Consider the following 72,089-nt stretch of genomic DNA (forward strand, 5'->3'; position numbering starts at 1 on the left):
TTCAATTGCTTTAATGATTGGGTGTGCTGTGTCTAGATGTTTTCAGACTTACTCAGTCATGAAGGTTGTGTCAGAATGACTCGGAAAGGAAACTTTAAGCTTGTGTCCATTTGGCTCTTTTGTCTGTTTTAAACTAATTGCACCTCCACAAGTTACTGCAGGGAGCTTTTTTCAGCAGAACTCACAGTTAACAACATAGTTCTGGAATGACAAAACTTTCCATGGGCTCATTTGAAATTTTCCAGATGTCTTAACCAGTGCTTGAAGTGGGCCGGTACGCACCGGTACGCAGTACCGGCACTTCAATGTTTTGGTCTTTAGCATACTGGCACCGGCACTTCAATGTTTTGGTCTTTAGCATACTGCCACTTTTCATGTGTACCAGCACTTCTGACATGTTGCCCAACACCGGTGCTGAGCCAAAGTGTCAGCATCTGGGTGACTAGAAATTACACTATAAAGCAAACCACACAGGAGGTCATTTGAAACCGTTAGACTTCTGGAAAGTTCATGGATCCAGTAAAGGAATGCATTAGTAATAAGTTCAAAACAGCGTTAATGCAAAGAAAACACGGACAATTTCATCAGAGATGGCGGAGAGAATAGTGACTTGTGTCCAGATGGCAGTAAATTATTATTTTCAGCCTGTATCTGGTTTTATAATGAATTCCACCTGAATGTGGTTTAGATTATGCTGGTCAGTGGTTTAGTTATTCTGCATGGATCCGTATAGTAGCGTGTACAGTCAGGTTAAGTGAGTACCGGTATTTCTTTTTTTTCCCACTTCAAGCACTGGTCTTAACACTGTTCAACATTTTTGTTCGACAAAAGATAAGAATTACAAAAATAAGTATATGGAAAAGCTGAAAGTTTGATTCAAATAGAGTCTATGAGTTAAAAACAAATGCTTTTGTGGATCATTTGTTAGAGTTTCTGAACTTTTGAAAAAAAAATCATATTATTTTGTGTATTTTCCCTCATAGAATTATGTTTTACAAAGAACATTTTGTAGATTCATAGTGGCCTCAAAACTATGGGGCTATTATGCATTAAAAACATGAAGTTATGAATAAATTATTTGGTATTTTAAGAGTATTTTTTTTCTGTATATAAAAGAGACAGAGAAGTGACTTTCATCTATGTTTGCATTGGACTAGAATTTCAGAAATAACTCTCAAGTTCTCTAGACAGTTCATGCATGATGACTAGGGATGCACGATAATATCGGCACAATATCGGTATCGGCCGATAAAAGCTTAAACTGACCATTATCGGTATCGGCCGATATGAATATTTCTGCCGATGAGCCAAAGCGATATTCTCCAAGTGAAATAATTGACCTGTTTTTCAGATGTGAATGTCTGTCTACATTTGTAAAATAATAAATTTATGGTAGAATCAGTACAGAAGAGATACATGGATTTCTCTTCAGTAAAATTAAAGTTTAAATATATCAGTATATATTTGTATATATATCGATATCGGTATCGGCATCGGCCAAAATTATTTTGAAAATATCGGCATATCGAATATCGGCCAAAATCCAATATCGTGCATCCCTAATGATGACGTCTGGCTTTTAACATGCATTATTTATGTAACACAAGCAAAGGATGATGTGGTTGATTTAAACCCAGAAAATGTTCAGATTTAATGCTCATGATGTTATAAATACCCACAATGCTTTGCTCAAGGAATGACCTTATATCTTCCTAACTGACTTCTCTTTTAGGAGTGAAATTCACTTTGAAATATCTGTTAGCCTCCCATAGACATACCACATTCTTACAAAAGGGAAAAGATCAACAAGACATCTTTAGCACTACAGTAATGCACACAGGGCAGTCCAGGGGTCCTGCCTCAATGTGGGGGGTCCTTACACTGACACACTTCCTCTGACCCTCAGGGTCATCTTCACAGCAAACCACATCTACAGTTCCCATAGGGAATGCTACTGGATTGCGTTTAGATGTTCTTATGGAGATTGTGGTGCTGTATGGTGGTTTTGGTGTATTTTTTTTTATTTTTTTTTATTAATCATTCATTCATTAGTAAGCAAATGTTTCTGCATTTATTTGTTGATTGATTAATTGATTGATTTAATAGCACATTGATTTTCTGTGACTTTTTTTTAAAAATATAAGTAGACTAAAATTAAGATTTGAATAAAAAGTAGAGTGTGGTGTGTCAGGATCTCCAGCTGGAGTGCCCATGAGATCCTCTAGAGGGCACTCCATTTATAAACTGTACATTTGACTAGATCTCCCATAACACCCCATGCCAGGAATTGATTACACCTACAGCTGTTTCCAATGAGAAGGAATGTTTAAATTGCACTCATTCACAGCGAAGTATTTTTTGCTGTTGCGGACTCTATCAGGTGTTTTAATTTGACATTGCCCTTGGCCTGTTTCACTGTTTGTTTCTTTGGACTGCTCACTTGGATTATGACCCTTGCCTGTTCTTTTGGATTACTCTTTTGTCACTGCTTTGGATTACCTTGTTTGCTGGATCTTGGCTGTTCGACTACGCCTTTGTGTTAATAAAGCTTACACTTGGATCTATCTAAACAGTCCCCCTTACAGTGCTGTTGTGTGATGGAATTGATTTAATACTTTAATTGTTAATAACTGATGAAAACTTTATTGCCTAGGTGTTTTTATTCAATTTTAATTAAATGTTTTTGCTTTGTTTTAGTTGTAGTCACTTTTTTCAGTTTTGTAATTTTTTTTAGTAAGTAGGCATATAATAGATTTCATTTTAAAAAACGTGGAGCATGGTGATGTCTGGTGGTATAGATTCAACAGTTTTATTGTTATAAACTGATCCAAAGCTTTTTACCTGTTTCTATATTTTAGTTTAGTAGCTCCATGCTACCATGTAATGGTCCATGTCACTGTTTATTATAATTATTATTAATATTTTACTTATGCTTTGGTAATATTATATTTTAAACAGTGTGTACTTTAATACTTTTGAGCATTATTTAATAATATAAATTTTTATACCATTTTTAATTTAATTATTTTTTCTTTTCTTTTTGTATTTATTTAATTTATTAGTTTTCTTGGTAATGATGCATGTAAAACAATCATGCCAATGACATACTACACAACTGAGAGATAGACATGCACTTCTGCTGACTAGATAAAAATCAAAATAAGCAACTCTGAATAGGATAGAAATGCTGGCTGTCAGTGTCCATAAATATACATTTACATAATGCTCCACAAACAAATATCCCATGATTAACAAGACATCATACAACGGAACTAAAGTTATCCTCTCAGCACTGATGTTGTACAATCAAGCCATAGAGCCCTCTGATCTGCAGGTTATATAACTATAGCTATCCTCGGCTAATGTAACCACCCTGACAAACACACATGCACACACTTCATTTAAACATGATCAGATGTATTTTTATGGCATGTGTATGTGCTTGAAGTTTCAGGCGTTCTGCAGTGCAACAGGACTGGTATGTTTGGGTTGACGCCAGGGTCAGTTGGCTCTGCTTTGACAGTTTTATATATACTCAATAGATGGCTGGCTAGATTCACTGGAAGGATTTGTATCTTCACTCCCACCGGTTTGGCTTTCTCTGATTCTAAACTGGCTGTATTATTTACATTAGCCGAGCTGATGAGACTCAGCCTGCATGGGCAGCCCTTGGCTCCTCTCATAGTTGGGTGTTTCCCATATTTGGCTCTGTTTTGTGTTTATATTTGAAAATCTTGCACTGGAACAGGAGCTGACGGAAGTAGAAAGAGTTGATCCTTCTAACAGATACAAAATTAAATGAGAAGGAAATGGAAAGACAAAGTGGATGGGTTTCAAAACCTCCTTTTCCTCCCTATTATATTATCTCGCTATTAAGTGATTCGCACAGAGGTCTAGATCACAGGCAATGATGGGAGAGCAAATCTGTTTCCAATATGACTTCTTCCTGTGAAGGCAGGAAATGGCCCTTCACTCTCTAAAGCCCTATCAAAGCCTCCTTGTCTGAAGGACGAGCTCTGAAACTGCTTCTCCTGCGTTCCTAAGGTCAGTTTCCCTACAGGAAGCCACATTAGAGCTGCTGAGGCCTGGGGTGAAGCTGTACCCGCCTGCCTTCAAAGGTCAACGGAGTCACCTGAAAAAATGTGACGCCCGTCAGCAACATGTGGACCTAACCTTACACCAAACTCTGTATGATACTGATATTTTCTCAGGCATAAATATGTGGCATTTTAAGCCTGGGCTGCACAACTTTTTGCGAAAGGAGATATCAGAAATTAACAGCCAAATATAAATATTTTTTTTTATATTATTGAGTTTAGGGATTCGACATTCACAAAAAATTCCAAATGTTTCGCTCACTCCAGACTCACATTTAATAAATATGCAGGAAGCATCTTTGTTCTGGTTTAAGGAAACCATTTCTTTCCTCTTTTCAAACAGTGATGAGATTTGTATCTTTACGTAATTTTTTTACATTTTATTTTATTCTTTTTTATTTTATATTATTTATAGTTTGTTTATCTTCACATTTATGTTTATTTTTTCATTATTTGTTTTTACTTGTATTGATGTCTTGGTAATACCACATGTAAAACTATTATTATTATAGGCTACTTATTAAAAATAAAAAAGTTTAATTCAAATAAAAGAGAGACTGCTTTTGATGGTATTGATTTAATAGTTTTATTATTATTAACTGATGCAAAAATTTCTGGCTGTTTTTATATTTTATTTATTTAATAGCATTTTGTATTTCTATCTCTGTTTTCTTTTCACTTTTCACTTTTTTGACTTATTTTTTTAATTCTATTTCTATTGATGCTCTTCGCCAACAACATTGAGATTACATAAATCTTACACATTGCGCTAATTAGGGATGTACATATAGTAAAATAACAGATAAGCTAGTAATTATTTTGTGTGTGTGTGTGTCTCCGTGTGTATGTATACATATATAATATTAAAATAATGTTTTATTATTTTATAGTTACTTATTATAATTAATTAATTTACTTAAAGCAATAAATTAACTAAATATGTATAATATAAACACATACACGTGTTTTCATGTGCATGTGCATAAAATTATCTTTTAAAAATGTATTTCACTACATATAGTAATAATAATAATAATAATGTAATATCTAAATATTTTTTATATTAAGTAAAAAGATTAAGTAAAATTGCAATGAGACTTAAGATTTTTTCTGAACTTTAATTTTAAAAGTGAAAAATTGCTTCCAATCCCATTCAAGACTGTACTTGTGAAATATTTATGAGTTGTGTGTTTTGAATAACTTTATAGATCTATCAAAAAAAAAAAAAAAAAAAAAAAGGCTTGAAGCAACCCGTTCATTCTGGGAAGCACAAAGTGGACATCACGCCAAGGTCTGAGTAATCTCAACAACACACTCACTCACACACCCTGTACTTAAACGGTCGGGTGATATGAAATAGTAGCTGCAGTGTTTTAAATTAATTAAATATGCATGTGCATCATGCTACCTGTGTGTAAGTGTACTAGTGTGCATGAATGTGTATTTGTGACTACAGAATAACCCTTTCTGATCTGTAGATCGTGCTGAATGTGTGTGTGTTTGCACGTTAGTGATCAGGTAGCTCGCTTGCAATCTGAGAAGCCAATTAGTGTATTTCAGCACTGTGCCAGATACCTGGTTCCTCTCTGGCTCATTAGGCTAACACACCACTATGACCATTTACAAGCTTCCGAAAACATCTGAAGACTCTTTGTAGGTCCAGTAAACAGTTTGTGTGAACTCTGGATGGAAAAAGCAGCATCATGCAATGTCAGCATTCAGCGCTGTCAAACTTCTCTTAATACAAAAGCACAAATATTATCGTTCAGAGAAAAATCCAGTTAAGTGTGGGGTCATTTGGCTTTGAATTAAACGTATGTATGCTTCCTGTCCGCCGATTCTGCCATCTGTGTAGAAGCTCAGGTACAGCAGACTCACACAAAGGAATTACCACTACAGGGTAACTAAATACAGGGGCAGACCAAACGCCATCTGGCCCTTAAATCTACCTGAGACCTTTCACCACAGTGTTTTTTATTTCTTTTCCTTTCATAGATTGACTTATTATATTTGATTGTGTAATATTAAAGATGCGGTCAGATTTTAGCATATAGCACAACTTGAAACTCAAATTGTGAACCAAGTTATTCATTAATGAATCCAGGTTTTAAGTGGCATAACCATATTCAACATTGATAATAATAAGAAATGTTTCTTGAGCAGCAAATCAACATAATAGAATGATTTCTGAAGGATGATGTGACACTGAAGTAATGGCTGTTATAAAATCAGCATTACCATTGCGGAAATAAATGACATTTTAAAATATATTAAAACAGAAAAAAGTTATTTTAAATAGCAATAATATTTCACATTATTACTTTTTTACACTATTAAGATCAAAGAAATGCAGCATGGGTGAGCATAAAAGGTTAACAAAAAATCTTACTGACCCCAAACTTTTTTAACTGTAGTGTCAAAGTGACATTAAAAATATAAGCCTTATTGAAAATACATAGATTTGTGCATCTAATTTTGAGTTCAACAGAAGAATCATACAGTTTTGAAACGATATGAGAATGAGTAAATGATGACATGATTTTTGGGTGAACTATCCATTTATATCTAGTTTAGAGCCAACCCAGTCTAGATCAGAACAAAACATTCTGGTTCTTTCGACAGGTAAAGGTTTTATTTGTAATTAAATACAATTATTCATTCATACAATTTTTTTTTTAAATCTTATTTGATTGATCAGTCACCATGCTGACTGATCAATCAAATAAGATTTAAAAAAAAATTGCTGACATAAAAATTGTAAATCTAATTAGTTTTTTTCTTCTTGAACCATTACTATTGCATATCTTTTTGCTTAAAATATTAGTAGAAGCAGGAGCTGTATTGCTTTATGAGAGCACAATAGAGAGGATTACACTTACAGCATGACCTTCACATGAAAGCTAATATAATCTCACACCCTCTCCTCCCTATCAAGGACACTCGTTCACCCCCAAAAGAGCCACATTCATAATTCTCACTTCTCATAATAAAGCAATAGTTCAAGCACAAATCACTGTCTCCTGCACATACATCTGTTATATACTGTAAATCTTAGATATTAGACTCAGCTTCTCTTCTCTCATTATCAAAGGCCCAGAGTGCCGCTTGAAGATGCTGTAATTCATCCCAGATGAGTGGTGGTCAAAGCCACTGCCACTGGTTCAGGGGTCACCAGGGGTCACAGAGAAGGTTTACAATTGCACAAAGGGGCCAGAGGTGACCTCAGCCCTGAAACAAAGCCACTTGGGTTACTCCCCGAGCAATGATCACTTTGACAAGGAGCTTAGAATTTTTTTTAAAAGTTTAGCCGATAGCTCCATAAATATCATAAATATATATCAAGATTGCATGCTTTAATTATTATAAATAAATCATAGCGTTAGAGTAAAATGTTAAAGCACATATAAATAACAACCATAAGAAAATGAAATAAAAATGCTAATAAATAGATGTAAAAACAATGAGAGAAGTGAATTCAATTGCATGAGGAAAGGTTCTAGCAAACAAATGCACGTTTAATAAGTTGCTTGCAGAGCTTTTTGGAGAGCATACCCCAGCGTGAAAGTGTGTGTGTTAAAGTTAGTGTGTATGAGGAATGTGAAGTGTGTTTGGTTGGTATGAAGATGTGAGACTGGGGACACTCTGATGAATGAGCGTTGGACCAGAATGACATGTGGAAACCAGATGGTGGAGAGAGAGAAACTAAAGATGAGGAGTAAGGAACAAATAGAAGAATGAAAAAGAAAATTGCTTATGACAATAATAATGACAGCAGCAGCACCATCACAATAAAAGAAAAATGCATTGCTAAGTTGCTAGGGCATTATGCATCATCACCAGGGTGTTGCTGTGTGGTCACTACGGTATTTTGGATGGTTGCTACCGTGTTCTATGTGGTTACTTTAGCATTGCTGGTTTGTTGCTATAGTGTTTTGGGTGAATGCATACTAGCCAAAGTGAAAATAACCTTTGTGGAACCTTCAGAACCTTCATGCGTGCTTCTCATTAGGGGCATTCAAGTATGAACATATGAAATTAAAAAAAAAGAAAAAAAAAACTCATTCTAAACTGTAGGAATGAACTAAATATACTTTTCTTCTTGCAAATGAGCAACATGTTTTTGTTTAAGTGATGCATGTGTGTGTGTGTGTGTGTGTGTCTTTGCCTTGAATCTGTTTATGCACGCTTTTACTGGAGGAGTGCCCGGCCTTCACAAGTCTGCCAGAGGATTGTGTGAGGGAGTTAGGTCAAGTGCACACTCACACAAACATAGATTATGACTGTCCTCCACCTGGCTTGGCTGTTTGTGAAAAGATTGTAAACGATTGGGTTTGGTCTGTGGATCAACACTAAAATCACTCTTTATCTAGGGATTGAAGATTTATCTGTGCAAAGCACAGTCTGTCTGTAACCCAAGGACTGAAGTCTACCAAGGCCTTTCTTTGCTTTCTCTCGTTTGGACATGTAGATAATGACGAAATACAAATGGGCATCCATTCATTTCTGCACGGCCGAGGAAGCCGCTTTATTTCATTACCCTTCCAGCTGAGCTTCAGCGGAACTGAGCGCGGCTGTCGAAACAATCCCTCTCTGAGAGAGATAATGAGCCGCCTCTGATTAATCACAGGAATTATTTTAAAGGGGCTTTTTTCATCATGCCAAAATATCTGTTGATACACTTTTTTTGTTCACCTATACATGGATGAGAAAACAGTGTGTTTAGTGTGGCGGCAGCAGGGAGTTGAACTTGGATTTTTGTGTTTTTAAAGGTGTAGGCTGAACTGAGAATGTAGTGCAGAGGGAAGTGATGTTGCTCAAATGTTGCTATTTCATAGATCAAGACGTTTCTTCTAAACATCAGCATATGATTGACACTTATGTAGGGCCTGCACACAGGAAAACAAGGAGTATGCATGTAAACTTTCCAGGTTTAAAACAGATTTACTTGGGATAAAATTCAGCCCATCTGGCCCATAAATGTTTTGCTGGGGTTATGACCTTTAAATTGAATTAAGACATTATTAAATAAAGGACAGAAACAACTAATATATATTTTGAATGCACTGCAAATGCATTTAGCAATTTTATTATTTTATCGTATTACAGGCTTTTATTCACTGAATTAATATTTTGCTTTAACTACAGTTTCTGTGTACTTTCCCTACTGAAAAGCTATAGTGTAAAACAAAACAAAAATAGACTTATTATATGGATGATATCCCTGGGTCAATTTGAGGTTAAATGCACAGCTAACGGGGCAAAGTGGTGATAGGGTTCTTTTCCATAAGTTCACAGGTCGCCCCCACTTAGGGTGAAACCTGTGACAGAATAAAAGCATATTGCTTATGTACAGCAGACAGAAAGGAGGAAGACATGGGTGGGTGGTTTCTTTTCAGCATGTTCATACATTTCCACTGAAACTTACGCACCACAGCGGGTTCAGTCAGCACTTCTGCTCCCTGTGACACACGAGCCTGCGTGAACACACACATTCTGATTCATGCTGCATGAAAATATGAAGAGCCCAATGCCAAACTTCATTCTAGACAATTCATGGCACTCGTCTCCACAGCCACACATGCACACACGCGCACACACACACACACACACACACACACACACAAACACATTAAAGTGTCCTTAGGGGAGTGAGTTTTCTTTCCTCACCTGTCTTTTCTGCCTTGAGTCAGCAGAAGGTGCTTGTGTGTGTGTGTGCTTGTGTGTGTGTGTGTGTGTGGTTCACACAAGTTTTTACCTTTATTAGTTGAAATGCCTTTGGCTACAAATTTTGTTCTTACAGGTATACACATGGACATAAAGCTTGCAACTCAAACAAACTTCACCAGTAATTTCCAGGAATAGTGCAATACAAATAACCTGAAGGATTTTCTTTCCTCTGTGTTACACAAAAGGAGATATACCCACACGAAATAATACTATAGTAATTACAATAAATATTATAGTGCTTTTGAACCATACTATAGTAAAGTACTTGTTGTGGTAATTCTATAGTTGCTGTGGTAATATAACATATATAGTAATATTAACAAATTACTTTACCCAATACAGTAATAATACGTTTTCTACAACTAAAGGGTAGATCATACTACAATAAACTACAGTTTACTGTAGTAAAAACTAAAGTATACTACAGTATTATTACAGTTTATAAGTTCACTATAGTTAATACTACAGTATACTGTAACATTCATTAACAAAGTGTTGTAAGTACTATAATATACAGAATAATACACTTTACTATATTATGGTTCAAAAACACAGAATTTACTATAAATTAATATATATATATATATATATATATATATATATATATATATATATATATATTATTAATACTAAACTACAAAAAGCCACTATAAAAGTAGTCCATATGACTAATTAAGTGATGTATTTAGAACTCTGAAGTCATACGAAGTACAAACTGAAATTCAAGTCCTTATTCAATCAAGTTTTGATCTGTACTTCTGATTTTATGCTGGTTACTTACAAACAACATTGATTTCAATGTGCCTTGTAAATGAATGTGAGCGTGAGTGTGGGTGTGTTTGTGTGCGTCATTTTTGCTCCAGTGTTAAAAAAAGCATAGCAAACTTAAAAATACAAACATAAAGCTAATTCAAAATATTAAGAAATACTATAATATTATATAAAAATACTAACAAGAAATACAAAAAAAAGAAGACTGTTTTGGACTTTTAACAGTACACATTATTTTTTTTATACCTAAAATTAGCTAGAATCAGATTAATTAAAAGAATAAAAGTCATTTTAATCCGTAATGACATAAGTAAAACTTTTCATTTTTTGTGTGAACTTAACCCAACATGTAAGCAAGCGAGTGTAGTATCATGTTCATATTGCATCTACAGACTGATTTAATCGTGACTGTAATATTGTCTACATGAGGTCACTCTCCTTGCATGTGCATTTGAGTGTGTATAAAAGATTGCTGAAGTGACTACTAGGAGCCAGAGGGATATTTGTGGGCTTTCGTCGTTTGTTTTGGGAAATCCAACACCTCTGGAATCCCAAAGCGGCCGTTCTGTTCATTGGTTGGCTACCTGCTCAGGTACTGAGGTCAGTGATGCGTGCTTCAAGCTAACTCCTCCGCTCTGAAGTCATTCGTCTATTATGCACTCCGTCATCTCCCGCTCTGTCTGCTCATTCCCAGATCCACGTCTCAGCTTCAGTGTGTGGAAAAACAGCAGAGCTGGGAACAATAGGAATGCCACTCAAACCAAACTCCTGCTGGAGGGAGTCTGTGTGTGATGCTTGAAAGAATGGAAAGACTGTGGTGTCATCTAACCGTAGGGCCAAGACTGTGTTTTCAAGGGGTGCCTCACAAATGTGTGCATGATATTTTACTGGACGCCCCCTCCTGTCACCTCATATGCTTTATTCTGTTTTTCTATTCATTTTGCACTTACATAATGAGAGAAAAAACACATCTTTGAGAGCTTTTGCAGCGGTGCACCGTAATGGATTGGAAAAGAGAGAATAAGAGAAAGAAACCTTGCAAAAAAAGTGTGATTTTTAAAATGAAGCTCAAATATGTGAGTGATTGACAAAGAAAGAGAAATGGAGGGTCAGTAACCTCGTCAAAAACTGTCTTTTGCTGTTTGGTGTGGAATACTAACCTAAAATTCTCTAAATTTGGATTTTATCCAGCTATTAGTCTTCCGCAGTACACGTAACAAGGTTGTTTTATTTATTTTTTATTTTTTATTTTTTTTGTAATAAATGAAAAGAAGAAAAAGTAGATTGAACAGAAATACAATACACTCTCAGAATAAAAAGGTAAAAAGCTGTACAATATTATTTTAAATAAATAAAAACAAGTAGATAGAATAGAAATAGAATATGTACATTGGTTCGTATTTCAGTAAATTTGGTTCATTCAAATAATTAGAAATTATTGTATTTTAAAAGTTGAATACTGCATTGAAGAGTTACACTTACAATGAATAATATTAATATTATTTCATATTATATTAACAATATTAATATTAGTTAATAACAGTAATACTTTATTGTAAAATAAATCAATACTTTCATTCAGCAAGAACACAATAAATTGATCAGGAGTAGTAAAGACCTGTATAATGTGAGAAATGTTTCTATTTCAATTAAGTTCTGAACAAAAATATTAAGCAGCATAAATGTCAATATAGATGAAAATAAGAAATCATTCTTGAGCAGGAAATCAGCATATTAGAATTATTTCTGAAGGAACATGTGAAGACTGGAGTAAATATAGGAATAAACTAAAATACTTGTAATATTTAGCAGAGTAGATTCCAACCTCAAACTTTTGAATGGTAGTACATACTATACTGAAGAAATATGAGTGACATAGTAGTGTGCAATTGTGAACACACACTTTGTCAAGCTCTTAGGAGCATCCTTACTCAGCTTTAACCTGAGTATGATACAAATGTGAGCCACACTGGGTTTGATCCTGTTTTGTGTATAGGTATGTGTCACATGATTTCCTGCAAACCTTTATCTCCGTGTTTTACCTAATTGCAAAACGGGCAGTTGTGTCACTGAACAGACAGGCTCAGACATGGATCTGGTCAGGTGAGAGGTGGAGAGGCCAGTATGATCAGCTGGAGACTGGAGTAACCGTCGATATGTTGCCTTGGTAGGGAGGGTCAACTTGTTTTCTTGTAAACTGCTTTACTGACTGACTAACCTGTTTTGATTCATTTTCCTTCATTCCGTTTATGACTAGCAATTTCATGAAAGAAATGTAATTAATTCTAATGCATGAATCATATTCAAATAAATAATCAAAATAGATCTCATCATTATGCTTTATAAAGTATAATAAAATATAAGAATCATATCTAATCATTGATCAGTCTTTTTGGACTCTGTTAGCTCCGTCTGACTTTGTTTGGTCTTTTCATTGTATTCTTTATGACCTTTTTAAAAAGTCTGAGATGAGTTAAATAAACATCAGCACTGTCTCAGGTAAAGGTCAAAGAATTAAAAAAAAAACTGTCACCGGGCTTCTAGACAAAACCATGACATCAGCAGTAGATGAGTCACAGTCAGCCCAGCTGACCTCTGACATTTTATAGTCAATACACTGATCTGAGAGCAGCTTAGCTGATCCTCTGGAATCATACAGGAGCAGCTGTTCCTGTTCCTGGACCTGACTGTGACATTTACTCATTCTGTCTTGAGACTTAAGGGGAGAAGCTAATAAAACAACACAATAAAAGATGGTACTTTATGTGATCATTTGAAAGTACTCATAGCTTGACATAAATATAGATCTCTATAAGACTGTCATGATTCAGGCAGGTGAAGGAGATAACAAAAAGGTTATTTATTTAATTCAGTTCCAACAGCAAAGAAAATATGGGTGATCCAAACGCACAAAACAGAGTGCAGTGCACAAACATTACTGGTAATAATGTTTAGAGACTCAGACTTGTAACCCAAAGGTTGCGAGTTTGAGTCCCACTACTGGCAGGGATTAAAGGTGGATGGAGGAGTGAATGTCCTGTGATCTCTTCCACCCTCAATACCACGACTGAGGTGAGACCCTTGAGCAAGGCACCGAACCCCCAGCATCCACTGCAGTGTGTGGTGTGTGTGTGTGTGTGTGTGTGTGTGTGCGCGGACTTGGATGGAATGCAGAAAACTAATTCATTGTATGGTACAACATATTTGGCTACATGTCACATCACTTTTTTTTATAAATACACAGTGATGAAAAAACCAAAGGGTGAACAGGTGTGCTGAGTAAACGAGTGTCCATGGTAACTGTCGGCTGACGGGAAATCTAGGGCAAGAGAAACAAACTAAAGAAAAAAATAAAAAGTCCTTGACAATCAAAGTAGAAGAACACAACTGTTACAATCTAATCTTTATATTATCATAAATTGAACTACGGGTTTCGTCTGGTCAGAGGAGAACTGGCCCCCCAACTGAGGCTGGTTTCTCCCAAGGTTTTTTTCTCCATTCTGTCACCGATGGAGTTTCGGTTCCTTGCTGTCGTCGCCTCTGGCTTGCTTAGTTGGGGTCACTTCATCAACAGCGATATCATTGACTTGATTGCAAATAAATGCACAGACACTATTTAAACTGAACGGAGATGACATCACTGAATTCAATGAACTGCCTTTAACTATCATTTTGCATTATTGAGACACTGTTTTCCAAATGAATGTTGTTCAGTGCTTTGACGCAATGTATTTTGTTTAAAGCGCTTTATAAATAAAGGTGACATAACTTGAATATATTACTATTGTGGACCATCTCATTCTAAATCACAATGCAGTATTTCATTCAGCTTTTTTGTTTGTTTATTTTAATATTGTATTTTGCATATTTTTGACAATATATTTAATTGACATAAAACAGTACATTACATAGTATATTTTATCCTGGTTGTGGTTGATATTTTTGTCACATTACAGATTTAATTTCACATTACATGGCATATTTCTCAGGATATCTGATTTATGCACCTTATTGTTTCCTATTTTCTTTCCCTCTACATTTTAGTGTCTTTATGATTCATTTTGTGCCCCTAAAACAAAATCTCACATCTGCGAATAATGAAGTTGTATCGTTTTATATCTCTCCGATTTATCAGTTATGAAAAGAAAATATAAAAACAGAATACAAAAAGGACAGACACCAAACCTGAAAGATCTCTGTTAATTAAATGAAATACAACTCTGTGCACATGCACCATGTGAAGTTGATGTCAGACCGGGTCACTTCATTTGAGAAAACACAGTGGCTCAATGGGAGTCTTTCCTGTTTATAGCTTATCATTCTTAATAGAGATATTCTCTCTTCCCATGATAAAAATAAACTTTGACACAGGATGTCAGCTTCTGACTGACGTGTTAAACATTCATTAAAAGCAGCAGTATGATTTTCACACACTGATTTTCTTTCTTTTTTCTGTTTTGTTCATTTCTTCCAGTCACCCCCCTACTAAGGTTTTATCTCTTTATAAGAATAACAAGTTTATTTTTTATTTTTTATACAGACACTGGAATATTGATGGAGATGGTTTTGTGTGTGTATTGTGTATGAAAACAGTCAATATAGTGGACAAGTTTATTCTTAATATTACGGCAATCTGCAGGCAAGAGTCCTGCCATCATGTTTTTTAGTGAGCTGATCAGCAAGTCTTTGCAACATCAGACTGTCATTTTCAACTCAAAATAAGATGTTCTGAACACAATAGTTGAGAACTTCTTAAGAATTTTTCAAGAATTGCATTTATGAACATTCTTATGAAATTTCTTAACTTCTTTCCTCAGGACAGGAAAGAGGAATGTAGATGTGCACATGCCTACCCACACATATATTAAGTGTCATATAGGTGAAAATGATGCAATTTTAGCTGGGGATAGGAAACCCTGTTATTTAAGTTGGGGAATTCTGTATATGAGCTCTTCACATTTGCTTATAGCACTTGTCAAGTTTCCCCGCTTGAGTTTAGGGCTGATAAAGCATTTGTATGAAGATCTCAACACAAATCTATGTGATCTATGACTCGTTTCCAGATCTGTATAGTCATAAAATAGAGGAAATGGAGACCCACCAGAGACCCTCTCCTGCTTTAGCTCTGCCAACTCGCTGTGGTTCACATGCTTGTCTGGCTGCCCGTTCCCCCAAAGGCTCTGTGTAAACACTCCAGGATCTGCTTTAAAACAGCCCAGAGGAGCAGAACGACCAAATCAGCTGCAGATGTTTATACTGCCGCCACAGCTGCTGCCCTGAACAGGAAGTGGCCATGGCCAGAGCAACTTAACTCAAAGCTAAATGTGGCAGTAAATATTATCTGTTTAGGGAACATGAGAAAAGCCACACTAATTTCTTCTGAAACCTTGTTCCAAGTCTTGCAGGAAGTTCGAGACACTAGGAAGAGAGTGAGAGGTCAGCTGGACTTCCTGCCAGTTCTGCTTTCCCATGAGCCTCATGGCCCATAAAAGACTTCGTATCTTATCTTCCATTGCCTTATTAACCTAATGAAAACAATTACGGATCACGAGTCGGCCCAGATGGTTCTTATAAAGCTAGTGCACTGATCTGACAAGAACACACTCTGAGAAACATTCAGAGAAATCCGAGAAGGGAAGTTTTGTGGAGATACAGGGAGCCAAAGACATTCACATCTACAAATATATGAGTGTATCCTGTGCTTTAGACAAGGAAAGTCTAAAACCAAGTCATTCCAGATTCCCAGTAGACTTTATGTCTACTTAAGAGAGATATATCACTCTTAAAAATAAAGGTTCCTATAGCAGGATTTCACAGCGATGCCACACAAGAACCGTTTTTTTGTTCTCCAAAGAACCATTCAGTGAACAGGTTTAAAAGGTATAGTTCACCCCCCAAAAAATATATATATATATGTTTGTGATGATTTTGTGATGGGATTTGTGACTGAGATTTGTAGACACTAGGTGAAAATTGACATTGCCCTGTGCTCCATTCGTGTACCTCAAAGAGAATCGGGTACTCGGGAAGCACCGGGAGATTTTGGTGAAATAATAACCTCTGCGACGCAATTATATGCTCCATGAGAGGCTTTCAAGATCAGTAATCATCCCATCAAAAACAGATTCCCTTTGTGCTCGCTGAATAAATCCCATGATCTTCGGCCTGATGGAAGCCTTCCAGAGTATGAACAGCATTCAGCAGGCAGTCCACACACCTTATACAGAAAAAATATTGGACAAAATTGGAATCAAGAGAGCTGGATGCACAAGAGGCTTACAGGCGTGTGATGCAGTTGAAGAGACAGAAATGATGATACGATTCTCCACAGGACATGACAAGATCTTTACTGTGATCTGTAAGCTCTGGCTTTATAGAAGCTGTCTCAGATGGGTTTTGTGGTTGTCTGCACTTCAGTGTTATGCTGCTTTAGGAGTTCTAATAGTGTTTTGTAATTATGATCAGGATTGAAATAATTCATAGTTTTTTCATGGAAAGATGTGCGAAATGGACAGCCGGCATAGGATAAGGTTGTTTGTGGTTTTTGATTGACAGCAGCGCATATATATATATATATATATATATATATATATATATATATATATATATATATATTAAATGCAGTAATGGAATTGTTTTTTCAGTAGCAGAAAGAAGTCCCTATGTTTCCTAAGGCTGCATTTATATGATCAAACTCTTAATTATCATTACAATTTAAGTAAGTGTTTTCTATTTTAATATATTTTAAAATGCTATTCCTATGTCAAAGCTGAATTTTCAGCAGCTACTGCTTTAGTGTCACATGATACTTCAGAAATCATTCTAATTTGCTGCTCAAGAAAGATTTTATATTTACTTTGCTGCATAGTATTTTGTGAAAATATTGATGCAGTTTTCGAGGATTTTTTTTATTTATGATTGTTGAATGGCAGAACTTTCTTGAATGCCCTGACCTACACAAACCTTTAGCACCCCCTACTGTCTGTACAGAATAACTACTCTACTTATTATATATTCTGACACTATATATTTATCTACATAACACTACACAAGTTATCATAAAGCTGATAATCAAGTGAAGTTTTTGTCTGGCTTATACAATATTTTGGAGTTTGATTTATTACAAGGCACGTTTTATGAAATCCAAGAATCCTGACAGGGATAATGAATGGAGATGTAAAAAAAATAAATAAATACAAAAAGCTATAGTTTATTGTTTCAAATAATGTTCTGTACAAACACAAGAAGAAAAAAAAAGAAATTTGAGAAGACAAAGATTTCTATTAAAATATTTAGAAAGGAAAAGACAAAACAGACCGATATAAATACAGAAACTGGACATAAATTCTGACTTAACACTTAAAATGGCAGTAATGCAGCCCCGTTGAACAGTCAAATAAATAAAACTCTATTCTATCTCATGAGATGATTTAGTCTGTACAAGGAAGAGCCTAAAAACACAGATAAACATTTAGATCAGCTTAGAGTGGCCACTGATATTTCCACAAACACAGTCTAGCACTAAAATTAATTTCAAATTTCCATACATGCATGTGGCATGAAGTGTTATCTGTGGACCACCAGCTCCCTGCGGATGCAAACACCCCTAAACTGGTCAGTCACACAAGAAACTGTTCTTAGCAACAGACCACTAGGACCACTTTGCTTATTAACATTGCTGTAAATAAGGGCTTCCTTTATTGTATTTTTGACTAGCATCATGGGAAAAATGTCTCTTTCAGGCCTGAAAAGGGAGACGTTTTATTCCAAGAAAGCATCCAGAGTGGTCAGGCTGGAGGTGGGCTTGCTTGTAACAGGCCTGGACACCTTCTTCCTCTTGGACTTCATGGCGAGGGGTCGAATCTCAGATAAAGGAGACTGAGGCACGTACTAAAGTTATGGAAACATTATGAAAAAACAACAACAACAACTTCAAATAATTATTTACACGCTTGATGATTGCAACTCAAGTATTTTCATTGGATAAGGATACAGGTTGGATAAATTTGGCTCTTCCTCCAAGTCCATCATAGCCAGATCTTACCTGGAACAAAAAAGATGCATTAAAGCAAACTGCACAACATGTTCAAAAGTTCGGGTTTTGTACGATTTTTTTGTTGTTATTGAAAGAAGTCAATACTTCTATTCAGCAAGGATGCAATAAACTGACCAAAGTTACAGTAAAGACATTTATTATTTATAATGACAATTATATTGCAGCCTTTGTGAGAAACTTCTTTCAGAAACATGGAGAATGTTACCGCCCCCAAACTTTTGAATGATAATATATGTGTGCATGAAAACCAAAAAGAGTTTTGAGAATCCCCCTTAATTTTTTGAAGAGCAGTCTTATTTCTACATTTTTATGAGTTCTGGCTTCCGGTGTCATCCACTTCCAGCTATTTTTAGCTGTACCAAATGGCTCGTTTTGTAACTTGATAATGCAAATTGGTGCGTCTCACCATATTACTTCAATGAATTGTCTTAATCATGAACACACTGGTTTGTAGTGCAGACTACACATCAACATGTTATTCTTCTTGTTACTTCTCTATGGCGGCTAATGAACAGGAAGAAAATGGCTTACTACTGTATTGAAGAATGAGATGGATAAGTTCCAAAAACATTTAGAAGTCTCTTACAGTGCCAAACTTGCTTGGGTCCAGCATGCTCCCTAACGTGTTCTTTCTGAAAAGCAGTGAGTTCCTTAACATGGGCCCCATCATGACATCATCTTCTTTAACACGAGACTTCTGGGAGCAAAACCACACACACACAAAACATTACACCCTCCATCTAATCCAGTGTCATACTCTTCAACACGAAGACATGATGCTTGAACACATACAGTACGTCCGAGTGCATTTTCCATGTTTTTGGATGATGATCTGTGGAAAAAATGAAATCAAATGGACATCAGTAATAATCATATGAACAGATGAAAAGAAAAACGTACTGTGCGGAGTAAAAACTCACACCGAAGTTTCCAGACGCATCTTCTTAGATGGCACCTGAACGGGTTTCCTCTCCACCTGTTCGGGTGTGTTAATGTCGAAGGTCAGGTTGAGGTCAATTTCCTGAGAGTCAGTCATCAGACCACGACCAGGAGGCTTCAGCTCCAGAGGAGCAGGGCTGCAAATACAAAAATCAACAATGTCTCTTTCAGCAGATCTACCAAATAGTTTAAAATACAAGCTGAAATTCTGACCTTTCGAAGACCAGTCTGCTGATGGCCTCATTGGTGCGGGTCGGAGTGCTTAACGTCCGCTGCAGAATTTCCACCTTCTTCTTCAAGCTCTGTGAAACATGAGATGTCAGAACAACAGTTTAGAAGCACAGCAGAGTCAGTTTGAAAAAATTACACCCCCTTGTGGCTGATTTGAAGGGCATCTATTTCAGAATAGTAAGATTTTTATGGAGGTTCTCAGTTCATCTTTTCCTTCCATTCTGTTGTGGAATTCTAATTATGCAAATTCCTACCGTAAAGCAAGACACTATAGATGAATAGCATACTTTTTTTTTTTTTACCACACTTCCCCAGTTTAATACCACAGTACTTTAAGACATACAATTTTGCATTACAAGATCTGAAATGTTATGTTTAAATATGCAATTAACTAATTAAAAATGCACTAATTTGCATACTTTTCCAGAGCAGAAATCTAAACACTGGAATGCCAGGTTACATTTTTGGTTTCATTTTGTTAACATGCTACAGTTAAAGATCCAAATTCCCTTCTGCAAAAAACTTATTTTTAATCACTGCAAACAGAAATGTAACCAGAAAAACTGTAACATGTTTTTAGGAATAAAATTAGATAGAAAATGTTTATATAATCTAGGCGAATGTTGTATGAACAAACCCCTCTTTAAAAACCTTCAGAATTTAGATAGGCCTTTAAAGATATATATTGTAATTTAAATCAACAAATGCAAATAGATAAAAGTTTAATAAAGTAGAATTTCTAACGGTGATCTCTTTGTCTGCGTTGGAAAGGTCGTTCTGAAGTGCTTTCATGTCCTCCTTTGTTCCATTTGTCTCTGCAGTGGCTTTTTGCAACTGCAATAAAACAAAAATGAACATACAAAACTACATGAAAAAACTATAAAAAGTTAAATAACAATTATACATTTCTAAATAATGATGTTTTTGCTAGACAATCTCAGAGACAAGAAATTAACCTTGTTGTTAGAAGAGAACAGTTCCCTTTTTAGTTTCTCACACATCTCATTTGATGACTTGAGGCTTCCTTTCAGATTGTCGTACTCCCTGAGGATAAAAAATATATAACACTATATAACACTCACTCAAGGCATATGAGGATACACAGCTGGTGTACTGACATTCTAGAAGTTTGGGGAAGTAAAACTGTTGAGGTTTTAAGTTTTAAATGTGCTGTAGGGAACTTTTGTAAAAAAATATTTTTTACATATTTATTAAACATATAAAGTCATTATGTCGTGACAGTAGAATATGAGACAGATAATCTGTGAAAAAAATCAAGCTCCTCTGGCTCCTCCCAGTGGTCCTATTGCCATTTGCAGAAAGTCATGCGCTCCCGGTAAAGAACAACCAATCAGAGCTGCGGTCCGTAACTTTGTTTGTGTTCACAATGTAGAAAAATGAACATAATAAGCGAGTACACCATGAATCCATTTTCAAAACCGTGTTTTTGGCTTGTCCTGAATCACTAGGGTGCACCTATAATAAGTGTTTATATTCAGACTATTTTAGATTGCTTCGGGGATACCCCAGCGGAGTAACCCAGTACCTTTGTGATTCTTCATAGACATAAACAAAGAGAAGTAGTTCCGGCTACGATGTTCTTCCGCAAGACGCAAGCAGTTCTGTTTATTAACCGCTAGAGCATCAAAAGTTCCCTACTGCAGCTTTAAACTATACAACTACACTACATATGCAGGAGTGAGAGTGTGTGTTTTCAGGAAAGTAAAACTTACTTTTTAAGTGAGATGCAGTATATGGACAGCTGTTCAACAGCAGACTGACCAACACCCATATCAGTGATCATGGCCTCCACCTCTGACCTCTGACCTTGTAGGACCACATCTAAGCTAAAGGACAGAAACATGCACAAGAGAGCATGTTAAAAAACAATAAAGACCATTAAGTATTATATTTTTAACCTTAGACAAATGAATTAGTACCTTTCATAGGTTTTCATTTTGACCCGGAGTCGCTTGGCTTCCTCTTTGGCTGCCTGGCCTTCAATTTTCTGACTCTCCAAGAAATTCATCTGTTTCTGAGCATTTCACAAACAACAAAGTCAATTCCAGCATTAAAATAAAATGCAGAAAGCACACTGCACTAACAGACACAACAGTTTACCACGAAAATAAATGTACCCGGAGGACAGAACACAGCATCTCTTTGTCTCCGATTTCCTTCCGGAGTCTTTCCAGGTCCCTCTTCTGCCTCTCGATTGTGTCTTTTAGATTGTCCACTGACTTCTGCTTGTCCCTCCATTCTTTCTCTGGAATGCAAACACATAATATAATATGATAGACATTTTAAGGATCAATCAAAAACTTGAGTTGATTATTTCAGTCTTACCTTTTTCAGACAACACTGCTTTCATGCGATCAAGCTCATTCTGAAATTGGAACAATAAAACAAGCAAATCTGTCAATAATTGTTAACGGGGGTTAACAAACACTGAGAATTGAATAAATTCAACAGCATGCTTTATCACCTGTAAACTTTCAGGATCAGCTGGCGCCCCATCATCCTCTGGTGCTATGTCAAAGAACAGCTTGTTGATAATGTGCCGCGTACTGACCTGAAACACAAAGCATGAGGGCTTCATTGCAGTCCAGACCTTCAATTAATTTAATTTAATTAATCAGAATAAGTTAGATCTCAGGTTAAGTCAATGGTTTACCTGTTTCCTGCATTGTGGACAGGTTTTGTTTGGGGCCGACTGAAACCACTGGAGAAGACTTTGTTAAAAAGAAACAGAAAGTTTCTTTAAAAGTCATTGAGAAACATTTATTGTTTAACATTCAAACATGAACATTTTTTTAATATTTGAATATTTACATACAATAACTAGTGGTCAGGTTCCCACCCCTTTTAATTTTTAAGGGTTTCAATCAAAATAATAGTTTTATAGACACTTTTTATAGAATTAGATTTTTTTATTTTTTTTAGCAATGAGGTCCTGTGTTAACATGTAAGTTGATGGTATAACAATTGTGTAATATAATAAAAATGCATATAATATTATAAAATCAACAAAAACCAACATACAGAAGAATAAAAAGGAGACAGACTTACCATACATAATGAAAAGTATGGCCACAGTGAATTGCAGCGACATCTTTGCAATTATCAAAGAAATCTGAGCAGATGGTGCAATATGCTCGAATGGGCATTGTTGATCTAAAATATTAGACACAACAAGGTCAAAATCATTATGTTGATGACACGGTTTGTGTTTTGTTCATTAATGATGTGTTGTGGTACCTTGCACTACCGGTTAATTACATATTGTGCTGTGTTTACTCACCCAGATGACGCTGAGACGACCGAGAGCTCTTATTCACACGGATTTGTTCAATTAAACTCCATAATTATGTTTATATAACTTGTTTTTGTTTTAGTTTTGAGCTCCTGGAAACAGAGAAGCGGGCGGCGCGCTTAGTTCAAACGTAATGACTCCTCCTTTTTGATCGCGTCATCAACATACGACTCCGTGCTGCCTGAAAAAAAGGAAAACCTTTTGGTTAAGGCTAAGCGAGATGTATAAGATTTAAAAGTTTAATTTGATTTGACATAAAACGCGGACATTTCTTTATTAGTACAGTAGCGATACTTTAAAAACTTTACGTTCTTGAATCAAAAACTACATTTCCCAGAGTACATCTCGTGCGTGATGACGCCTGTGACAGTCCGAGTTGACTTTTGATCCAAGTCAACATACAGTGATTTGGACAAACACTGTTTAAGGTACAGTAACGGTAATTTGTATTATTATTATGAGTCTAAACTTTGTGAACAACATCTGTTTTAGACTCGAAACTCTTAAGTCGAAGCTGGCGCAGAATAAGTTGTCTTCTAGTGACAGTTGAACAGTTTTTAAAGGTTTAGCTCCGTGGCTAGTGCGTTAGCCGGAGTTGATTTTTATAGACATAAGAAAATCAACAAATCTTCCATATGCGTTCATTTGCAAGAATATCTTTAGATTGGCATTAACATACAAGTGTGTTTGGCAGTTTTAAACAGAGATGTTGCATTGAGATTGTATTTGGAATTCGCTTGCATCAGCATCATCATCATCATCATTATTATACTAAGCTACAATAGTTGAAATACTTCTGATGTTTGTGTGTTACAATGTTATTATTGCAGGGAAATGTTAGGATTTTTAATTAAAAGTGGTTCAGAGCGTTTTATACTTGTTGGAAGTTTGCAAACAAAATATGAAATTATATAACCTAATTCACTGTTGTTGGTCAATATATATTTGACCAACAGTTGTATGCAATAAAATGCTCCCCCAATACTTTGGGGGAGCATTTTATTGCATACAACTCTCTAAATCCATTAGAACAGAATATTATGAAATGCATCAAAAGAAGAACCAAGTTTTAGAAACTGAGGAATTAACTCCTTTATTGTTCCTCTTTTAATGTGTCTGTCTGTCATTTCACTTCGTGGCACTAATGGAAACCCTGTATATTTTACTGTAAGACCTTCCGAGCTGCTGGGATCATTCAGTGAATCGCTCCTGGCACTGACTGGTGGTTCAGGACACCGTGTCCTCTCTTCTGCTGATTTTCTCTTGTGCCTGATGCCATGATGGCGGCAGATGTCCACAACAAGGGTGCAGTCTGGGAGGTTAAAAATGGCAACTTGGCGCCATCAGATCGACTCCGGCAGGACCGATCATATAGTCCGACCCCCGGGCTGGTGGAGGGGACAGAGCCAGGTTAGTTTAACAGTTTATACTCTTGGTTATAATGCTGTGTAATAAGATGCAAATGTATTCTGCTTTTGTCATGGATTGTAATTTTTATTTTTACTTAAGTTTTTCTCTTGCTTGTTGCCAAAGTTATGATGATGCTTTGACAGTTGTTAAAGTGACCTATATGCTTCTTAAGCCTACAGGGTTGGGTCTCTATAACTGAACCACACCTTATTTCTTATTCATGTGTAATATCCCATTGTATTTCCCATTGTGAGTGATCAAATAACTTGTATGTTTGTTTGTGATAGATGACTATAATCTTAGAATTAGTTTAGTGGTGTAAATGATTCTTTAGAGCACTCGGAGTTTGTCACAACACGGGCAGTTTCATAATGATATGCAAGTTTCAACTAAATCTCCTGGAGGATTTCACCAGAAGCCCCGGGAGTATGTGAGGTCTGATTCCTGAAACTGGAAAGTTAAGAAGTGTGCCTGTATTGTATTTCGGTGGATTCTAGGCTTTGTGGGAATTTGTGATCCTAAATGAGTTTTGAGCGATTTTTGACACATTTAGTTAAAACATTTACAGACGCTCTTCAGTATCATTTACTGTTCAGTCTCACCCTGCAAGTTTTTCAGATATTCTGACTATATTGGTTGATTTTTAACAACATTAAGAGAGCCGGGTGACCCATGGCTAATGTATTACAGATTATAAAGACTATAATTTAAAAGTTTAGTTTAGTAAGTTAGTTTTTGATGTTTTTGAAACAATTCTGTAATGCTCACTAAGACTGTATTCATTTGATCAAAAATGCAGTGAAACAGTAATATTGCAAAATATATTGCTAATGCTATGTAAAATAACTTTTTATTTGAATATATTTGAAAATGTATTTTATTTCTATGATAATAAAGCTGAACTTTCAACAGCATTTACTCCAGTTTTCCATGTCACATGATCATAAATCATTCAAAAATGCTGATTTGGCTCTCAAGAGACATTTCTTATAATTAACATATAATTATGTTGAAAACAGTTGTGCTGCTTAAATTTTTGGTGAAAACTATATTGCATGTTTTTTTTTTTTTTTTTTCAAGATTCAAATGAGCATTATTTATATGAAATAGAAATCTTTTGTAATATTGTAAATGTCTACACTGTCACTTTGGGATCAATTTTAGGCGTTTTTAATCATAATAATAATAAATAATCTTTTGAAGTTTGAATATCGATATCGACATCATTTTATGACCGCAAAAAGATACACACATTAAATTGCTAAATTTAACTATTTAAAGTTCACTCAAATTCACAGAAAAATACTTTAATAAACATTTTTCTTATTATTTGTTATACATTGTAAATGTATAATATTTTTTATATATTATAATATAATATTATATATATATATATATATATATATATATATATATATATATATATATATATATATATAATATTTTTTGATGATAACATGAATGATACCTCAAGTCAAGTAGCTGATTGAGCAGAGGTGTGCTATTACTTCTCTAAGCAATGTGTCGCTCCCTGACAGGTGCTGTACAGGAGGGTGCCATGTTCGTTCATGCCCAGTCTTTTGAGGACTTGACTGCTGACAGTGAGCCCAACACTGATGACAAATCAGCAGAGGTTGGCAACTCCGATCTAGGGAATGCTCAAGAAGAGGCTCTGGAAGGAGGTGAGGAGGAGGTGCAGGAACAAGGTTTAGTGATTGAACAGGAGGAAGGAGGGAAAGAGGAGGTGAGGAACAGCAACAAGGCAAAAGAGGAGGATGTGACAAGTGAAACATGGCGGAGTCACAGGAAGCATATGTTTGTCTTGAGTGAGGCGGGGAAACCCATATATACACGCTACGGAACAGAGGAAGCACTCTCCAGCATCATGGGAGTCATGATGTTACTCATGTCATTTGTAGAGGATAAGAAGAACATCATACGCTCCATCCATGCAGGTAAGAGATGGAAAGCAAATGGAAAATAGCTGGTGTTAATATATGGATGTACTGTACTGTTCAAAAGTTTGGGGTCAGTATGATTAAAAAAAAAAATTAATCTGCAAGGATGCATTAAATTAATTAAAAGTTGCAGTTAATAAATTTATTATGTTATGAAAGATCTCTGTTTCAAATAAATGCTGTTTATTTGAAATTTCTATTCGTCAAAGAATCCTGAAAATAATAATCTATCATGGTTTCCACAAAATTATCAAGTGACACAACTAAACGTTGATAATAATAAGAAATGTTTTTTTTTTTTTTACTTCATTTAAATTAAAATATATTAAAATAGAAAATACCAGTTTTTATGTAATCAGATTGAGGTTATTATATTTGTAATATTTCACAATATTACTATTTTTGCTTTATTGTTTATCAGATTAATGCAGGATTGGTAAGCATAAGACTTATTTTAGAAACAATTAAAATCAGCCCCAAACTTTTGAACAATAGCATATATCTTTTATTTTTATACCAAATTTGTATTTCATTTATTTATTAACATTAAGTGATAAATCACATTTCTTAGATTTGAAATGAGTTTTAGTCCTACAAAACTACTGCAACAGCATTATAGAGAGTTTAGTAAAGTAATTTTTTTGTGTGTAAACATGTCGTTCAGATGGCTACAGGGTGGTATTCCTGCGGAAAAGCCCTATCATCCTGGTGGGAGTCTCTCGCACTAACTGCTCTGACCGGGAATTGACACGAGAGCTTCACTACGTCTACTACCAGATTGTTAGCTTGCTCACCCTCACGCAGCTGAACCATGTCTTCCAGCATCGGCAGAGCTATGACCTGCGCCGCCTACTGGCCGGATCAGAACATCTCACCGACAACCTTCTGCGGCTCCTCGACCGAGATCCAGGCCTGCTACTGAGCGCCGTGATGTGCCTGCCTCTGGCCAGTTCGGCCCGTGACATGGTCTCCTCCAGCTTGCAGGCTGCTAAAGCCAAGAACCTGGTATTCTCCATCCTGCTAGCAGGAAACAGGCTGGTGACGCTTGTGCGCAAAAAGGACCAGTTTCTGCACCACATGGACCTGCACTTGCTCTTCAACTTGGTCGGCTCTTCGTCCTCCTTCCGAGAAGGTGAAGGGTGGACACCCATATGTCTGCCCAAGTTTAACCCAGATGGATTTTTCCACGCACATATTTCTTACCTGGAACCGGCCTCGGATCTGTGTCTCATCCTGGTGTCCACAGATCGTGAGGATTTCTTTAACCTCTCCGACTGTAAGAAGCGGTTCCTAGAGCGTTTGCGCAGACGCAGTGCATATCAATCCCTGCAGGAAGCACTGAACACGCCAGGTTATCCTGTTTCACAGGTTGGCATACCTGAGCTGCGACACTTTGTGTACAAGTCTAAAAGCTCTGGGCTCTATACAAGGTAAGACAGTTTAGTGATGATCACGAAAAGAAAAGAATTGAACATTGAAGCTTCATGTTCATTGCTTTTATGTAACTTCCTGTTTTTTCTTATCAGCCCTGACCTTCCAACTCCATACCAGGGAGAAGAGGAGCACGAGAGGCTGATGGGATTGTACCAGTACCTGCACAGTTGCCTGCATCACCCCACACGCCCCCTGCGCTACATCTACCGCTGCACAGAGACTGAGAACCTTTATGCCTTGGTGAGTCTGCCATAAAGTGTAAAACACTGGCATTATTAGATACCATTCAGATATTTTGTTATATGAATGCATGCTCGAGGAGCTAATATCACATTTGCATCTGATAGTTATGATTGCTGTATTGTATAAGCAGTCTTTTTTGTGTCATATAGTCATGCCCTACCACTGAACAAAACGTTTAGATCAGGAAAGTTCAAAAGAACATTTATTTGAAATGGTCTGTAACCATATAAACGTCTTTAATGTCATTTATGAGTAATTTAATGCAGCCATGCTGAATAAAAGTGAAAAAAAAAAAACTTTTTGAACAGTAGTGTAATTCATGATTCCAAACGATAAAGATTAGCAGGAAATGGACTGTATAAATACTAGTCACACAGAAATGCTTTTGTTTGTGAATCTTTTTGAACATTCATGTTTACTGTCAGTGAGTTGCAGATATTTCTACGGAGAGTCAGGATTATATATATTTATATATATTTATATATATATATATATATATATATATATATATATATATATATACACACACACACATACAGTATACATAATACATATACATATATATTTAGCTTTACTTTTATTTCCATTCTACTATTAGCAATTTGAGTAACTTAAGCCTGTTTTATGTCAGTTAGATGTAAAGGCAACATTTCTAATTTTCAAGTTTATTAATTAAGTCTATTACTTTTTTCAAATACTGAAAAACTGTTTATAATAGTTTTAGTTGTCATCAAAAGTTTCAAACCCCCAGAATCAGACCACTCCATCCCAACCAAATGCCGTCTCTCCAAAATGATACTTCCAAAATACATGTCAGCAAACCCAAATACTAAAAATAAAACAAAACAAAACAAAACTGGCAGAGGGTGTTTCTGATTGGCAGCACCTTAAGGCTGTTTAAACCCTGATGCTTTCTGCTTTTCTTACTCAAACCCCACCTCTTCTGTAGGTAACAAGCGGCTTTGAGCTGTACCTCTGCTTCAGTCCTCTGGGAACAAAGGGCCTGGCAATGTCTGCTGTCAACAAACTCCTGAGGTGGATCAGGAAGGAGGAGGACCGTCTGTTCATTCTCAGTCCCTTGACATACTGAGCCAGTTCAGGCAGTTCTGAACACCAGAAACACTAGTGAACGTCTAAACCCCAGACTGCTGAAAGAGCAGCATCTGTGTCTCTACTTGAATGAATCAAGATGCAAATGGATGCTGGCAGATATTAAGGGTTTGATTGATATTTTGAGGGCTATTCACACTGAAGTAATAGATGTACGCAGGAAGGTTGGAAGCAGAATAACGGGTGTTTAACTATTCCTGTGAGAAGTTGTCAAAGTATGAAATACGATATTTCCAGATAATTGCTTTTAAACATTACCCGGTAATAGGCAGCAAAACATTATGCAGTAGATGAGCAATAACAATTGAATAAATGCTCACAATGTGTATGCTGCTGGAAACTAAACATCTAGTCCTTTGCATTTTACTAGACCTGTCACTGTTTCAGCTTAACATCTATAGTTTTAAATGAGCCAAGTTAAGAAATACTACTGATTGCATTAATAGTTTATTAAGCTGTGGCCTTCATATTTCTTTATTTTCAAGAGAAGATACACTGAATCTTTATCATAGCTAGATTTTTATGTTTCCAGCCTGGTGTCATTCATAAAGGTGTGGTGTGGTGGGACTAAAAGTATTTCCTAGCTAACCAAACTGACTTTATATATTAGGTTTTTCATTTAAGAGACGTGACTGAGTAGGTGCACACACTGTGAAAATGCCTGAAGCATGGCTCGATTTGTAAACTGGTTTTCTATATAGTTAAAGATCTCCATCTCTGTGTCATTGTATAAAGGTTGAATGACTGACCATGTGTTGCTACTGAGGGCTTCACCAAATCACTAAAGGACCAGTTGAATCAGAGATACCTCTGAAGTAATATAACATTTGACATTATGCTTTTCTTTTATGTTTCATTGATGCACTTGTTTGTTACTAATGCTTTCATTTGAATGAACAGGAGAAGTGACATTGTGTAATGAGGACCTGTGATGTACTCACTGCTCAAGTCATTCATGGTCTTGTTATTCCATGGGATAAATGATGTAGATGTTAATAGATTTCAGAGGAAACTATGTTGAAATTTGCACATCTGGTGTTTCAAAAATATCGGTGGAGGTGGTGGTGGAGGTGGTGGCACTCATTATTATATTCACTTTCTGTCTAAAGCTATTTTGACACTGTGCATAATGTTGAAAACAATCAAAAGAAATTAAATCCATTCATGGGAGACATTTATTGTTTGCCTTATATTTACCCTTTTGCTTGGCATTGGTAATTCCTCAAATGAAAAATAACATACTGGTGTTTTAGGATCTGTACTTGAGAGGAAATACAGCTCACTGTTACACTTTTATGACCTGTACTCTAGCATTCGAACGCTTGGGTTCAATAAGACTATTCTTTTAGAATTCTTTTAGAATTCTATTATATTCTATATAGTCTGTCTTCAAATAGAGATTTTTTTTTTACAAAATATCCACTTACATAAATATGCTGAAAGATATTCATCATCTTTCACAGCAGACGGGTTTTGTCATTGGAAACAGTAATCGATCCTTGCAGAGTTTCTCATTTTGTTCTGGTTGATTGCTACATGCAAATAATAATAAAAAAAACCTTCCTGATTGATTTGAATGGAAAAAGCACACAGGCAAAGCACCATAAACATATATAAACCGATTCAGGTAAATAGATTCAGTGAGATCTTTTCACTGAAACTATGTATAAATAGCAGTCAAAATTATCCAGTTCTCAATTCCACATCACTGACTTACTAGGAAGGATGATTTTCTGTCCTTCCCTGCGTCCCTGCGATTTCAGGGCATAGCCTGTAGAAAAACTCAGCATGAAAATTATTATTGAAATCCTTTAAAAATATATTTCCTGAATGATTTGAATAAAAAAACTTATTATTCATAGATTCACATGTATAAAATAAAGATGAAATAGTTGAAGCAAGGAAGTAAAATCACATATTTTGAATCTGTAATCACAGGTCACTGTTAGTTCACAATGTTGAATTTATTTTCACCACTTGCTCTTAAAATAATGAGCTGTCATTCTCAGTATCAATAGTAAATAATAATGTTTTATTGTTCTTATGAGGTAATGCATTTAGAGAGAAAGTTGAGTGTTGAAGCCCACTCAAGCTTCATAATATATAATATAATATAATACAATATAACTATTGAGTAGTAATTGGATAAACTACCAATAGCACCATTTTTTTTTTTTTTTTCAAAAAGTTTTGCTAGTAATATGTGTAAATGTGTTTTCATTTGTCTAATGTACTGTTTATATTGAATAGGAATTTAGATGCATTTAAATACAACCACAAACATTCAACTACATTATACCATATGTTTTCTCAGGCTGTTCTGTAATTCTGCAGATATGCTGCCATAGAATTCAGATTGTGTGGTGGACACTTTCCTGTTATCTAATCCTTGTCAAACTGCTTTTTATTCTTAACAATGTGACAAATTGTTCATACCAACAACTTCAAAATTTAAATTTAACTCTATATTTAGGATTAATGCCCAAGTTTAGTATTGTAAACAAAGCTTTTGTAAATTACAATAGTGTTAGTAAAGTTAGAAATTAGAGGTTGCTTTGAAAATCTGTCATTTTGTTTTTAATAAATCACTGTTTGTAAATCTTTGCATATCTGTGTGATGCAGGCATTTTAAGCTCTACTGACTGACACATTACACGATTTGGACAATGTGCGCTCTGTTTAATCTATTCATCAAATGAATATTGAATCCTACTATTTGAAGTCTTGTCTCATGAATATTAATCAGCTGGTAGGATGCCGAAGGACGTCCGCATGGCGTAGGTATTTATGAGCAGTATGCGGGTGGGCAGGGCCTGTCAACTCCAGTCAGTGCTTCAAACGAAACGAGCAGTCGTCTAAAACACGAAGACATCGCTTTAACTGAACTAAACTAAATTAAACTGAACTAAAAGCTAAACTGAATCTATTGTGTTAATATATACTGAAAGTTCTTTTCGTCTTTCAAAGTTTTTTTTTTTCGCTACTATATTTCCGCATGTTCAGAATTGGAAATGCAATTATTGATCTATACTGAGAGCTGTACTTTTTCCGGTTTACCGTCACTAACAGGTAAGTGCGTTATTATTGCCTATTTATCCTAAAATTTGAAATTAGATCTATACAAGATTTTTATTTTCTTGGAAAGGTAAAAACATAATTTATTGCCTTAATTAAATATAATTGCCTATATTTTTTTTTAAATCAAAATAATTAAGCTATTAAATATAATAAACAGGATTCATAAATGGCAACATCTCTGTTAATTCCAAAGATACGGTGCATTCAAAATAGCGTACGTTTTATTGATTTATTATTAAAAGTCCATGTCTCATGTCAGACAAAAGCTGAATACTCTTTTCAAAAACACTAAGCACCCTCATTTGATAATAAACCATTCGCCTAAAAATAATATCCTCCTACGTTACAAATAAATCATCCACTAAATTAAATTAAATTTATGCATTTAGCAGACGCTTTTATCCAAAGCGACTTACAGTGCATAAAGGCTATCAATTATTATTTTCATGGATTCTGTGAGATTTATGTTTTGTCAGTATAAACACAAATAAAGTTACTGCATATTTAAAAACAATATAACACAGCAAAGCATTTGCCTAGTCAGGTGATCTGTATTAAAGAAACGCAAACTACTTTCCACTGTTTCCCTAAGGATGAACACATTCTTATACATGTAGTCTGCAGAATGCATTCAATGCAGAGGTTCAAATGCTGTGGCATGATTTTGAAAAGTAATTAGCTCATTTGTTAGTCAAAAAAAAGCTTTGAATGTAAAGCACAACAGTCAGTTTGCAACTTTTGTACAAGAAAGCACGTCTAAGTTGTGACAAGAATGACAATTTGAGAGGCCCTTGGTGTAGAACATGGTGATGAGCTCTGTTAATAATTAATTCAGATGAGAACCAACAAATATGACATTCAACATTGGCCAACAGAAAGGCCTTTATTTATTTGTCTTCATATTTAGCTTGAACACTTGAAAATAGCTGTTACAGAGTTTTGCAAAATATCTATTTTTACCTTTTTATGACTTCCTCTCTTTCCGAGACATGAGTAAGCAAAACCTCTTTTAGTGTTTACAGACTTGAAATGTGTATGACAAATCAAAACATTTTCTTCCTAAATTGTTAAAACATTCTTTATGTAATCATTGCGTCGCATCATTTTGAAACCTTTATTTTATCATAGTATGGGCACTTATCAATAAAAGTTGGGATGGTGTGTTTTTTTGTAAGATATGGGAGTGACTTAATGATGACAGTATTCAAATTTTTGTGTCTATTTATTAACTATTTTTAAAGGAAGCTTCTTTTGTGATTGTTCTGCTCTCAGGCCTTCCTGTTCTTAGGATGTCTTCATTGACAGATGCCAGCTGGAGGTAACCGTAACACACTACAGCCATTTTTTTTTCACCCTGGAGTGGACATGGTCCATTGGGCCACTCATCTGGTGACTTGTGTCTGGATACAGGCTCTAATGTCTTCTGCATTAGACACTTGTCCCCCAACGGCTCCCATTACCGTGGACTTCTCGGTGCCGTATCCCATGCCACACTTTCAGACCCGCAACCCCATCCAGAACATAGTTACCAACTCCCTTTTCCAAGAGGTCTATGTAGCCTCTCAGAATGTCATTGAGGCGGTGAACATCACTCTAGGTAAACTTTGGGAACTCCGTACGGGACCCGTGGGCAGTCCGGAGTGTGAAATATGCGATTTGTGTGAGATCACAAAAGATCCCTTCCACGAGGACACAGACAATGAGGTGTTGCTCCTAGACACGTTCTTGATGTACTTGTACACATGTGGAAGCTCGCAGTATGGAGTTTGCTATTTCCATCAACTAAATGAAAATGGAAAGCCTCCTGGACCTTCAAAGTGTTTATTCCGGAAGAAGTTAAACTCTCCACAGTTCTGCCCGGATTGCATCGCTAGTCCTTTGGGAACGAAAGTCTCCATGGTGGAAGAGGGCCAAACGGTGTACTTCTTTGTCGCAGCAACGGTGAACAACAGCGTGACGCAAAAATACGCTCGCATGTCCATTTCCGTACGCCGACCTGTTGCGACCGAGGACGGTTTTTACACTGATGTCCGAGGGTTGACAGTGTTGCCTGCTCTACAGCAGACTTACAGCATTGAGTACATCTACAGCTTCTACACGCAGGACTTTGTCTACTTCGTGTCTGTCCAACGAGAGAAAACTGACTTGGACTCTTCGCCCTTTCAGACGAGACTAGGCCGTCTGCCACGCCATGAGTGGGAAATGCGACGCTACCGTGAAATTGTTCTAGAATGCCGCTTTGAACCCAAAAGGCGAAGGAGAAGCAATGGCAGTGAACCTTTCAAAGATGTGGTCTACAACGTGGTTCAAGCGGCCCACTTTGGCAAAGCCGGGCGGGAGCTTGCCGATGAGCTGGGTGCTGAAGAAGAGGATGATATCTTATATGGCGTATTTGCTGTAACTGATGACTTGGGCATTCCTGAATATGATTCAGCACTTTGTGCATTTCCGATGGATACGGTAAACACGGCAATAGATGATGGAGTAGAGGACTGTTGCAAGTCAGGACCAGAGCAGCTTTCCAGAGGCCTTTGCCATTTTCAACCCTGTGAGAGCTGCCCACATGAGGTTGGTGCATTTTCAGGTTTATTTGCAAGATTATTTTATGTTGAGACTGAAGTTTTCTAGTGGGCGGTTTTTTGTTCTTTTATTGTAAAGTGGTTTGAGTGGCTACTCGTCCTTGTGTTTATTATTACTTCAACTTCTATAGAGAATAACCGTGGCACTAAAGGCACTACACTCATAAATCGTAAACCGTATGGTCTGATTAAAGAAACCTTTTAAATATCCTACTGTATCCATTAGCACTGAGGTTCCGAGACTGAAATAGTTCCATGAAATATCAAAATTTTTTGTCTTTATGTAGGAATTAAGAGCAACTATTCTAGTTCATTAGAATCATTGGGAATAACACTGTTTGGCCCCTGTAGGAAAGTTTAACCAATATGACCCAAGAAAGAGGTTATGTTGAGTTCTAAGTTCTTGTAACCCTTAAAATGCCCTAAAAATATATGAATTGCTTAATATAAGTCTGTGTATATGAGGTTTCTATTGCTTTATTCTCTGTTAAAAATATTTGTCTTGTCATGTCTTGTCTGTGCAAGTCTGATTGCCTGAAACATTACTCATGACTTGGAAATGATTTAAAACTTGAGTCAGACTTGCAAAACAGTGATCCGTGCCAGAACTCTTGCGCAACATTAAAACCCCAAATTTTGAGTTTTAGAATGACTTTCAAAACAAGTAGCTTAAGTAGTCTGTACTGTTGTTCTATGTGTGATTTTTAAATAGTGTTTACTGCACCATCTCTGTTAGAATTTCATATTCAAACCTGCAATAGTTTTGGGAGACTGTCTAACATCTGTTAAATAGCTTAAATCTAATGTTCCCCTGCTCTTTACTACAGCAGGATTCTCAGAAAACAATCTCAGCCACTCACAGGATGAGTTTTCTTTCATGACAGTAAGCATTAGAAGACTGATTTTGAGATTTGTGAATATCCAGAAGGGTATTTGAATACTGAAAAAGTTAATGGGAAAATTATGCACCTCTAAGGAAAAGTGGTCTAGAGGTACATTGTGTGTTTCCCAGAATGAACTCGTTATTTGCGATTATTTTCAACCAGCATGTGTCAAGGCGAGTTTAAATCTTTGTATTAAGTCATGTCCCTTCATGTTACACTTGGTCTGATATTTTGCAATCTAATGCAGTAACACTGATTCATTTTTACATGTCTAAATTCTTTTTACGGTCACTGCATATTTGTAAAATACTAATTAATTTCTAATTAAAGAACTAATCTATTATCTAGCATTTACTGTTTGCCTATGCTAGTGAGTGAGAAGCTGCTTAATTGTGGTTAAATGTCTTAAAATCTGTGAAGTTTGCACTGGAGGAGATCATAATTTAAGTGTTTGAATGAGAATTAGCCACTTTTACAGTCTAAACATCCCTGTAATGTGTGGGAGGATTTCTTGGAAATCTCAGGACGTGATTGCAAGTTTGCTGTCATAAAATGTTTACAGATGGTATGTGTCTAAGAGTGTGTTTGTGCAGTTAAAATAATAGCGGTTTCCACTGAGGTCAATGTTTATGGGAAATCAAGTGAGTGAAAAAAAGGAAAAAATGACTGTTTAATTTTTGGGATTCCAATGAGAGACACAAACCACATCACTCATCCTAAATGCACTTGTTATACTTATTAAATTATATATTATGTGTTGTTATTTATTATATAGTGTGTTTTCACACTGGAAATGCATTTGCATATTTCCAAAAAACAGGCTAAGAAGTCAGTTGTGACTAGCTAGCGCACTTTCTATGGAAAGTTCACAGCCACTTCACAATTGTCTAGGGCCATGGTTTGGTTAGTATAGGATTTTCAGTTTTGAATGCAGGAATTGGTTGCGAGATCGACGTGTGGTTACTTCGTTTACAGCAGATCAGTGCAGAAACATCACTGCGGTACTGAAGAACCCAAACAATAGAGTTCTTTTGTGTTATGTTTGGAATTATTGTGGTCAGAATCTAAACTGGTGGCCTAGATTCCTGGAATATACAAAATGTCATATCCATTGTCATACAAATGTCATTTAATTTGTCAAAGTATAATCTATTTTACTTTAACTCTAACTGCTGATAAAATTTTGTTCTTTCATAACCAACTTTTGTACTGTACATCAGTGCATCTATCAAAAAGAAAGATGTCTTTGACATGGCAGTGCAGCTCTGATTATTTTATTGTGTATGTGTGATCAGAGCATGGAGCACAATATGACCTGCAGAGATCAGCCCACCCTGGTGTCTCAGCCATACTACAGAGTCGACCTCTTCAACAGACAGATGAAAGGCGTTCTGCTCACCTCACTGCTGGTCACCTGCATTGAGAACAAGACAGTGGCTCATATAGGCACATCAGATGGGAGACTGCTGCAAGTATGGGTCATAAAGAGGACAGTTACTAGCTATGCCAGTTTCATTAATTATAATATTAACTTATTTTCTTTTTGATGCCACAGCTTGTCCTGAGAAGATCCAGCCCCGTCATTTTTGCTAATTATTCCCTTGTAGAGAAACAGAAGGTGTCGTCTACCGCAGCAGTTCTCTCGCCGGACCATCTACTGTTTGTGGTTGGAGATAAGGTTTGTATCATAAAAAAATATAGGAATGAATCTGATGTTATACCAACCGTGATTTCACATACATTTTAGTATGCTGTATGACGTAAGCTAGTATTCCAAATGGATGTGGCTAAGATTCCAGAAGACTGTATTCCTTTTTTGGGGCTAATGATGGTTATAAAATCAAAACTGGCAGATGATTCAGGTGCCTCAGAGGGGTCCCGGTTGTCGGCACTTCCTCACATGTGCCATGTGCCTGACCGCACCAGAGTTCATGGGATGTGGCTGGTGCTCAGGTCTGTGCACCTGGGTTTCGGAGTGCAAGACACACTGGGGAAATGAGTCATGTCCGCCCGGCATCACGGAGGTGAGACATTAAACACACACCAAATGAGCTCTTGTGTAATTTAGCTGAGATTATTATTTATTAACAAGGTTTATCCGTCAGTGACTCATTTGAAATATATTATACATTTAAAAACAAGAGTCTAGATGTAAAGCTAGATTATAAATATGGTACATTTCAAACCCTTTAAAAACAATTTAGATGCTTAATATTCTGGACAGTAGCTATTTGAAATATTTTATAAATATTTATATTTTAAATATTAAATGTATGTATGTATATATATATATATATATATATATATATATATATATATATATATATATATATATATATATTATTCAGAATATTTGTATTGATTTGTTTTGAAGCACTTGTATGTAAACCCACAGTGTGAGAAAGCATACAGCAAATGCGTATGGAAATTTTCTGTGTAGTTTTTCCCCAAAACAGCGCCCCCTGATGGTCAGAGTGAGATGACTTTGTGTGGATGGGAGTTTCAGTCTCCCTTGCGACCTGCCATCACGACCAGAACCCATGAGGTGAAGCTGGGTGAATCCGCCTGCGTGGTCCAGCCTCACAAAAGCAACAGCACACAGTAAGTATTACTGATTTCATGCAGGGTAATTATAGGTAACTACAGTAATACCAAATCTAAAACTAAAATTAAGAACAAAAACAATTATAACTTGAAATAAAATACTAGTTTTAAAAATGTTTATATATATATGTATATATACACACACACACACACACACACACACACACACACACATACACACACACACACACACACACAAATACTTTTTTCAGCAAGGATGCATTAAACTGATCAAAAGTGACATTAAGACCTATTAGTAAGAATGTAACTGGTAATTTTGTCTGCTCAGCTTGTTGTGTAAGATCCGTTCTGGGGCAACAGAGACACTTTTTAAAACAGTGAACGTCACAGCTAAAGTGCATGAGGGCCGAGTGGAGGGCCGATACTCCATTGAAGGAAGTGCCGAGCTGCCCGGATTCACCTTTGTGGTAATTAGTTAATTCGTTGCACTTACAAAACATGCATTTTCCTTCTTTAAAACCCTCCACCTGACTTTTAATCAGTAGTCATTAGAAAGCTTGTTGACAGTAGATAACCTTTGCCAAACATATTTTTTACACAAGGTCCCAAACATCACTGAAGTCCAGCCGGACTATGGACCTGTGAATGGAGGAACACTCATCACCATCACAGGCTCTTATCTGGACTCTGGGAAGAACAGGAAAGTTACGCTTGATGGAGAAACATGTCCAATCCAAAGGTGTGTGTGTATTCACATTTTACAGGGCACTACAAATGGGGGCCTCTAATGGAAATTATGAGATACACTACTGTTCAAAAGTGACACCTTTAAACCTATACATTTAAAGTTCCAGCTCTGTTTATTAATTTTCTCAGTTAAAGATTCTATATGTAGTGTTCATGTTCTAAAGTGAATGTTGTTCCACCTACAGTGTATCTGTGGTAAAAGGAAACCTGTCCTCCATCGTATGTCTGTCTCAGTCTGTGACGGAGGTGAAAGACGTGGTGCTCCGTGTCTACATAGATAAGTCCCGTGTGGTGACCACTAAAGTCTTCCGGTACAAGAAGACCCCTGAGATTCTTGCCGTGCTGCCCGATTGCAGCTTTGACAGGTAGATGCAGAAAGTTAAGAAAACAACCTTTCAGAAAAATTATGGAATGTCTAACTTCTTATTATGCTGAATTACAGTGGGTCAAGAATCATCATTGAAGGCCGAAATCTGGACTCTGTCTACAGAACTGTCATCTACTTTAAACCCAAAGAAAGCCACCTGAAACCTGTTTCCACTGTATGAACTGTATTTCACTCCTGAGATATTCCCATATTGATCTATTGCCTTGTTTCTTTAAAGTGGGCATACCATGAGGAATCAAATATTGCTTAGTATTTTAAAATAAAAGTTCATTGTAACATACTGTAATTTGTAATAATAGGTAGCAGGATAGAAAATATTACACATTACTTTTTTCTTTTTTCACATATGCTTTATACTGTTGTTCCCTGAAGGAGTGTAGAGGTAAAGCCAAACCCACCCGTATGGAGTGCATCACCCCGGTCTTCCATCGAGATGAGACAGAAGAGGGCGAGCTCTCATTTGACATGGATGGAGTGCTCGGCCTGTGGAAAAAAGACTTCTCCTACCACCCCTATGGCAGACCCATCCCATTTGAGACTGAAGGTCACATACTGAGACTCTACCCTGGGTTTGATGAAGTGTCCTTGCATGTAAGTCGATACTTCCATGATTACTACTATCCCATTATTGCATTGCTGCACTTTTTCCACTTTTAATGATCTTTCTGGGATCTGGGATTCAAAATATCTTTTTCCTCATGATGCAGCACCAAAAGTTGAACCTCGTGAGTTCCTGCATGTCAATAACGATGACAGTTGGAGATGTTGACTGTGGGGCTAAAGTTTTAGATAATGAGATCACATGCAGGATCCCTAATAATCTCACCATTCCCAGTGAGGGTTTACCTGTGAAGGTGAGTGTATGAAAGTATGTGTAGATCTATAAATGCAATAAACCACCTTGTCTTTAGCCAAAGAAATTGCCGTTAGTTGCATAAAACAACCTTATTCTGACATCAGTATTTTCCTGTACCAGGTAACAGTTAATGGGTACACACATAATGTTGGTACCGTTATCTTGGTCAGTAACCACTATATGGTGGGTATTGTGCTTGGCATACTGGCAGCTCTGGTCACCGGTGCAGTTATGGCCTTTATTGTGCTGAAAAACCTGAGAAAACAGAAAAAAGGTGAGAAAGTTTGCCACGTCTCACTAATGCAAATCTTTTGCAGTCATTCCTAAATGTAATATCTTAACAAGCACAGCTGTTATAAAAAAAAAAAAAAAAGGACAATCAGTTTTATCACACCCTTTTTACCCACAGCTTCGCTGGCAGAAAGTCGTCTTTCTTACTTTTCTCATAGTCGTTCACGTAATAATAGTGTGGATTTATCTCTCTTAGGAGAATACAGACGTGGTGAGACAACATCTTCACATCAGTAACAAAATTTAATTTATGTATTTTTCCATTGACACTTTGAAGTTGAAGTCTACAGATACTTTAGAAACACTTCCATTATGTTCTTTGGTGTTTACAGAACTGCCCCTCACAAGCATCACTGCACCTTCTGGGGCCTTGGCGTTCCCCGGCCTGGCCTACACAGGCAACCTGGACACAACGCTGACCCCTCTCATGCCTCCAGAGAAGATCTCCATCAGCAGTTTCCGCCCGGAGCTGCTGGAGGAAGTGAAGGATGTGTTGATCCCAGCCTCCATGCTCAAGGTTCACCACCACCAGATCATAGGAAAAGGTGTGTTTATAAATAAAATAGGCTGTGTCCTGCAAATAAATTCAGTACACTACCTTTCAAAAGTTTAGATGACTGTAAGTCTCATTTCACCAATGCTCTATTTATTTGATTATGAAAACAGTAAAAAATACAGTTAAAATATTTGTTACAATTTAACTGTTATTTAACGATTTAACAATTTAACAATAATAACTGTTTTCTATTTGAATATGTTTTAAAATATCATTTATTCCCTTGATTCAAAGCTGAATTTTCATCATCATTGCACCAGTCTTCAGTGTCACATGATCCTTCAGAAATCATTCTAATAAGCTGATTTGGTGCTCAAGAAACATTTCTTATTATTAACCGTGTTTAAAACGGTTGTGCTACTTAATTTCTTTTGTGTGTAAATCATGACACTTTTTCTTCAGAAATCTCTGAAAGTACGTTCAAAATAACAGTATTTAAAAAATATATATATATATATATAATTATTTTATAACCTCATAAATGTCTTTTAACTAATTTATAAGTCTTTGCAGTATAAACGTATTTTAATTTCTTTTAAAGGGTCTTACCAACCACAAACTCATGATATTGCTTCATTTCTCAAAAAACCAATAACAAGAAAAGGAAAAAAGGTCATATTTTGAACAAAGTTTATTGGCACTATTAATTAACACGATTTTTTCTCTCTCTTTTTATTTTTTTGTAGGACACTTTGGGACAGTTTACCATGGTTACCTCACTGACCACAACAACAGAGAAATCCATTGTGCTGTGAAATCTCTTAACAGTAAGAAACTCCTCAATATAAAGAGTTCATAGACACTCATGAAAAACTGAACTACCCTATCGGGATTACCTGTCTGATAAAAAACATATATTTCTCACTACGAGCTGCCTTTAAAATTGGGTGGCTGTTAGCTGTAGCAGAAGTTCCTGTTGCTTGATTGTGGTTTTCGCAAGAACAGGTCATGGGTTAAATTCCCAGGGAATGCATAAACTGATTACATGTGTACTGTACCTTGAATGCAATATAAGTACTTTGGATAAAGTATCGGCCAAATGCATAAATGTAGAAGTGGTTTATGCACAAGTTTTTAAACGTTTTGAGGTTTTTTTAGAAGTCTGATCTCTATTGTAAATTTCACATTGTCTCTGCTAGGAATAACGGATGTGGATGAAGTGGAGCAGTTTCTGAAAGAGGGCATTCTGATGAAGGAATTTCATCACAGTAATGTTCTCTCGCTGCTGGGTATCCTGCTTCCTGAAGAGGGACTTCCCTTGGTGGTCTTACCTTACATGAAACACGGAGACTTGCGTCACTTCATTCGCTGTGAGAAGAGGGTCAGTTGCTAGAACGTAAACTTTTAACACATCAAATATGTTACATATTTTCCCGTTTACCTTTGCCTTGCACAATAGTTTTGTATTTGCTGTTGGATTTCACAACATGACCTCCTACACAGCTCAGCATCAAGCTCATGACCTTTGCAGATGCTCCAGCAGTGATGTTTCCGAAAATTACACAAACTCATTGTGTGCTTGGGAAGTATAAGTCTTATGTAGATTTGTTGTCTAACCCTAGAATCCAACAGTTAAGGATTTGATTGGCTTTGGGCTCCAAGTTGCTAAAGGAATGGAATATCTGGCACAAAAGAAGTTTGTACACCGGGATCTGGCAGCACGCAATTGCATGTGAGTTTTGCATTGCACAGAGATTTTGCATTTCATGTTTAATACTGTAAAGCTGCTTGATTTAAAGCAATCTGTTATGAAAAGTGCTATAAATAAATGTTACATGAATTGATCTGGCTGGAGCGCTGAATTGCTGAGCTCATGCAAACATATCCACATCATTACGATCAGATGCTTTCTTAACTGCTGGTTTCTGTCATTTTGCATGTTCATCTCAAGATGTATTTGTATTTGTATTTTTTTTTAAATGCACCAGGCTTGATGAATCCTACACGGTAAAGGTGGCAGACTTTGGAATGGCCCGTGATGTGCTGGAGAAGGAGTACTACAGCGTCCAGGACCACAGGAAAGCCAAATTACCCGTCAAATGGATGGCCATTGAGAGCCTGCAGACGCAGAAGTTCACGTCCAAGTCAGATGTGGTGAGAAACATGGTTGCTTTAACCACTGGATTACAATAAGGAGTTGTCATATGTTCTTCTTAACATTGTTATTCTTTCTTTTGATGTAGTGGTCTTTTGGGGTTCTAATGTGGGAGATGCTCACAAGAGGAGCCAGTCCGTACCCTGAAGTTGACCCATATGACATCACACATTACCTCCTGAAGGGCAGACGGCTGCCTCAGCCACAATATTGTCCAGATCCATTGTAAGATTCTCCATGTTTCTGCGATATATATTTATATTCCTATTACTCTTCTCACTTAATCAAAATGTGGAACAAAAGTAGAATGTTTGGTTGGTTTACTGAAGCCAGTTCTGTTCTCAAGTAGGTTTATTTTTCATTTGTTTTTGGAAATTGTTCCACAACGCAAGAGAGAGAGAGAGAGAGAGGGACATGGCCTTTTGGAACTGCAATGGTTTTAAGTAGCTGTCAGTAAGTTTAGTGTTTTTCCACCATTGGAGTTCAGAGGGTTTAAAGCTTACTCAGTATTCAGAGCAGTGGAAAAGGTCAACCGAAAGGTTATTGTGAATGTTCCTTCAATTATCCAACACCTCAAGCACTGTACCCAGAGAGTTAATCATCATTCACTTCCAGACAGAGGGAAATATTTAAAAAACAACATAGTGTTCAGTGTTCCCCAAGTGACACTGCAAAACTTTATAAACCTTTTTCAAAGCAATCACTAACCAAACCTTTAGCTTTTAGCCCGAGTTGCTGTGGAAAATAATATACATGCCTTGGTATCATGAAATCACAGTTTTTTGTTGTTGTTGTTTTGAACACATATCATGATACCCCCACATCACTTCTTTGTAAAGATTTGGAAACTGTAGAACACAGTAAAATAGTGTAGCAATAGGATGTGGCAACATGACCGGTGGTGAGGTTAACCAGTGGAAACTGAAGTTCATATGCCTGGCCACAACTGAGAGATGACTAACCATCACCTCTGTATCTGCAGATTCACCATTATGTTACAGTGTTGGGACCCCGACCCTGAGAGGAGACCAACTTTCTCCACGCTAGTGTCCGCTGTGATGAGTATTCTGTCTAGCCTGGAAGGAGAGCACTACATCAGTCTGAAGGTCACATACGTCAATCTGGACCAGCCCCGCCCCTATCCTGCCCTAACAGACTCTGCAGACGAATACGATTCATCAGATGCCGATGATGCAGGCTCAGTCTCTAGCTGACTGGCCAACTGGTTTGAAGTAGCATAGGCTACTAGAATGCTATTTTAACAGTACTATTTTAAAGGAATCATTCACCCAAAGACGAAAATTTGCTGAAATCCATCCAAGATGTAGATGAGTTTATTTTATCAAATGTTTAAGATAAAACAGATGATAAAACATCACAATAATCTGCACTTTAACACATTAATGGTGGATTTGTTTATTACAAACACCCAGCTTTTCACTTCACAAGACATTATTTGATGGACTGGAGTCATGTGGATTATTGTGATGGTTTTATCAGCTGTTTGGACTCTGATTCTGACGGCACCCATTCACTGCAGAGGATCCACTGGTGAGCAAGTGAAGTAATGGTGAATTTCTCCAAATATTTTCTGATGGAGAAACAAACATCTTGGATGGCCTAAGGGTAAGTAAATTTTTTTAGCAAGTATTCCGTTCCAAAGTCCATGCCCATTATGTGCCAGAATGCCACATAAATATTGGAAATCTTTTGATGTGTAGTTTATATGACATGTCATATATTGCATATGACAGACACAACACTTGCCATTGAGTCAATACTGTCTAACACCTCATGGCTGTGCTTTTAGTTACTATACTTTTGTCCTTGTACTTTATGTGCATTTTCCAACACAAACCATTAAACTTCCAATAGATGTCTATTGTTCATGAAACATTCACTTTTGTGAAATACCTGTGCATAATTTAGAAATCAAGTCAACAGTGAGAGCACTGAAAGTGTTACCACACATTTAAGTTTCACATTTCAAGCACTGCATTCATTAGAATATCATATTTCAGATGTAGAGGATGTATATTTTATTCTTGAAAAAAGTACTTTTTTTATGTGACTTATTTTCTGTATATTATTATTATAATCAAATACAGAAAATCCTGGTCTGCGACACTTTATTTTGAAGATATCTGTTATTAGTAAGCCTTTACTTGGTATTTGGTTTGTGATTATATCAGATGCTTGTACAGAAAATGGATTCAGTGCACAATGTTTGGGATGAGTCAGCGGTCAGAGGTGTTGAGCTGAATTATATCACTGTGCTGCAGTTATGGAGCCTGTAGAAATGAGTGAGAATTTGATATCTTTGGTGCATATTCCTAAATAAAATATAATTTTGCCAAAGGTGCCAGTTTTAGTGTGCACTTGAATTATCGTGGGTAGTGCCACCAACCAGCAATATGCTAATGTAGCTTGTCATGTCATGACTACTGAATATTACTAAATGCATAACAGAACATTATCTAATTGCAAAATCAATCTCAATGAATATTTAGCTTCAAGAACTGAAATTATTTATTGTCATGGGAATGTCATTTTCATATACTATGTAAGGAATTTCTGTATTTCTTGGTATTTGGTGTACTTTGAAAATTAAAATTATATTAAAAGCAGTTTTTGTTCAAACATAATGACAATGGGTATGTATATTGAAATTGTATTGAAAAATTACAGTTGTACTCTACTTGTTTAGACAGGATTTTTGGAGTAAAATGTGACTTGACAAGGCTGATGTTATATTTGTCTGTGCCTTTTAAACGTTACAAAAAAATACAAGCTGTATCTTTGAGCTTTAGCTACAGATGAACACCCGGGGTCAGTAAAAGCCATTTTATAATGGAGCAAACATTATGAGATGCGCTTTTCTAACTGTTTGAAAAAAAAGTCCTGGATTCACACACACGCACACGCACGCACACACGCACACGCACACACACACACACACACACACACACACACACACACACCGGTCAGAGTTTGAGATCAGAATGATTTATTATGTGTTTTTTTTATCACACAAATAAATGATATTTTAAAGGATATTAAAATAGAAACCATTATTTTATATATTTTATTTTGATAAGTTTGAATTATTACTGATTTTAGACTGTAGCATCACTACCAATAGCCGCGTGTCGACAGCAGGTGGCGCTGTTGATCTATAATCCCTTGCAGAGATACTGAAATACAACCTTTTTTTGTTTCAAACAGTTCATTGAACAATAATAAATGAAGTACCTGAAGCTGACAATGAAGTAAATGTATAATAATTAGCACAGATGATTAATTTACCGCTGTAGACGCGCGTGTGAGGAGCGGAGACGCGCCGCGGAGCGTCAAACGCGCGTGAGGACCAAACACGGCAGAACGGTAGGAAACTTCACTCCTCTTCTTATTTCTCTTTTACTATAGCGATTTATTTTTAGATACGTGATCTGAGTCTTTCATATAGGCTAGTTGTTTTATAAACGCAGTAACTTTGAAATCAGCTCCGAAAGTTCCTGTCAAGTTTTTAAAAACGAATTGATTTAATAACGTGTTGAATGAATTTGGTAAGAACGGTATATGTTTTTTAATTCATAGAGGTTATTAATATAGGCTGAAATATAGTGTTTTTTTTATAGTGTAAAGGTGATCTTATGGTGCTTAAGCTGTTAATATAATATAGAGGAAGATTTTTACTATAATTTTTAATTTGTAATTTTTTTTTTTTTAATTCAGATCTGTACATCGGAGCAGGAAGTTTTTGTCAAACAGTTCATTGGTGATAAATGAATATTTGACCTGAGGCTTTTTTAAACCTGTCGATTTGATTTTTAAATTATTTCAATGACTTTTGGAAGTCAAGCCTTCTTGTACCTCAGTTGTATGTGTTTTATGAATTGTGGTTGGAGTAATCAACTGAGAAATAAAGTTGAACAGAAATGATCATGAACTCTTAAAGATGATGATGAAAAGAAAAGGTAATATTGCATATAAAATTATGTCTAAGTATGAACTAAGTTGAAAATAGTGTTTTATATAGTGTAAAGGTGATCTTATGGTGCATTGCTCGTTAAAAGTTAGGCTGTTAATATAATATAGAGGAAGATCAATCTTAATTATTTTTACTATATTAAAATGCATTTATTTTTTACATTCTTTAGTCGAAGTTTTTCAGATCTGCACTTCGGAGCTTGTTCGCGACTCCTTTGATTCAGATCGGCACTTCGGAGCCTGTTCACGACTCCGTTGATTCAGATCGGCACTTCGGAGCCTGTTCGCGACTCCGTTGATTCAGTTCGGCACTTCGGAGCTCGTTCTCGACTCCGTTGATTCAGTTCGGCACTTCGGAGCCTGTTCGCGACTCCGTTGATTCAGATCGGCACTTCGGAGCCTGTTCGCGACTCCGTTGATTCAGATCGGCACTTCGGAGCCTGTTCGCGACTCCGTTGATTCAGATCGGGAATTCGGAGCATGTTCGCGACTCCGTTGATTCAGTTCGGCACTTCGGAGCTTGTTCGCGACTCCGTTGATTCAGTTCGGCACTTCGGAGCTTGTTCGCGACTCCGTTGATTCTGATCGGCACTTCGGAGCCTGTTCGCGACTCGGTTGATTCAGATCGGCACTTCGGAGCCTGTTCGCGACTCCGTTGATTCAGATCGGCACTTCGGAGCCTGTTCGCGACTCCGTTGATTCAGATCGGCAATTCGGAGCATGTTCGCGACTCGGTTGATTCAGATCGAGACTCCAGAGACTGTTTGTCAAACAGTTCATTAGTGATAAGTGAATATTTGGACCTGAGGCTTTTTTTAACCTGTCGATTTGATTTTTTAATGATTTCAATGACTTTTGGAAGTCAAGCCTTCTTGTACCTCAGTTGCATGTGTTTTATGAATTGTGCATAGTTTATCAACTGAGAAATAAAATTGAACAGAAATGATTATGAACTCTTAAAGATGATGATGAAAAGAAAAGGTAATATTGCATATAAAATTATATCTAAGTATGAACTAACTTGCGCAATACAGTAAATATTCTTAATCTACCCTAAATAAGTGAAAATGTTTGGCTCAGTTTACAGAAAAGTCCATCCTTTCATTATGATGCAGCATTGTTTCCTCCTCAGATGAGTTTTTAACATCTTTATTATTGTGGGGATTAGTGTGTAAGTGCTACACACTGGTCGGAGTTTGGGATCAGAATGATTTTTTATGTTTGTTTGTTTTTACAGGAGTTTCTTTTAATCATCAAAAATACAGGATTAAAAAATATATATTATTATGAAGTAAAAAAAAATATTTTTCTATTTTAATATACATTAAAATCTATTTTATTTCTGTGATTTTCAGCATCATTACTCCATTACTGATTTATTATCGGAGTTGTGCTGCTGAACTGTGATACTTCTTTCAGGATTATTTGATGAATGAAATGTTAAAAAGAAGAGCATTTATTTAAAATAGAAGTCTTTTCTAACAATAAACACTAGAGTTCAAAAGTTTATAACTTTTTTAGAATGTATTAAATTGATAAGAAGTGAATCAAAGCAGTGTTGAGTACTCGAGACTCGGACTCGGTCTTGGACTCGGTCTCGAGACCGTATTTTAATGGTCTCGGTCTTGTCATGGACTCGTGTGCATTTTGACTCGGTATTGACTCGGACTCGAACATATTAGGAATCGGACTTACGCCCGAGTCCACTCGAGTCCCAATCAAAATATTTCATGATTATTACTGTATGTTAATGTTTATTTAAATTGATGTATGATTGACACATCCAATGACTGGTGATTTTCTTTTGACGTGAGACGTTAGGCCAGCAACACACTGGATGTGTGGCGCAAGCGCCTCAGCTGCGTGGCGTGTCTGTTTTTAATTCGGCTCCCATGTTAACAGGTTAGATCTTGGAGACTGCCTGCGTGAGACGCGCGTAAAACCCGTGCATGCTAGAAATAGAACCGACGCCTATTTTTCACGCGACACGCCTGCATGTTGGAAGCGTTTCCAGGCAAAATATACTAGGAAAATATGTTTATATGTCATTTTGTACACAAATACATATTAATTCATGACATTTTGATATTTGAAATCTAGGTTGACATAAATTCAGATATAAATGTAATTTTAAAAAGAAATTAATAATGATCGATTTTCAAATATTGCACCTGTCAAACATACTCTATTTTGCCGTCAATACTGTTGACGGTGTCTTATCAGTAGGTGTGTAAAAAAAATAAAAATAAATAGCCTGTTTTTTTGGCGGCCTCCCTCTATGTCACCTTCAGCCGCAGCAGCGCGCCAAGCGCCGCGTGCAGGCACGCTTCTGGTGTGTAAAGACACAGAAAACGCGAAGCAGCCACCACGCTTCTAGCACGCAGCAGAGACGCCACGCAGCCAGTGTGTCACCGGCCTTAAGTTACCCTCCTGCCATCCGCCTGTAGTGATCCCGCTTTCCAGAAAGCCACATTGCTACATTATTTCTCTCAACTGTGTTATTTTTACAAAGTAGGCTAGGACAAAATGGTCACAAAAAAAAACAAATATTGTTTAATTAAATTATATAATGAATACAGACACATACTGACTGTCTCAACACTAAACATCTCCCCCTCAAAAACAATGTCTGACAGAATGCATTGAACTTATATTGCATTTCATCCAGCTTTCTTCCCCTGGCACATACACACTTTTGGATGAAATTTTCCTGGACAGTCACTCGGCTCTTGTGTGTATGCCCTCCGTAACAAAAAAAAATAGTGTGTATTTTACCCTGCATTAAAACCCACCATCCAGGGAAATTAGCATTAGATTATCCGTTGCTGTTACAGAAAGTGATAAAATGGTAACTGTTGTCAGTCCCTGCTTCCTCTGTGCCAGTAGAGAGTTTTTAGTCTGGGTGGATTGATCATGAGACCACATCGTGCTTGGTTGGGTAGCAGGATGGTCTCCTCACTTATTTTTTTGAAAGGTAATTATGCCCATCTCTAATCTTCACAACATCTAAAGTGCACATAATCCAAGACATTGTAAGGATATTAGCAGTCATTAGTTAAGCTTCAAGGTTAAAAGTTATGTAAAAGCTGTTACAGTTGAACATTTACAGGTATAGTGGTACAGTAATGTTACTTGTACTAGAAGTGTTATGTAGAATTACAATATAGAGTCGTACAGTAATATTATGTGTACTAGAAAGGTTATATGGATGTGTATAGTGGTACAACGATTTTATGTGAAAATGAGCACTTAATATTGACAAGTAACACTTCATAATACTAATAAAATTACCTTTACACCACATACTATGTGGCCCTTTTAACCTTTATTGTTTCCACCAAACATTTGATATACTCTTGAAGATTTCTTTAGGTCTTGTCCCAGACCCAATCTCTCTGGTCTCGGTCTTGACTCGGACTCGACCCTTTCTGAACTCGGTCTTGTCTCAGACTCGACCCTCTCTGGACTCGATCTGGACTCGGACTCGAATGAGCTGGTCTCGACTACAACACTGAATCAAAGATTAATATTGTAAGAAGAGATTTATATTTTGAATAAACGCGGTTCTTTAAAAAAAAAAAATATACATCGAAGAATCCTGAAAAGGGTATCGCAGATTCCAAAATAATATTTGGCATCAAAACTATTATTAATTATAATAATAAATCATCATATTTTAATGATTTCTGAAGATCATGTGACACTGAAGACTGGAGGAATGATGCTGAACATACAGCTGCACATCACAGAAATAAATGATATTTTAAAGGATATTAAAATAGAAACTATTATTTTATATATTTTATTTTGATAAGTTTGAATTATTACTGATTTTTGACTGTAGCATCACCACCAATAGCCGCGTGTCGACAGCACTTGTATTGTCGAATACAACCTTTTTATTTGTTTCAAACAGTTCCTTGAACAATAATAAATAAAGTACCTGAAGCTGACAATGAAGTAAATGTATAATAATTAGCACAGATGATTAATTTAGTGCTGTAAACGCGCGTGTGAGGAGCGGAGACGCGCCGCGGAGCGTCAGACGCGCGTGAGGACCAAACACAGCAGAATGGTAGGAAACTTCACTCCTCTTATTATTTCTCTTTTACTATAGCGATTTTTTTTTAGATACGTGATCTGAGTCTTTCATAGAGTTGTTTTATAAACGCAGTAGCTTTGAAATCAGCTCTGAAAGTTCCTGTCAAGTGTTTTAAAAAAAATGATTTAATAACTTGTTGAATGAATTTGGTATTCTACATTTTTTTTTACATAGAGGTTATTAATATAGGCTGCAATATAGTGTTTTGTTTATAGTATAAAGGTGATCTTATGGTGCATTGCTCGTTAAAAGTTATGTTTGCGACTCGGTTGATTCTATTGATTCAGATCGGCACTTCGGAGCCTGTTCGCGACTCGGTTGATTCAGATCGGCTCTTTGGAGCCTGTTCGCGACTCCGTTGATTCAGATCGGTACTTCGGAGTCTATTCGTGACTCCGTTGATTCAGATCGGCACTTCGCAGTCTGTTCGCGACTCGGTTGATTCAGATCGGCACTTCGGAGTCTGTTCGTGACTCCGTTGATTCAGATCGGCACTTCGCAGTCTGTTCGCGACTCCGTTGATTCAGATCGGCACTTCGGAGCCTGTTCGCGACTCGGTTGATTCAGATCGGCACTTCGGAGCGTGTTCGCGACTCTGTTGATTCTGTTGATTCAGATCGGCACTTCGGAGCCTGTTCGCGACTCGGTTGATTCAGATCGGCACTGTTCGCTACTCGGTTGATTCTGTTGATTAAGATCGGCACTTCGGAGCATGTTCGCGACTCTGTTGATTAAGATCGGCACTTTGGAGTCTGTTCGCGACTCAGTTGATTCAGATTTATCAACTGAGAAAGTTGAACAGAAATGATCATGAACTCTTAAAGATGATGATGAAAAGAAAAGGTAATATTGCATATAAAATTATATCCTCCTATATAAATTATATTCCTCCTCAGATGAGTATTTAACATGTTTATTATTGTGGGCCATTAGTGTGTAGGCAGTGGTGGACAGTAACGGAGTAGCTTTACTTCGTACTGTACTTAAGTAGCGACATTTTTTAAGTATCTTTACTTTACTTGAGTCGTTTTATTTTGAGTAACTTTTAATTTAACTTCACTACATTCCAAAGCATAACATCGTTCTTTTAACTTCACTACATTTCATAAAACATATCGTTACTCCCTATAATATATCACGTGCTCCGACACGCAGGAGCGGTGTCTGATTCATCATGAGCAAACTGAGTCTTTTCAAAATAAACCTTTAAATCGGATCACAAATCGCACCAAACGATTCGTTTAGGAATTAGAATGATCCGATTGCAGCTGTTCTGGAGTCGACCACTCACTGATTCAAATGAACCGTTTATTGCGAGTCTCCAGAAGGAAGAACCGGGAGATCTTGTGTTATTAATGTCGCAATTTTGGATTAATTATTGTAACTGAAAATCATATTAAGGTCAAAATTGCCAGTTGTTTGGGAACTAAATCCGTTGTAAAGAGTGATCTATTTAAGCCCACTGAAATGCTCGAGTGCAGATGATGCAGATACATCAATTGTAGGTAAAAACAAACAAAACCCAAACATTAAAATAACACAGATTAAATACAATAACTCATGCAGGTTCAAATTCCCCGCTGCCATAATGTTAACAGTTTTATTAAATTGCTACCATCCTTGTTGTTACTTGTTGTGCTTGTTGCTTGTTGTTTTGAACACATATCATGATACCCCCACATCACTTCTTTGTAAAGATTTGGAAACTGTAGAACACAGTAAAATAGTGTAGCAACAGGATGTGGCAACATGACCGGTGGTGAGGTTAACCAGTGGAAAGTGAAGTTCATATGCCTGGCCACAACTGAGAGATGACTAACCATCACCTCTGTATCTGCAGATTCACCATTATGTTACAGTGTTGGGACCCCGACCCTGAGAGGAGACCAACTTTCTCCACGCTAGTGTCCGCTGTGATGAGTATTCTGTCTAGCCTGGAAGGAGAGCACTACATCAGTCTGAAGGTCACATACGTCAATCTGGACCAGCCCCGCCCCTACCCTGCCCTAACAGACTCTGCAGACGAATACGACTCATCAGATGCCGATGATGCAGGCTCAGTCTCTAGCTGACTGGCCAACTGGTTTGAAGTAGCATAGGCTACTAGAATGCTATTTTAACAGTACTATTTTAAAGGAATCATTCACCCAAAGATGAAAATTTGCTGAAATCCATCCAAGATGTAGATGAGTTTATTTTATCAAATGTTTAAGATAAAACAGATGATAAAAACATCACAATAATCTGCACTTTAACACATTAATGGTGGATTTGTTTATTACAAACACCCAGCTTTTCACTTCACAAGACATTATTTGATGGACTGGAGTCATGTGGATTATTGTGATGGTTTTATCAGCTGTTTGGACTCTCATTCTGATGGCACCCATTCACTGCAGAGGATCCACTGGTGAGCAAGTGAAGTAATGCTGAATTTCTCCAAATATTTTCTGATGGAGAAACAAACATCTTGGATGGCCTAAGGGTAAGTAAATTTTTTTAGCAAGTATTCCGTTCCAAAGTACATGCCCATTATGTGCCAGAATGCCACATAAATATTGGAAATCTTTTGAATTATGTTCATGTGTAGTTTATATGACATGTCATATATTGCATATTTATATGCAACATACTTTACATACTTTATGTGCATTTTCCAACACAAACCATTAAACTTCCAAAAGATGTCTATTGTTCATGAAACATTCACTTTTGTGAAATACCTGTGCATAATTTAGAAATCAAGTCAACAGTGAGAGCACTGAAAGTGTTACCACACATTTAAGTTTCACATTCAAGCACTGCATTCATTAGAATATCATATTTCAGATGTAGAGGATGTATATTTTATTCTTGAAACAATTACTTTTTTTATGTGACAAATTTTCTGTATATTATTATTATAATCAAATACAGAAAATCCTGGTCTGCACCACTTTATTTTGAAGATATCTGTTATTAGTAAGCCTTTACTTGGTATTTGGTTTGTGATTATATCAGATGCTTGTACAGAAAATGGATTCAGTGCACAATGTTTGGGATGAGTCAGCGGTCAGAGGTGTTGAGCTGAATTATATCACTGTGCTGCAGTTATGGAGCCTGTAGAAATGAGTGAGAATTTGATATCTTTGGTGCATATTCCTAAATAAAATATAATTTTGCCAAAGGTGCCAGTTTTAGTGTGCACTTGAATTATCGTGGGTAGTGCCACCAACCAGCAATATGCTAATGTAGCTTGTCATGTCATGACTACTGAATATTACTAAATGCATAACAGAACATTATCTAATTGCAAAATCAATCTCAATGAATATTTAGCTTCAAGAACTGAAATTATTTATTGTCATGGGAATGTCATTTTCATTTACTATGTAAGGAATTTCTGTATTTCTTGGTATTTGGTGTACTTTGAAAATTTAAATTATATTAAAAGCAGTTTTTGTTCAAACATAATGACAATGGGTATGTATATTGAAATTGTATTGAAAAATTACACTTGTACTCTACTTGTTTAGACAGGATTTTTGGAGTAAAATGTGACTTGACAAGGCTGATGTTATATTTGTCTTTGCCTTTTAAAACGTTACAAAAAATACAAGCTGTATCTTTGAGCTTTAGCTACAGATGAACACCCGGGGTCAGTAAAAGCCATTTTATAATGGAGCAAACATAATGAGATGCGCTTTTCTAACTGTTTGAAAAAAAAGTCCTGGATTCACACACACGCACACGCACACACACACACACACACACACACACACACACCGGTCAGAGTTTGAGATCAGAATGATTTATTATGTGTTTTTTTATCACACAAATAAATGATATTTTAAAGGATATTAAAATAGAAACCATTATTTTATATATTTTATTTTGATAAGTTTGAATTATTACTGATTTTTGACTGTAGCATGACTACCAATAACCGCGTGTTGACAGCAGGTGGCGCTGTTGATCTATAATCCCTTGCAGAGACACTGAAATACAACCTTTTTTTTGTTTCAAACAGTTCATTGAACAATAATAAATGAAGTACCTGAAGCTGACAATGAAGTAAATGTATAATAATTAGCACAGATGATTAATTTACCGCTGTAGACGCGCGTGTGAGGAGCGGAGACGCGCCGCGGAGCGTCAAATGCGCGTGAGGACCAAACACGGCAGAACGGTATGAAACGTCACTCCTCTTCTTATTTCTCTTTTACTATAGCTATTTATTTTTAGATACGTGATCTGAGTCTTTCATATAGTTGTTTTATAGTAACTTTGAAATCAGCTCCGAAAGTTCCTGTCAAGTTTTTAAAAACGAATTGATTTAATAACGTGTTGAATGAATTTGGTAAGAACCGTATTCTATGTTTTTTAATACATAGAGGTTATTAATATAGGCTGAAATATAGTGTTTTTTTATAGTGTAAAGGTGATCTTATGGTGCTTAGGCTGTTAATATAATATAGAGGAAGATTTTTACTATAATTTTTACTTGTAATTTTTTTATTTATTTATTCAGATCTGGACATCGGAGCAGGAAGTTTTTGTCAAACAGTTCATTGGTGATAAATGAATATTTGACCTGAGGCTTTTTTTAACCTGTCGATTTGATTTTTAAATGATTTCAATGACTTTTGGAAGTCAAGCCTTCTTGTACCTCAGTTGTATGTGTTGTGTTTTATGAATTGTGGATGGAGTAATCAACTGAGAAATAAAGTTGAACAGAAATGATCATGAACTCTTAAAGATGATGATGAAAAGAAAAGGTAATATTGCATATAAAATTATGTCTAAGTATGAACTAAGTTGAAAATAGTGTTTTTTATAGTGTAAAGGTGATCTTATGGTGCATTGCTCGTTAAAAGTTAGGCTGTTAATATAATATAGAGGAAGATCAATCTTAATTATTTTTACTATATTAAAATGCATTTATTTTTTACATTCCTTAGTCGAAGTTTTCAGATCTGCACGATCGGAGCTTGTTCGCGACTCCTTTGATTCAGATCGGCACTTCGGAGCCTGTTCGCGACTCTGTTGATTCAGATCGGCACTTCGGAGCCTGTTCGCGACTCCGTTGATTCAGTTCGGCACTTCGGAGCTCGTTCGCGACTCCGTTGATTCAGTTCGGCACTTCGGAGCCTGTTCGCGACTCGGTTGATTCAGATCGGCACTTCGGAGCCTGTTCGCGACTCCGTTGATTCAGATCGGCACTTCGGAGCCTGTTCGTGACTCCGTTGATTCAGATCGGGAATTCGAAGCATGTTCGTGACTCCGTTGATTCAGTTCGGCACTTCGGAGCTTGTTCGCGACTCCGTTGATTCAGTTCGGCCCTTCGGAGCTTGTTCGCGACTCCGTTGTTTCTGATCGGCACTTCGGAGCCTGTTCGCGACTCGGTTGATTCAGATCGGCACTTCGGAGCCTGTTCGCGACTCCGTTGATTCAGATCGGCACTTCGGAGCCTGTTCGCGACTCCGTTGATTCAGATCGGCAATTCGGAGCATGTTCGCGACTCGGTTGATTCAGATCGAGACTCCAGAGACTGTTTGTCAAACAGTTCATTAGTGATAAGTGAATATTTGGACCTGAGGCTTTTTTTTAACCTATCGATTTGATGACTTTTGGAAGTTAAGCCTTCTTGTACCTCAGTTGCATGTGTTTTATGAATTGTGCATAGTTTATCAACTGAGAAATAAAATTGAACAGAAATGATTATGAACTCTTAAAGATGATGATGAAAAGAAAAGGTAATATTGCATATACAATTATATCTAAGTATGAACTAACTTGCGCAATACAGTAAATATTCTTAATCTACCTTAAATAAGTGAAAATGTTTGGCTCAGTTTACAGAAAAGTCCATCCTTTCATTATGATGCAGCATTGTTTCCTCCTCAGATGAGTTTTTAACATCTTTATTATTGTGGGGATTAGTGTGTAAGTGCTACACACTGGTCGGAGTTTGGGATCAGAATGATTTTTTATGTTTGTTTGTTTCTACAGGAGTTTCTTTTAATCATCAAAAATACAGGATTAAAAAATATATATTATTATGAAGTAAAAAATTTTTTTCTATTTTAATATACATTAAAATCTATTTTATTTCTGTGATTTTCAGCATCATTACTCCATTACTGATTTATTATCGGAGTTGTGCTGCTGAACTGTGATACTTCTTTCAGGATTATTTGATGAATGAAATGTTAAAAAGAAGAGCATTTATTTAAAATAGAAGTCTTTTCTAACAATAAACACTAGAGTTCAAAAGTTTATAACTTTTTTAGAATGTATTAAATTGATAAGAAGTGAATCAAAGATTTATATTGTAAGAAGAGATTTATATTTTGAATAAACGCTGTTCTTTAAAAAAAAAATTATACATCGAAGAATCCTGAAAAGGGTATCGCAGATTCCAAAATAATATTTGGCATCAAAACTATTATTAATTATAATAATAAATCATCATATTTTAATGATTTCTGAAGATCATGTGACACTGAAGACTGGAGGAATGATGCTGAAAATACAGCTGCACATCACAGAAATAAATGATATTTTAAAGGATATTAAAATAGAAACTATTATTTTATATATTTTATTTTGATAAGTTTGAATTATTACTGATTTTTGACTGTAGCATCACCACCAATAGCCGCGTGTCGACAGCACTTGTATTGTCGAATACAACCTTTTTATTTGTTTCAAACAGTTCCTTGAACAATAATAAATGAAGTACCTGAAGCTGACAATGAAGTAAATGTATAATAATTAGCACAGATGATTAATTTAGTGCTGTAAACGCGCGTGTGAGGGGCGGAGACGCGCCGCGGAGCGTCAGACGCGCGTGAGGACCAAACACAGCAGAACGGTAGGAAACTTCACTCCTCTTATTATTTCTCTTTTACTATAGCGATTTATTTTTTAGATACGTGATCTGAGTCTTTCATAGAGTTGTTTTATAAACGCAGTAACTTTGAAATCAGCTCTGAAAGTTCTTGTCAAGTGTTTAAAAAAAAAATGATTTAATAACTTGTTGAATGAATTTGGTATTCTAAATTTTTTTTACATAGAGGTTATTAATATAGGCTGAAATATAGTGTTTTGTTTATAGTATAAAGGTGATCTTATGGTGCATTGCTCATTAAAAGTTAGGTTCGCGACTCGGTTGATTCTATTGATTCAGATCGGCACTTCGGAGCCTGTTCGCGACTCGGTTGATTCAGATCGGCACTTCGGAGCCTGTTCGCGACTCGGTTGATTTAGATCGGCACTTCTGAGTCTGTTCGCGACTCCGTTGATTCAGTTCGGCACTTCGGAGCCTGTTTGCGACTCGGTTGATTTAGATCGGCACTTCTGAGTCTGTTCGCGACTCCGTTGATTCAGATCGGTACTTCGGAGTCTATTCGTGACTCCGTTGATTCAGATCGGCACTTCGCAGTCTGTTCGCGACTCGGTTGATTCAGATCGGCACTTCGGAGTCTGTTCGTGACTCCGTTGATTCAGATCGGCACTTCGGAGCCTGTTCGCGACTCGATTGATTCAGATCGGCACTTCGGAGCCTGTTCGCGACTCGGTTGATTCAGATCGGCACTTCGGAGCGTGTTCGCGACTCTGTTGATTCTGTTGATTCAGGTCGGCACTTCGGAGCCTGTTCGCGACTCGGTTGATTCAGATCGGCACTGTTCGCGACTCGGTTCATTCTGTTGATTCAGATCGGCACTTCGGAGCATGTTCGCGACTCTGTTGATTAAGATCGGCACTTTGGAGTCTGTTCGCGACTCAGTTGATTCAGATTTATCAACTGAGAAAGTTGAACAGAAATGATCATGAACTCTTAAAGATGATGATGAAAAGAAAAGGTAATATTGCATATAAAATTATATCCTCCTATATAAATTATATTCCTCCTCAGATGAGTATTTAACATTTTTATTATTGTGGGCCATTAGTGTGTAGGCAGTGGTGGACAGTAAACGGAGTAGCTTTACTTCTACTGTACTTAAGTAGCGACATTTTTTAAGTATCTTTATTTTACTTGAGTCGTTTTATTTTGAGTAACTTTTAATTTTACTTCACTACATTCCAAAGCATAACATTGTTCTTTTAACTTCACTACATTTCATAAAACATATCGTTACTCCCTATAATATATCACGTGCTCCGACACGCAGGAGCGGTGTCTGATTCATCATGAACGAACTGAGTCTTTTCAAAATAAACCTTTAAATCGGATCGCAAATCGCACCAAACGATTCGTTTAGGAATTAGAATGATCCGATTGCAGCTGTTCTGGAGTCGACCACCCACTGATTCAAATGAACCGTTTACTGCGAGTCTCCAGAAGTAAGAACCGGGAGATCTTGTGTTATTAATGTCGCAATTTTGGATTAATTATTGTAACTGAAAATCATATTAAGGTCAAAATTGCCAGTTATTTGGGAACTAAATCCGTTGTAAAGAGTGATCTATTTAAGCCCACTGAAATGCTCGAGTGCAGATGATGCAGACACATCAATTGTAGGTAAAAACAAACAAAACCCAAACATTAAAATAACACAGATTAAATACAATAACTCATGCACGTTCAAATTCCCTGCTGCCCTAATGTTAACAGTTTTATTATTCTCCAAATGCTACCATCCTTGTTGTTACTTGTTGTGCTTGTTGCTTGTTGTTTTGAACACATATCATGATACCCCCACATCACTTCTTTGTAAAGATTTGGAAACTGTAGAACACAGTAAAATAGTGTAGCAATAGGATGTGGCAACATGACCGGTGGTGAGGTTAACCAGTGGAAAGTGAAGTTCATATGCCTGGCCACAACTGAGAGATGACCATCACCTCTGTATCTGCAGATTCACCATTATGTTACAGTGTTGGGACCCCGACCCTGAGAGGAGACCATCTTTCTCCACGCTAGTGTCCGCTGTGATGAGTATTCTGTCTAGCCTGGAAGGAGAGCACTACATCAGTCTGAAGGTCACATACGTCAATCTGGACCAGCCCCGCCCCTACCCTGCCCTAACAGACTCTGCAGACGAATACGATTCATCAGATGCCGATGATGCAGGCTCAGTCTCTAGCTGACTGGCCAACTGGTTTGAAGTAGCATAGGCTACTAGAATGCTATTTTAACAGTACTATTTTAAAGGAATCATTCACCCAAAGATGAAAATTTGCTAAAATCCATCCAAGATGTAGATGAGTTTATTTGATCAAATGTTTAAGATAAAACAGATGATAAAACATCACAATAATCTGCACTTTAACACATTAATGGTGGATTTGTTTATTACAAACACCCAGCTTTTCACTTCACAAGACATTATTTGATGGACTGGAGTCATGATGATTATTGTGATGGTTTTATCAGCTGTTTGGACTCTCATTCTGATGGCACCCATTCACTGCAGAGGATCCACTGGTGAGCAAGTGAAGTAATGCTGAATTTCTCCAAATATTTTCTGATGGAGAAACAAACATCTTGGATGGCCTAAGGGTAAGTAAATTTTTTTAGCAAGTATTCCGTTCCAAAGTCCATGCCCATTATGTGCCAGAATGCCACATAAATATTGGAAATCTTTTGAATTATGTTCATGTGTAGTTTATATGACATGTCATATATTGCATATGACAGACACAACACTTGCCATTGAGTCAATACTGTCTAACACCTCATGGCTGTGCTTTTAGTTACTATACTTTTGTCCTTGTACTTTATGTGCATTTTCCAACACAAACCATTAAACTTCCAATAGATGTCTATTGTTCATGAAACATTCACTTTTGTGAAATACCTGTGCATAATTTAGAAATCAAGTCAACAGTGAGAGCACTGAAAGTGTTACCACACATTTAAGTTTCACATTCAAGCACTGCATTCATTACAGTATCATATTTCAGATGTAGAGGATGTATATTTTATTCTTGAAAAAATTACCTTTTTTATGTGACTTATTTTCTGTATATTATTATTATAATCAAATACAGAAAATCCTGGTCTGTACCACTTTATTTTGGAGATATCTGTTATTAGTAAGCCTTTACTTGGTATTTGGTTTGTGATTATATCAGATGCTTGTACAGAAAATGGATTCAGTGTACAATGTTTGGGATGAGTCAGCGGTCAGAGGTGTTGAGCTGAATTATATCACTGTGCTGCAGTTATGGAGCCTGTAGAAATGAGTGAGAATTTGATATCTTTGGTGCATATTCCTAAATAAAATATAATTTTGCCAAAGGTGCCAGTTTTAGTGTGCACTTGAATTATCGTGGGTAGTGCCACCAACCAGCAATATGCTACTGTAGCTTGTCATGTCATGACTACTGAATATTACTAAATGCATAACAGAACATTATCTAATGGCAAAATCAATCTCAATGAATATTTAGCTTCAAGAACTGAAATTATTTATTGTCATGGGAATGTCATTTTCATATACTATGTAAGGAATTTCTGTATTTCTTGGTATTTGGTGTACTTTGAAAATTAAAATTATATTAAAAGCAGTTTTTGTTCAAACATAATGACAATGGGTATGTATATTGAAATTGTATTGAAAAATTACAGTTGTACTCTACTTGTTTAGACAGGATTTTTGGAGTAAAATGTGACTTGACAAGGCTGATGTTATATTTGTCTTTGCCTTTTAAACGTTACAAAAAATACAAGCTGTATCTTTGAGCTTTAGCTACAGATGAACACCCGGGGTCATTAAAAGCCATTTTATAATGGAGCAAACATAATGAGATGCGCTTTTCTGTTTGAAAAAAAAGTCCTGGATTCACACACACGCACACGCACGCACACACGCACACACGCACGCGCGCGCGCACACACACACACACACACACCGGTCAGAGTTTGAGATCAGAATGATTTTTTATGTGTTTTTTTTATCACACAAATAAATTATATTTTAAAGGATATTAAAATAGAAACCATTATTTTATATATTTTATTTTGATAAGTTTGAATTATTACTGATTTTAGACTGTAGCATCACTACCAATAACCGCGTGTCGACAGCAGGTGGCGCTGTTGATCTATAATACCTTGCAGAGACACTGAAATACAACCTTTTTTTTTGTTTCAAACAGTTCATTGAACAATAATAAATGAAGTACCTGAAGCTGACAATGAACTAAATGTATAATAATTAGCACAGATGATTAATTTACCGCTGTAGACGCGCGTGTGAGGAGCGGAGACGCGCCGCGGAGCGTCAAACGCGCGTGAGGACCAAACACGGCAGAACGGTATGAAACGTCACTCCTCTTCTTATTTCTCTTTTACTATAGCTATTTATTTTTAGATACGTGATCTGAGTCTTTCATATAGTTGTTTTATAAACGCAGTAACTTTGAAATCAGCTCCGAAAGTTCAAGTTTTTAAAAACGAATTGATTTAATAACGTGTTGAATGAATTTGGTAAGAACGGTATATGTTTTTTAATACATAATATAGGCTGAAATATAGTGTTTTTTTATAGTGTAAATGTGATCTTATGGTGCTTAGGCTGTTAATATAATATAGAGGAAGATTTTTACTATAAATTTTACTTGTAATTTTTTTTTTAAATTCAGATCTGTACATCGGAGCAGGAAGTTTTGTCAAACAGTTCATTGGTGATAAATGAATATTTGACCTGAGGCTTTTTTTAACCTGTCGATTTGATTTTTAAATGATTTCAATGACTTTTGGCAGTCAAGCCTTCTTGTACCTCAGTTGTATGTGTTGTGTTTTATGAATTGTGGATGGAGTAATCAACTGAGAAATAAAGTTGAACAGAAATGATCATGAACTCTTAAAGATGATGATGAAAAGAAAAGGTAATATTGCATATAAAATTATGTCTAAGTATGAACTAACTTGAAACATAGTGTTTTTTATAGTGTAAAGGTGATCTTATGGTGCATTGCTCGTTAAAAGTTAGGCTGTTAATATAATATAGAGGAAGATCAATCTTAATTATTTTTTCTATATTAAAATGCATTTATTTTTTACATTCCTTAGTCGAAGTTTTCAGATCTGCACTTCGAAGCTTGTTCGCGACTCCTTTGATTCAGATCGGCACTTCGGAGCCTGTTCGCGACTCCGTTGATTCAGATCGGCACTTCGGAGCCTGTTCGCGACTCCGTTGATTCAGTTCGGCACTTCGGAGCCTGTTCGCGACTTCGTTGATTCAGTTCGGCACTTCGGAGCCTGTTCGCGACTCGGTTGATTCAGATCGGCACTTCGGAGCCTGTTCGCGACTCGGTTGATTCAGATCGGCACTTTGGAGCCTGTTCGCGACTCCGCTGATTCAGATCGGCACTTCGGAGCCTGTTCGCGACTCCGTTGATTCAGATCGGCAATTCGGAGCATGTTCGCGACTCCGTTGATTCAGATCGAGACTCCAGAGACTGTTTGTCAAACAGTTCATTAGTGATAAGTGAATATTTGGGCCTGAGGCTTTTTTTAACCTATCGATTTGATTTTTTAATGATTTCAATGACTTTTGGAAGTCAAGCCTTCTTGTACCTCAGTTGCATGTGTTTTATGAATTGTGCATAGTTTATCAACTGAGAAATAAAATTGAACAGAAATGATTATGAACTCTTAAAGATGATGATGGAAAGAAAAGGTAATATTGCATATAAAATTATATCTAAGTATGAACTAACTTGCGCAATACAGTAAATATTCTTAATCTACCCTAAATAAGTGAAAATGTTTGGCTCAGTTTACAGAAAAGTCCATCCTTTCATTATGATGCAGCATTGTTTCCTCCTCAGATGAGTTTTTAACATCTTTATTATTGTGGGGATTAGTGTGTAAGTGCTACACACACACACACTGGTCGGAGTTTGGGATCAGAATGATTTTTTATGTTTGTTTGTTTTTACAGGAGTGTCTTTTAATCATCAAAAATACAGGATTAAAAAATATATATTATTATGAAGTAAAAAAAATATTTTTCTATTTTAATATACATTAAAATCTATTTTATTTCTGTGATTTTCAGCATCATTACTCCATTACTGATTTTTTATCGGAGTTGTGCTGCTGAACTGGGATACTTCTTTCAGGATTATTTGATGAATGAAATGTTAAAAAGAAGAGCATTTATTTAAAATAGAAGTCTTTTCTAACAATAAACACTAGAGTTCAAAAGTTTATAACTTTTTTAGAATGTATTAAATTGATAAGAAGTGAATCAAAGATTAATATTGTAAGAAGAGATTTATATTTTGAATAAACGCTGTTCTTTAAAAAAAAAAATTATACATCGAAGAATCCTGAAAAGGCTATCGCAGATTCCAAAATAATATTTGGCATCAAAACTATTATTAATTGTAATAATAAATCATCATATTTTAATGATTTCTGAAGATCATGTGACACTGAAGACTGGAGGAATGATGCTGAAAATACAGCTGCACATCACAGAAATAAATGATATTTTAAAGGATATTAAAATAGAAACTATTATTTTATATATTTTATTTTGATAAGTTTGAATTATTACTGATTTTTGACTGTAGCATCACCACCAATAGCCGCGTGTCGACAGCACTTGTATTGTCGAATACAACCTTTTTATTTGTTTCAAACAGTTCCTTGAACAATAATAAATGAAGTACCTGAAGCTGACAATGAAGTAAATGTATAATAATTAGCACAGATGATTAATTTAGTGCTGTAAACGCGCGTGTGAGGGGCGGAGACGCGCCGCGGAGCGTCAGACGCGCGTGAGGACCAAACACAGCAGAACGGTAGGAAACTTCACTCCTCTTATTATTTCTCTTTTACTATAGCGATTTATTTTTTAGATACGTGATCTGAGTCTTTCATAGAGTTGTTTTATAAACGCAGTAACTTTGAAATCAGCTCTGAAAGTTCTTGTCAAGTGTTTAAAAAAAAAATGATTTAATAACTTGTTGAATGAATTTGGTATTCTAAATTTTTTTTACATAGAGGTTATTAATATAGGCTGAAATATAGTGTTTTGTTTATAGTATAAAGGTGATCTTATGGTGCATTGCTCATTAAAAGTTAGGTTCACGACTCGGTTGATTCTATTGATTCAGATCGGCACTTCGGAGCCTGTTCGCGACTCGGTTGATTCAGATCGGCACTTCGGAGCCTGTTCGCGACTCGGTTGATTTAGATCGGCACTTCTGAGTCTGTTCGCGACTCCGTTGATTCAGTTCGGCACTTCGGAGCCTGTTCGCGACTCGGTTGATTTAGATCGGCACTTCTGAGTCTGTTCGCGACTCCGTTGATTCAGATCGGTACTTCGGAGTCTATTCGTGACTCCGTTGATTCAGATCGGCACTTCGCAGTCTGTTCGCGACTCGGTTGATTCAGATCGGCACTTCGGAGTCTGTTCGTGACTCCGTTGATTCAGATCGGCACTTCGGAGCCTGTTCGCGACTCGATTGATTCAGATCGGCACTTCGGAGCCTGTTCGCGACTCGGTTGATTCAGATCGGCACTTCGGAGCGTGTTCGCGACTCTGTTGATTCTGTTGATTCAGGTCGGCACTTCGGAGCCTGTTCGCGACTCGGTTGATTCAGATCGGCACTGTTCGCGACTCGGTTCATTCTGTTGATTCAGATCGGCACTTCGGAGCATGTTCGCGACTCTGTTGATTAAGATCGGCACTTTGGAGTCTGTTCGCGACTCAGTTGATTCAGATTTATCAACTGAGAAAGTTGAACAGAAATGATCATGAACTCTTAAAGATGATGATGAAAAGAAAAGGTAATATTGCATATAAAATTATATCCTCCTATATAAATTATATTCCTCCTCAGATGAGTATTTAACATTTTTATTATTGTGGGCCATTAGTGTGTAGGCAGTGGTGGACAGTAAACGGAGTAGCTTTACTTCTACTGTACTTAAGTAGCTACATTTTTTAAGTATCTTTATTTTACTTGAGTCGTTTTATTTTGAGTAACTTTTAATTTTACTTCACTACATTCCAAAGCATAACATTGTTCTTTTAACTTCACTACATTTCATAAAACATATCGTTACTCCCTATAATATATCACGTGCTCCGACACGCAGGAGCGGTGTCTGATTCATCATGAACGAACTGAGTCTTTTCAAAATAAACCTTTAAATCGGATCGCAAATCGCACCAAACGATTCGTTTAGGAATTAGAATGATCCGATTGCAGCTGTTCTGGAGTCGACCACCCACTGATTCAAATGAACCGTTTACTGCGAGTCTCCAGAAGTAAGAACCGGGAGATCTTGTGTTATTAATGTCGCAATTTTGGATTAATTATTGTAACTGAAAATCATATTAAGGTCAAAATTGCCAGTTATTTGGGAACTAAATCCGTTGTAAAGAGTGATCTATTTAAGCCCACTGAAATGCTCGAGTGCAGATGATGCAGACACATCAATTGTAGGTAAAAACAAACAAAACCCAAACATTAAAATAACACAGATTAAATACAATAACTCATGCACGTTCAAATTCCCTGCTGCCCTAATGTTAACAGTTTTATTATTCTCCAAATGCTACCATCCTTGTTGTTACTTGTTGTGCTTGTTGCTTGTTGTTTTGAACACATATCATGATACCCCCACATCACTTCTTTGTAAAGATTTGGAAACTGTAGAACACAGTAAAATAGTGTAGCAATAGGATGTGGCAACATGACCGGTGGTGAGGTTAACCAGTGGAAAGTGAAGTTCATATGCCTGGCCACAACTGAGAGATGACCATCACCTCTGTATCTGCAGATTCACCATTATGTTACAGTGTTGGGACCCCGACCCTGAGAGGAGACCATCTTTCTCCACGCTAGTGTCCGCTGTGATGAGTATTCTGTCTAGCCTGGAAGGAGAGCACTACATCAGTCTGAAGGTCACATACGTCAATCTGGACCAGCCCCGCCCCTACCCTGCCCTAACAGACTCTGCAGACGAATACGATTCATCAGATGCCGATGATGCAGGCTCAGTCTCTAGCTGACTGGCCAACTGGTTTGAAGTAGCATAGGCTACTAGAATGCTATTTTAACAGTACTATTTTAAAGGAATCATTCACCCAAAGATGAAAATTTGCTAAAATCCATCCAAGATGTAGATGAGTTTATTTGATCAAATGTTTAAGATAAAACAGATGATAAAACATCACAATAATCTGCACTTTAACACATTAATGGTGGATTTGTTTATTACAAACACCCAGCTTTTCACTTCACAAGACATTATTTGATGGACTGGAGTCATGATGATTATTGTGATGGTTTTATCAGCTGTTTGGACTCTCATTCTGATGGCACCCATTCACTGCAGAGGATCCACTGGTGAGCAAGTGAAGTAATGCTGAATTTCTCCAAATATTTTCTGATGGAGAAACAAACATCTTGGATGGCCTAAGGGTAAGTAAATTTTTTTAGCAAGTATTCCGTTCCAAAGTCCATGCCCATTATGTGCCAGAATGCCACATAAATATTGGAAATCTTTTGAATTATGTTCATGTGTAGTTTATATGACATGTCATATATTGCATATGACAGACACAACACTTGCCATTGAGTCAATACTGTCTAACACCTCATGGCTGTGCTTTTAGTTACTATACTTTTGTCCTTGTACTTTATGTGCATTTTCCAACACAAACCATTAAACTTCCAATAGATGTCTATTGTTCATGAAACATTCACTTTTGTGAAATACCTGTGCATAATTTAGAAATCAAGTCAACAGTGAGAGCACTGAAAGTGTTACCACACATTTAAGTTTCACATTCAAGCACTGCATTCATTACAGTATCATATTTCAGATGTAGAGGATGTATATTTTATTCTTGAAAAAATTACCTTTTTTATGTGACTTATTTTCTGTATATTATTATTATAATCAAATACAGAAAATCCTGGTCTGTACCACTTTATTTTGGAGATATCTGTTATTAGTAAGCCTTTACTTGGTATTTGGTTTGTGATTATATCAGATGCTTGTACAGAAAATGGATTCAGTGTACAATGTTTGGGATGAGTCAGCGGTCAGAGGTGTTGAGCTGAATTATATCACTGTGCTGCAGTTATGGAGCCTGTAGAAATGAGTGAGAATTTGATATCTTTGGTGCATATTCCTAAATAAAATATAATTTTGCCAAAGGTGCCAGTTTTAGTGTGCACTTGAATTATCGTGGGTAGTGCCACCAACCAGCAATATGCTACTGTAGCTTGTCATGTCATGACTACTGAATATTACTAAATGCATAACAGAACATTATCTAATGGCAAAATCAATCTCAATGAATATTTAGCTTCAAGAACTGAAATTATTTATTGTCATGGGAATGTCATTTTCATATACTATGTAAGGAATTTCTGTATTTCTTGGTATTTGGTGTACTTTGAAAATTAAAATTATATTAAAAGCAGTTTTTGTTCAAACATAATGACAATGGGTATGTATATTGAAATTGTATTGAAAAATTACAGTTGTACTCTACTTGTTTAGACAGGATTTTTGGAGTAAAATGTGACTTGACAAGGCTGATGTTATATTTGTCTTTGCCTTTTAAACGTTACAAAAAATACAAGCTGTATCTTTGAGCTTTAGCTACAGATGAACACCCGGGGTCATTAAAAGCCATTTTATAATGGAGCAAACATAATGAGATGCGCTTTTCTGTTTGAAAAAAAAGTCCTGGATTCACACACACGCACACGCACGCACACACGCACACACGCACGCGCGCGCGCACACACACACACACACACACCGGTCAGAGTTTGAGATCAGAATGATTTTTTATGTGTTTTTTTTATCACACAAATAAATTATATTTTAAAGGATATTAAAATAGAAACCATTATTTTATATATTTTATTTTGATAAGTTTGAATTATTACTGATTTTAGACTGTAGCATCACTACCAATAACCGCGTGTCGACAGCAGGTGGCGCTGTTGATCTATAATACCTTGCAGAGACACTGAAATACAACCTTTTTTTTTGTTTCAAACAGTTCATTGAACAATAATAAATGAAGTACCTGAAGCTGACAATGAACTAAATGTATAATAATTAGCACAGATGATTAATTTACCGCTGTAGACGCGCGTGTGAGGAGCGGAGACGCGCCGCGGAGCGTCAAACGCGCGTGAGGACCAAACACGGCAGAACGGTATGAAACGTCACTCCTCTTCTTATTTCTCTTTTACTATAGCTATTTATTTTTAGATACGTGATCTGAGTCTTTCATATAGTTGTTTTATAAACGCAGTAACTTTGAAATCAGCTCCGAAAGTTCAAGTTTTTAAAAACGAATTGATTTAATAACGTGTTGAATGAATTTGGTAAGAACGGTATATGTTTTTTAATACATAATATAGGCTGAAATATAGTGTTTTTTTATAGTGTAAATGTGATCTTATGGTGCTTAGGCTGTTAATATAATATAGAGGAAGATTTTTACTATAAATTTTACTTGTAATTTTTTTTTTAAATTCAGATCTGTACATCGGAGCAGGAAGTTTTGTCAAACAGTTCATTGGTGATAAATGAATATTTGACCTGAGGCTTTTTTTAACCTGTCGATTTGATTTTTAAATGATTTCAATGACTTTTGGCAGTCAAGCCTTCTTGTACCTCAGTTGTATGTGTTGTGTTTTATGAATTGTGGATGGAGTAATCAACTGAGAAATAAAGTTGAACAGAAATGATCATGAACTCTTAAAGATGATGATGAAAAGAAAAGGTAATATTGCATATAAAATTATGTCTAAGTATGAACTAACTTGAAACATAGTGTTTTTTATAGTGTAAAGGTGATCTTATGGTGCATTGCTCGTTAAAAGTTAGGCTGTTAATATAATATAGAGGAAGATCAATCTTAATTATTTTTTCTATATTAAAATGCATTTATTTTTTACATTCCTTAGTCGAAGTTTTCAGATCTGCACTTCGAAGCTTGTTCGCGACTCCTTTGATTCAGATCGGCACTTCGGAGCCTGTTCGCGACTCCGTTGATTCAGATCGGCACTTCGGAGCCTGTTCGCGACTCCGTTGATTCAGTTCGGCACTTCGGAGCCTGTTCGCGACTTCGTTGATTCAGTTCGGCACTTCGGAGCCTGTTCGCGACTCGGTTGATTCAGATCGGCACTTCGGAGCCTGTTCGCGACTCGGTTGATTCAGATCGGCACTTTGGAGCCTGTTCGCGACTCCGCTGATTCAGATCGGCACTTCGGAGCCTGTTCGCGACTCCGTTGATTCAGATCGGCAATTCGGAGCATGTTCGCGACTCCGTTGATTCAGATCGAGACTCCAGAGACTGTTTGTCAAACAGTTCATTAGTGATAAGTGAATATTTGGGCCTGAGGCTTTTTTTAACCTATCGATTTGATTTTTTAATGATTTCAATGACTTTTGGAAGTCAAGCCTTCTTGTACCTCAGTTGCATGTGTTTTATGAATTGTGCATAGTTTATCAACTGAGAAATAAAATTGAACAGAAATGATTATGAACTCTTAAAGATGATGATGGAAAGAAAAGGTAATATTGCATATAAAATTATATCTAAGTATGAACTAACTTGCGCAATACAGTAAATATTCTTAATCTACCCTAAATAAGTGAAAATGTTTGGCTCAGTTTACAGAAAAGTCCATCCTTTCATTATGATGCAGCATTGTTTCCTCCTCAGATGAGTTTTTAACATCTTTATTATTGTGGGGATTAGTGTGTAAGTGCTACACACACACACACTGGTCGAAGTTTGGGATCAGAATGATTTTTTATGTTTGTTTGTTTTTACAGGAGTGTCTTTTAATCATCAAAAATACAGGATTAAAAAATATATATTATTATGAAGTAAAAAAAATATTTTTCTATTTTAATATACATTAAAATCTATTTTATTTCTGTGATTTTCAGCATCATTACTCCATTACTGATTTTTTATCGGAGTTGTGCTGCTGAACTGGGATACTTCTTTCAGGATTATTTGATGAATGAAATGTTAAAAAGAAGAGCATTTATTTAAAATAGAAGTCTTTTCTAACAATAAACACTAGAGTTCAAAAGTTTATAACTTTTTTAGAATGTATTAAATTGATAAGAAGTGAATCAAAGATTAATATTGTAAGAAGAGATTTATATTTTGAATAAACGCTGTTCTTTAAAAAAAAAAATTATACATCGAAGAATCCTGAAAAGGCTATCGCAGATTCCAAAATAATATTTGGCATCAAAACTATTATTAATTGTAATAATAAATCATCATATTTTAATGATTTCTGAAGATCATGTGACACTGAAGACTGGAGGAATGATGCTGAAAATACAGCTGCACATCACAGAAATAAATGATATTTTAAAGGATATTAAAATAGAAACTATTATTTTATATATTTTATTTTGATAAGTTTGAATTATTACTGATTTTTGACTGTAGCATCACCACCAATAGCCGCGTGTCGACAGCACTTGTATTGTCGAATACAACCTTTTTATTTGTTTCAAACAGTTCCTTGAACAATAATAAATGAAGTACCTGAAGCTGACAATGAAGTAAATGTATAATAATTAGCACAGATGATTAATTTAGTGCTGTAAACGCGCGTGTGAGGGGCGGAGACGCGCCGTGGAGCGTCAGACGCGCGTGAGGACCAAACACAGCAGAACGGTAGGAAACTTCACTCCTCTTATTATT

The 72,089-nt window shown here is 36.4% G+C and overlaps 3 protein-coding genes across 8 annotated transcripts; 2 read left to right on the top strand and 1 right to left on the bottom strand.

The window, feature by feature from the left end:
* Positions 1-17,785: 17,785 nt before the first annotated feature.
* Positions 17,786-23,277, bottom strand: LOC113055344 (E3 ubiquitin-protein ligase TRAIP-like). Of its 3 annotated transcripts, none has more exons than XM_026221587.1 (16): positions 23,123-23,277; positions 22,891-22,995; positions 22,496-22,553; positions 22,307-22,393; positions 22,168-22,207; positions 21,960-22,087; positions 21,762-21,856; positions 21,555-21,668; positions 20,778-20,865; positions 20,566-20,655; positions 19,804-19,892; positions 19,572-19,727; positions 19,444-19,483; positions 19,238-19,345; positions 18,589-18,639; positions 17,786-18,485 (listed from the first exon to the last, which is right to left on the bottom strand). In XM_026221587.1, the coding sequence occupies exons 2-16, from the start codon at positions 22,986-22,988 to the stop codon at positions 18,357-18,359; spliced, it is 1,371 nt and encodes a 456-aa protein (XP_026077372.1). In that variant the 5' UTR covers positions 22,989-22,995; positions 23,123-23,277; the 3' UTR covers positions 17,786-18,356. The 3 variants fall into 3 exon arrangements, with proteins under 3 accessions (XP_026077372.1, XP_026077371.1, XP_026077373.1); XM_026221586.1 differs by having other exon boundaries at positions 19,238-19,348; positions 23,123-23,276; XM_026221588.1 differs by having other exon boundaries at positions 18,289-18,473; positions 19,238-19,348; positions 23,123-23,275.
* A 64-nt stretch (positions 23,278-23,341) lies between these two features.
* On the top strand, positions 23,342-30,467 carry mon1a (MON1 secretory trafficking family member A). The gene is made up of 6 exons (XM_026221585.1): positions 23,342-23,562; positions 24,307-24,544; positions 26,083-26,499; positions 27,167-27,932; positions 28,029-28,176; positions 29,129-30,467. Exons 2-6 carry the CDS (start codon positions 24,412-24,414, stop codon positions 29,267-29,269), a joined length of 1,605 nt encoding a protein of 534 aa, XP_026077370.1. The 5' UTR covers positions 23,342-23,562; positions 24,307-24,411; the 3' UTR covers positions 29,270-30,467.
* A 1,633-nt stretch (positions 30,468-32,100) lies between these two features.
* Positions 32,101-44,763, top strand: LOC113055345 (macrophage-stimulating protein receptor-like). 4 transcript variants are annotated; one of them, XM_026221589.1, is made up of 21 exons: positions 32,101-32,358; positions 33,640-34,935; positions 37,126-37,302; positions 37,386-37,508; positions 37,684-37,854; positions 38,271-38,431; positions 38,724-38,862; positions 38,998-39,134; positions 39,328-39,507; positions 39,585-39,684; positions 39,903-40,121; positions 40,238-40,384; positions 40,507-40,660; positions 40,796-40,888; positions 41,010-41,222; positions 41,920-42,000; positions 42,373-42,554; positions 42,796-42,905; positions 43,162-43,327; positions 43,417-43,553; positions 44,311-44,763. In XM_026221589.1, exons 2-21 carry the CDS (start codon positions 33,673-33,675, stop codon positions 44,540-44,542), a joined length of 4,185 nt encoding a protein of 1,394 aa, XP_026077374.1. In that variant the 5' UTR covers positions 32,101-32,358; positions 33,640-33,672; the 3' UTR covers positions 44,543-44,763. The 4 variants fall into 4 exon arrangements, with proteins under 4 accessions (XP_026077374.1, XP_026077375.1, XP_026077376.1 ...); XM_026221590.1 differs by having other exon boundaries at positions 40,874-40,888; XM_026221591.1 differs by lacking the exon at positions 40,796-40,888.
* The last annotated feature ends 27,326 nt before the right edge of the window (positions 44,764-72,089 follow it).

This window comes from Carassius auratus, chromosome 36 (genome assembly GCF_003368295.1).
Source record: "Carassius auratus strain Wakin chromosome 36, ASM336829v1, whole genome shotgun sequence".
NCBI classification, from domain to species: Eukaryota; Metazoa; Chordata; class Actinopteri; order Cypriniformes; family Cyprinidae; genus Carassius; species Carassius auratus.

Excerpts from the sequence above, each read along its gene's own strand:
- LOC113055344 (XM_026221586.1), bottom strand. The coding sequence starts at position 22,988 with ATGCCCATTCGAGCATATTGCACCATCTGCTCAGATTTCTTTGATAAT. Across the intron at positions 22,208-22,306 it reads CTGATCCTGAAAGTTTACAG|AATGAGCTTGATCGCATGAA; the intron begins GTGATAAAGCAT and ends TTCCAATTTCAG. Across the intron at positions 19,728-19,803 it reads AGCAGACTGGTCTTCGAAAG|CCCTGCTCCTCTGGAGCTGA; the intron begins GTCAGAATTTCA and ends TTGTATTTGCAG.
- mon1a (XM_026221585.1), top strand. The coding sequence starts at position 24,412 with ATGATGGCGGCAGATGTCCACAACAAGGGTGCAGTCTGGGAGGTTAAA. Across the intron at positions 24,545-26,082 it reads GGTGGAGGGGACAGAGCCAG|GTGCTGTACAGGAGGGTGCC; the intron begins GTTAGTTTAACA and ends GCTCCCTGACAG. Across the intron at positions 26,500-27,166 it reads CATACGCTCCATCCATGCAG|ATGGCTACAGGGTGGTATTC; the intron begins GTAAGAGATGGA and ends CATGTCGTTCAG.
- LOC113055345 (XM_026221589.1), top strand. The coding sequence starts at position 33,673 with ATGCCAGCTGGAGGTAACCGTAACACACTACAGCCATTTTTTTTTCAC. Across the intron at positions 37,303-37,385 it reads CAGATGGGAGACTGCTGCAA|CTTGTCCTGAGAAGATCCAG; the intron begins GTATGGGTCATA and ends TTGATGCCACAG. Across the intron at positions 39,135-39,327 it reads GAAACATGTCCAATCCAAAG|TGTATCTGTGGTAAAAGGAA; the intron begins GTGTGTGTGTAT and ends TTCCACCTACAG.